The following is a 56,704-nucleotide window of genomic DNA, read 5'->3' on the forward strand; positions in this document are numbered from 1 at the left end:
CTTTCCTTACGCAATATTAGAATTGAACAACAATTGGAAAAGAAAGGAAAATAAAGAGGCATTAAAGGTGAGGAGAATATTCTTGAAAGATAAGGAAAAAAAAAAGTTTCTTGAGGGGAAAAATTAGCACTCCAGGATGACACCGCAAGGATATAAAGAGAATGTAAAAAAAGGAAGTGTGAAATGGCCTGGGCTCTACTCTTGGGCTTTAAGTGTTGTTCTGAACTCTTATAATCAGGAAACAAGATGTGTAATTGTACTAAGTGTATTTTCTGGCATATAGTAAGTGCTTTACAAATACTATTAGCAGATAGATGATTGCTGAGAAGGAAAAAAAAAAGGAACAATAATGAAGAGTAGAAGGAAAGACAGTTCAGCAGGCAATATTTTTTAGTAATAGCTTTGACATTATTATAGCTTTAATGCCTTTCTAATAAATATGAACCCAAAATACTGCCATGATTCTAAATTAGACACATCTTCACTTAAAGAGCTGTTATTGAGGGGAAATCCTCTGACCTTTTGATAAGAACTGAGAAAAACTGTCTCTTTACACACATTTTTATTAAACAAGTAAGGCTGGTAGTGGAACATTTTTTTATTTAATGCATAAACATATAAGTCCCTTTATTAGAGAAATTATACATATTGGTGAATATGGTCAATGGTCACACCTATGTGTTAATTATTTAAAAATCAGAACCAATAATTAGGAATATATTCTATGTTCTCTTCATTACATTGTGAAGTGTCTTGTGTAGTCATATTCTATTGTTGGAATGACAGCTTGTACAAATTTCAAAAAAATTAGAAGATACCTGAAGGCCTTTAGCTAAGGAAAATAAGACTTGTAAATGGTTTATGTTTTAAATCCATATTGTAATTATCCATTTTATTAAGCAATAGTTCCTTAGAAAAAAATGACAAAATCTTTTTCAGTTTCATTAAAGATAATTAATCACAGAACTTTAAGACTGCCTGACTACCTATTCCAATATTTGAATTTAAACTTCTTAATGCATAGAAGTTCACATAGGTCCCTTTGATATAAAAATAAGGACAAAACCTATGTTTAAATAAGTATAAAATTTATTTATTTTCTTTATCCCTTTATAGCTTATAAATTTGCTAGAACTTCTATATTGATCTATATTTAATGAAATCTTGCAATTTTTTTTAAAAAAATGTTCTATTGCACTAGAAAACACTGTGAGTTAAGGTTTATTGGAGAAATAATGACTCTGTAATGAATTACACAGAGTATTCCAAGTTGCTACCTAGCCTCCAATATAGAGATGAATGAGAAAATTATATGTAACAAGAAAGTTCTTGGTTTATTTCAATGTCAGATATGCCCCAAGTTTCTCTGAGGGACTTAAGCTTTATTATCAACGTTTAAAGTTATCTGCACTTCATGATACTTATGACCCCTCAGTCTACATCTAACACTGAGTGCTCTGAACTAACCACTTAAACAGCAAACCAAAAACAAACTAATTCAAGATATATGGCATCTAAATTGTTGAATCTGAATATTTCTATGACTATAGATACACGTATCTCAGAATCCAACAATGTATTGGGAAACTGACTTTCATTTAATGCTCTTGGCAACTCCAGAGAACCACAGTAAAATACTAGATAGAAAATTTTCACTGGAGAAAAAGAAAATAGTATTTTTTAAAATATCTAAAGCACTTCTTGTACTTTAATTTTTAATTAACCAAATTGTTTTAAAGTTGAATTCTTTGCTTCAGGGAGACTTCAAATTGATACAACCTAACTTTACTCTTACATGATGGGAAAGCATAATTTTGGTAACATGTTAAATTGGAAATATATTTAAAGAAAAGATATTTATGTTATTTTAAATTAGCAGGTTACCTGTGTAACAAGGCAAAGCTAACCAATGCACAGGGGCATGTTCTACCCAACGAATATGGTGTATCACAATATAACATACCCTAAATAAATCAGACTCCCATTAGGACTTTCAGACATGAGGAGCCAAAACAAGTTATAAGTACTAAGTCATAAAGGTTTTGGTCACTAAATTTCCCAAAAATGAAAAAAAAAAAAAATCCTACAACCCATTTTGCCATCAATCACATGCACAGGAAAGGATACATATGAACACCAAGCTCTCCCCCTCCTTCTGCAACAGTTTCAATGATTTTCTTCATCACTTCAGCATGCCTGAAAGCAAAAGCAAATCTTATTAGTGTAGATGAAATAGATGAAAACAGGAAAAACACACATCCATTTGTAAAGAAACCTGTTTTTGGTGAATTTTTTAACATATAATAGTCATAAAATATTCCCCCCTTTAATCTTCACTAGAGTGTTGGGTTCAATTTTATACTACACATTCATAGAAAGATGCATTGTCAATAATGTAAATCATAATGATAAGTAATTTTGAGTTCAAAACAGATCTTCCAAGCTACAAAGAGGAAGATCACAAAGTACTCTTCTATACGTAAATACTTTAACAGAACAAAAAAGTTCTTAATGTATTAAACAAGAGGTTTTCTTCCTTTCTTTCACATATTTAAGTGCAAGAATATTTCTAAAGAATCTGAAAAGTTTATTTACTTATGAATTTTTCTTTTTCTATATTTACAGGTTCCCAAGTAATAATCCTATGAAATATACATACACTCTCTATATATACAGACCTGCATGGGTGAACAGAACACATGGGAGGTGGTGGGAGATGAGGGTGATTTTCAATGGTCACTGTTTTCTTCACATGATCTTGACTGATGTCTTCATACATGTGCTCAACTGTTAAAGGCTGCCGTTGCTGAAATCGTAAAAAATGCTTTGAAAGTACTCTTTAAAAGCCTTCACATCTTTAATATACTTATTCTCCCATCTAACTTTAACTACAATTTAGAATTGAAGATTATTTAGAATTGGGGTAAAGTTTACAACATTTAGATCAAGGCAGGGAGCAGAAAAGGAGCCTACATATCCAGGCTACCCAATATCAGTCACCACCTAATGCAGAAAAGATTCCACAAAAAGGCAAGTATGGAGGCTGTGGTTGTGGCTCAGCAGTAGAGCGCTCGCCTAGCATGTACAAGGCCCTGGGTTCAATCCTCAGCACCACATAAAAATAAAATAAAGATATTATATCCAACTACAAGTAAATAAAATATATATATAAATATATAAATATATATATATTTTTTAAAGGCAAGAATGTGGCTGCCAAAACATTTTAAAATTCAATTAATTTCTCAGGGCTATTGTTTTATTTTCTTCTTTCTTATTTACAGTCATAGGAATAATAGGTTAAACAAGTTGAGCCAGGCATGGTGGTGCACACCTGTAATCCCTGTGACTTAGGAGGCTGAGGACAGAGGATGGCAAATTTGAAGCCAATCTCAGCAACATAAGAGACCCTGTCTTAAAAAAATAAAGGACGACTGACTGGGGATGCAGTTCAGTGGTAAAGTGACCCTGGGTTCAATCCCCAATACCAAAAAAGCAACAACAAAAAGTTAATTTTACTTTAATTACTCTTTCATTTAATTCCATTAAGCACATGAATTTAAATGGTTTTAAGGACAAATTCATGTGACATGATCAGTTTGCAAATGCTTAAACATCCAACAGATGTAATCCCAAACAAAAGTTAAGAAAATATACCCAGTTGAATTTCCCTCACATTTTGAAGAGATAAGCTTAGAGGCAAAAGAATATGCTTATAACAGATCATTTGTGTTTAATTTTTAGCATTAGTATCACATTGAATAATTCAGTTTATTCAAAATAAAAAACAAGTTCAACATTAACCATAAAACTGTAAAATAAATGATTTCTAAAATTTAAAAGATCATATAACCAAGTACTTAACTAAGGAATTAAACCCAACAACTTAAAATATTTATACTGAAATACATTTTTCTTTATTTTTACCTCATCATAGCCAAACAACCATAATCGTGGTGTCTGGTAATATTTATCATAAGTGATGTACAGGTCATAAGTTCTGGTTTGCAAAATAGCATCTTCACCTCCAGCATCAGTTTTAGCTTTACAAGCTTCTACTATTTTCCTTGTGTCTAGGGTAGCCTGGCACATAATAGAGAAAAATTGACAGCCATTATATTAGTATGAATGTGACATTCTAGAAAAATCTATTTTTTCCATTCTATATCGTTTTTTCCTTAAAAGTAAATGAACTTAAAATTCATGGATAAAATTTCGTGTTATAAATATTTAAAAATTTCTTTGAAAGAGTAATATGTCATTAACAATACTATTAATCCTCAAGTATATTCTTTAAAAATTAACTGAGAAAACAATTTACAAACCTCATCTGTTTCCAATAATCCACTCTCTTCATATTCTGTTATAAAAATAAAAGATGAATCAAGTTCAAGATTCATTAAATTTTGTTTATACATATTATATATTAAATATTACTTCAGAGTATCACTTAAAAACTGGGGTTTGCTTGTTTTTAACTGAAGATAATGAAGCAATATAAATGAGTTAATGCTGTATTTCCAAACCAGCAGATACCTTGCATGACAAAAGCTCAGAAAAAGTCAGCATATTTAAGGCCTGGTCTGTGCTGAAGTCTATTAGAAATGTCAACCGGCATAATAATACTGAAGGGTTCTTGGTGACTCCTTGGTAAAGGCCATTGTATACAGCAACCCCTTCCCTCTTATCTGAAGGTATGATATGCTTCAAGAATCTCAGTGGATGCCTGAAACTAGACAGTATTAAACTCTATAATTTGATGCCTCCTCTGTCTCAAAGCAGGTATCACGCATGTGGCTTTAACTTTTGCAGTCTGAGGAGCATCAGCCTAACTAAGAGGAACTTTTTTGTTTTTCACAATTTCACGGAGAGATTCTTACTCTAGGTCTTTGCAACTTCAGTATAAGATTTTTTTTTTCTTTCATTACTGTCAAGAACCTCCACTTTTTCACTTAGAGAACACATTCAAGAGCTTTGTAATGTTTTGAACAACTAATAATAAAAAAATTAAAAAAAACCAAATATTTGTGCCCTTAATCAAATTATGATATGTGCATGTGTAAATATGGCACAATGAATCCAATTATTATGTATAATTATAAGGCACTAATAAACGTATTTAAAAAAAAAAAAAGAGAACACATTCTACAACTTGTCTTTGATATCTGAATTGCCAGCATCGCTACTTTTGTGTTTTGGGATCATTTTTTAGTAAAATAAGGGTCACCTGAGCACAAGTAAGGTGATACTGCAACAGTTGATCTGATAAATGAGATGGCTACTAAGTGACTAAAGGGCAAGAAACATGGATACATTAAACAAATGGATAATTCTTGTCAAGGATGGAACACAGTGGGACGGCATGAGATTTCATCACATTACTAAGAATGGCATGCAATTTAAAACTTATGACTTCTATTTCTGGAATTTTCCAATAATATTTTCAGACTGCAGCTAACCTTGGATAACTGAAACAACAAGAAAGCAAAATGACAGATAAGGGGGGATGACAATAATTACATGAAATATGCTCATTATATTATCAGTGATTTCCACTTTTCTATATTCAATAGTAATGTTGAATGTTGACCTCTTAGGAATATCTGACATGATTTATTCTCTCCTCCTTGGAATACTTTCTTTCCTTGGTTCTTAAGATATAATATGTTCTTCACATATCACAAATGATATTTGAGGCTGCAATTAGAAATTCTGGATACAAATACAATAGTAGGGCAGTAACTAACAGCTCAATTCTTAGATCTTGTCTCTTCTCTACCCACATTTACTCCAGTGATGAATTTATTAGTTTTGATGGCTTCAAATACTGATGAATCTCACATGTACTTCTTTAAACATGGATATATAACTGTTTATGATTCTACTGAATGATTAATGGGCACCCTAAGTATCACAAGTCTAAAACTGACACTCCCTCTCCAAAGCTAATCATTCTGAATCCCCACCCCTGCCAGCCACCCTCAGTCAATGGAATCTTTCCAGACACTCAAGTCAAAGACCATGGAGTCATACTTGACTACTCTGCCTTTTATATCCTATGTTCAATCTAGTAGCAAATCCCATTGGCCCTACCCTCAAAATATGTCCAGAATTCTATTGTTTCTTATCACTACCAATATTATAACTGTAGTCCAAAACATTATTATTTATTGCCAAAATTATCAAAATACATCCTAATTGTTGTCTCTTTTCCCCTTCAACATGTTCTCATTGCAGTTACAGTGATTCTGTTAAAATATTAAGTTGTTAGAAAAATGGCTGCTTGTCTTAGTCTTAGTTAGGACCCTGCATAATCTGGGCCTGTTTATCTCCCTGAGTCCACTCTTTACTACTCTTCTCTCTCTGGACAGAGAAAATTCCTTACAATATTATATGAAATATTGTAAGTCACACATATTATCACCTCAGGGCTTTTGCACTCTTTCCCAGATAACCAAATAGATTGTTTACTCACTTCCTACCACATTTTACTCAAATGGCATACTCTCAATAGGGTTTTCCTTGAACAATTTACTTAAAAAAGTTGCCCCCCAAAAACTTATGCCCTTTCCTCATTTTCTCCTTATCACTGATATAAATCTAACACATTATGTATTTTATCTATTTTCATATCCCCCGATTAGAATCTTTCCAGACACTCAAGTGTCATAAGTTTAAAGAGATCATGTCTATTGTTTTTCTGCAGCACCAAGAACCATCCCTAATACACAGATACTATATTGCTCAATAAACATTTGTCGACTAAATGAGTAAAAATTACTTTTTATATTCATACCATCAATATTGTTTATGAGCAAAATTCCACATTAGTAGTTCTTTAACTCTATCTAAGGAAAATGTAATAAACAATACTAAAAGGCTGTCAAATATTTAAGGGAGTCCCATAGCTTGTACTTTAAAAACAGTGGTTTCCTCTCTACCACCACAACCCCATCCCAGACTGGACAGAAACTGAACCCAGAAAAAGTAATTGTGCAAGGAAAGGGTAAGTTCAGTTTTTATCAGCTGTGAGACATTCAACTGGAAATAAAAACAACCAAACAGTTTGAAGTTGTGAGATCTAGGTTGAAGGTTTAAATATGGGAGTCCAGAGCATAGAAATTTTATATGAAGTTTCTGTGACCAAACTCATGGATTTCAGTTTGGTGTGGAAATAAGGAACAGAATTGCACAAAAATTTAGGAACAGATACTCAGCTAGATTTTTATGAATACTTGAAAGCAATTTGGGAAAAAAAAACCTGAAAAGTACTTGTAGTTCAGTAAAAACTACTTGCCTTTATGGTGTTTCAACTCTGACACCATCTTCTATTTTTACATGTTACAATATACAACTAACTAAATTTTATGTATTTTGGGGATGTAGCTGCCTTATAGACTTCAATGCCTGCCTCCCCGCCTTTTTCATATTCTTCCTTTTTCTAACTTTTAATGCATCTCTTGTAACAATGATTCTCTAATGCAATGATTCTTAACTGGTAACCCCAAGAGGACATTTCAGAATTTTAAGGAACTGTGAGGGCACTGTGTGTGGCCAAAAAGGCTTCAGTAAGAATTCCTATTTTGCCAGGCCTGGTGGCACACACCTGGAGTCTCAATACTCAGGTGGCTGAGGCAGGAGGATCCTTTGAGCCCAGGAGTTCAAGACAAACCCAGGCAACATAGCAAGATCTCCTACTCAGAAAAAAAAAAAAAAATCACTATCTTAATGTTTTAATTAAAAGATGCTATTAAAAAGGAGAAATAGAATGGATGTGGTGGTGCATGCTTGTAATTCTAGCAGCTCAGGAGGCTGCAGCAGGAGGACTGCCAAGTTCAAAGCCAGCCTCAGCAACTTAGTGAAGATCTAAGCAACTCACTGAGACCCTTTCTCAAAATAAAAAAATACAAAATGAGATGGAGATGTGACTCAGTGCTTAGTCACCTATAGGTTCAATCCCTAATACCAAAACAACAACAACAACAACAAAGGAGAAACAAAATACAAAGTTGCTCTGAACCAATTTTAAAAAACTAGTATTTTGCAGCTACATCCAGCATTAAAGATTTATGACCTGACATTTATTCCAGCAGAAATAATGCTGTCAAGACTATGTAAGAGTCTAAGATCAAAGGAAGTTTTATATTTATGAAATTTAAACAAAATATTCCCTGGCTGCTAAATGTCGAAACTTAAAATTCAGAGGGATAGAATTTTTTTTAAAGTCACATATTTATGTAAAATCACATTACATTTCAAGGAAGAATGTGGGCTATCTCAAGGGAGAGATGTCTTTGAGGGTAGAGTATAAAAAAATACATATTTAAGAGAAAATGCCAGCCATCTGGACAGTGAGAAGCTTCTGGAGTAAAACAGGAACTCACATTCAAGTGAAAATGTGGGCCATCTCCAGAAGGAGAGACACAGCTTAGAGTATAAAATTTTTAATCCACAGAAATTATAAATATTGTAGAATCAGTATTTTAGTATGATTAAAGCAAATCTAGAGCACAAATACCTTCCATGTCTGCAGCTTCTCCTTCATCTTCCTCTTCTTCCTCTTCACAAAGCACTGAGCAATCTTGGAGTTTTATACTGTCCTTTGAAATTAATTACATTTGTTTGTTTGTTTGTTTGTTTATTTATTTGTTTTGCAGTGCTGAGGATCAAACCAAGAGCCTTAACCATTCTAGGCAAGTGTTTTACCACTCAGTTACACCCCTATTCAAAGTTAATTTTATTTCAAGTTACCTAAACAAGTTCATTAGTTCAAACATTGAACAATCATACTAGCACAGTGGTAACTAACCACTGTGAAAACAAGAAAGATAAAGCAGTTCTTATCCTCAAGAAATTCAAACACCAGGGGTGGAGATGACAATCCATAAGTCAATCATTGAAAGTAATGTGCTAAGTGTTGTGACTGAATAATATTCAAAGGTATTTTGGGAACACCAAGAGTCAAATAAGATATTATTTTAAAAACAGCTGACAGTTGAACTCCCAATAAAATATTTTTTTTAGTTAACCAATTATTAGTATGAGAAAATCACTTAAAAATTTTGTTAAATTGTATAACGAAGAAAAATTTGTAAATCACAACACATTTATAAAATATTTTATAAATTAAACACTTTTATATTCTAGCTGAGTATGGTGGCATAGCCCCCAGCAACTGGGGAGGATGAGGCAGGAGGATTTTTAAGTTCAAGGCCAGCCTCAGCAATTTAGTGAGGTCCTAAGCAACTTAGCAAGACCCTGCTAAATGAAAAATAAAACAGGCTAGGGATGTGGCTCAGTGATTAAACACCCATGGGCTCAATTCCTAGCACCAAAACAAAAATACAAGAAACCCCACTATTTCTCATTTGTTAATAAATCCAAAATTGCTGAATTAATCCAAAATTATCAAACTTTAGTTACTGTAACACATAAAATTTCCATTGAATATTTTAACTGTAATGTCTCTTATGAAAGAATAATGCTAACCAGTGGTATGCATAATATACACAAAACTAATATTCTAAAAATATGAAATTGATAAAAGTAAGTGAATAGACATCTAGATTCATTTAGGTTACATTTTACTTAGAAGAGTTTTATTTACCTCTAGAAATTTAAATCAAATGCACCCTAATTACACTCAAAATGTAAATAAAAGTAAATAGACTATACTATGTCTGGATAATTATTAAATGAGCTAATATCTAACAAACTGATTATTAAGAAAAATTTTAATCATGCTAGTAATAGTCATACTTGATATAGAAGAACAAAGTTAAAAAAAAATCAAGAACCAAGGTTATTCTTAGGGCTTAGAGGAGTAGTTCAGTGAAGGAGCATGAGCTCAGCATATGTGAGGCCCTAGGTTCAATCTTCAGGGCCAATTATCTAAACAAAAAACAAAATTAATACTTCGGTCTAAATATCAAATATTCTTAGGACTGTTATTTTTAAAATAATATAAATTCTATATAGTGTTAATTAAAAAATGATATGAAAGATATATCCCAGTTTTCAATTACGAGCATTCATTCTTTAGCATGACATAATGATGTTAAGTGGGATGCCAAGCATCACAATAACCATTATTTATTAAAAATTCTTGAATTACCATAAACCTATCAAAAAAAACCCTGTCCACATTGCTCTGCCACTTATTTAAATTTGAAGCATACATACTAATAGAGCAAATAAAGTCATCTGAAGCAGCAAAACCATTTGTGTGATTGCTCCTCAATCAAACTTTTCCAAAAGTAAAAATTCAAAAGGATGAATTCTCAGGTCTATGAATCAAACCTTAATCCCTAGTATAAAACTGAAAAACAGAAGTTATTTTACTTTCTTATACTTCTGTTAAGCTGCATTTAAAAATTTCCAAAGAGGAAATGACAAAAATACAAAGAATGTCTTAAATTAGTAACTGTTTTAGGGAATGTTCCTAAGAACAATAGGGACACAATTATTCCATCCAAACAGTCTATCCTCCAAGAGACTTGGTGATTAAAAGAAATAATTAAGAAAAGATCAAAGTGAAGATATTTTGTATTTTTTATATAATTTTAAATGACTATACAAAAATCTGAAAACAATTTCAATGATTCCAAGAAATGGAAAGCCAATATAATATATGCAACTTGAATTAAATGAAAACTTACAAGCAGGATAATTCTACCCAATTATATATTTTATCCTCCCCCCAAATAAATCATATAATAAAAATTAACTAACTTAGCTTCTAGTCATTCAAAATATCATGATTTTTGGTGATGCTAAACTGAAGTATAAACTTAAATTTTCAAAAATGAAAGCCAAAAAACCCCACATTGTCAGTAATTTAAGAAAACAGAGAATAATTACTTATGTAACATTTAGAGTACAAAGTTTAAATATTAAGATACCATTAGCATCTAGTACTGAATATACTTAAAAACAAAATCACTTCAACTACCTTAAGTCTTTCCAATTAATGAAAAATAGTAGTAGTAGTAGTATGTAATAGTAGTAACAATCTTAAAAATGGGTTTTTTGCATTTTCTTCTTCTTCTTTTTTTTAATTAATGGTAGTAGCAATTGTACCCAGGGCCTGGCACATGCTGAGTAAGGGCTCTAGCACTGAGTTACAACCCAAAGCCCCAGAATGGTTTTTATGCCATACTACAAGAAAAATAAGGGAGGGTTGTATTGTGGCTCAGTGGCAGAGCTTTTTCCTAGTATGCATGAGGTCAGGCCTTGGGTTTGATCCCCTGCACTGCAAAAATAAAAAAAGAAACAGAAAGAAAGAAAAGTAAGTGAAGTATAAATAAGCAGTAGTATTCTAGTATATGCTGATGCAGAAAAATGAGAGGGGGGGGAAATAGTTGGAATTTAAATGAGTTTGATAATGGTAAGTGTGGATAAGAAAGATGAATGATTTCAACATAGATATATAGATATAGACATATGCAAATAACTAGGTCACTGATTTTAGAAATATTAACAAACCAGTACCTTGTTTTCCAATGTAATCTCCTTAACTGCTTCAGTTATTCCTGCAATACCTGTTTACAATTCAGCAGAAAAAGAATAACTAAAATTAAACAGTAAACCACATTTGAATAAAGCAACATAAAACACTTAAAATTATTTAAATTCTCAAAACTGAACTGAAGTAAAGAGGTAAATATAAATATAATCCCAAAGATGCTGTCTCAAACTAAATATATAAACTAATTTAATGTTCTCCATGACTTATCCTTCTCATCCTTTATTTACTATTCCTTACTTAGTTTATCACAATACAGTCTAAGAAAGTGAAACTATTAAGAGATTACAGTACTCACATTTACATCATTTTGATTAAACCTGTATCCAAATTTTTTCAACTAGGTATGGCTATATTAATATGCTATTTACTTCAAATATTTAAAATATGCTATTTGGTTCAGAAACTTAGAATATTTGATAATACCATTTTACATTTACATATGGCTTACTGCTTTGCCAAGCATTTACACATTCTATTTAATTCTTCTAAACACTAGCTTCTAAAGCAATTATAATAATAATTTCTCCTTATGCAGAAATGAAGTCACTGGAGAGGCAAAATGCCCTGCTTGAGTCTCACAGTTATGAAGAAGCTGGGCTTAAAATACATATGAGTTGACATTTGGTTCAATGATTCTCCATTGCACCTCACAAAGCAAATTCCTCAGAACCTCCTTTGTCTCAATGGAAGTATTAAGCAGGTGGCAATATATCTAGTCAGCTAAATAATATTTCTAGTTCAAAATACCTGTCAACATTCTTAATCAGACTGTTTAACAAGGATAGACAATTAATTAAGACAAGAGTAGTTAAAGATATTACAGGGAAAAAATATCTTAAATATAATATATGCTTAGCTCCTAATAAGCATATTCATCCTCTAAAACTTTAATACATCTGTTTAATATCTATTTGTTCACTTTCACAAATAGAAGATGTCATTTAGCCAATCCCTAAGAAACAAATGCCTAATGTCTTCTCTGATATAAAGGAGGTGACTCAAAACAGAGTAGGGAGGAAGAGCATGAGAAGAATATTACCAAGAAACAAGGAAAAGAGGTGGGAGGGAATGAGAGGGAGAAGGGGAATTGCACAGAAGATGGAAGGAGACCCTCATGGTTACACAAAATATATATAGGATGGTGTGAGGGGGAAGGGAAGAAAAAAAAAAGAGAGAGAGATAAGTGTCACAGTAGATGGGTACAGAGAGGTGATGGGAGGGGAAGGAAGGGGAGGGGGGATAGGGAGGGCAGCAGAATACAACTGACACTAGGATTGCTGTATGTATACACATGGATGTATAACCAATGTGATCCTGCAATCTGTACACATGGAAAAATGAGAATTCATACCCTATTTGAATCAAATGTATGATATGTCAAGATCATTGTATTGTCTTGAGCAACTAATAAAAAAAATGAAGATATTGTGTCCAACTACAACTAAAAAAAAATGCATGTAACAGCTGAAGTTTGAAAGGTAAAACAACAGCTCTCATCATAGTAGTTATTGGATGGGCACCAGTTAGAGATCCATAAATGGTATTTACCTTAAATATTCATAGTATTATATAGAATCCATCTTATACTCTATATCTTAAATGATATGTAAAACCCAAATCTTAACATATCAAATTGACATTACAAAATGATCTACTGAATATGCTAAAGTTTTACATCTCATAAATAATTAGAATTTACATTAACGGAAATAAAATACTGTGCTATCTTTCACATGCAAAAATGACACTGCCTGTTCTCTATCACTCCAGCACTATTTTTTACCTGTTGAATTTCTAAAGATTTTTGTTACTCCAATCATACCGACACCAACTTATCTCTGAGACAAATGATATTGTAAATACACCCCTGGAGTTTGCAATAATGAATATGAAATAGAATACAACTAAAAAATAGAGTAACCCATTATGTTGACTTCAGAAACGGTGCTTTATAACCAACTGTTCTAGTCAGTCAATAGGCAATTTAATAACAATGGACTGACTACATCTTCCAGTCATGAGAAAATTAAAGTAAAACAATTAGAAGATTTTGTAAAGATCAGGAAAAAAAGAAGTCTAATAGCATTAATTGGTGGGGGAAAAAAGAGGACCATTTAAAAAATTATTATAAAAAGCTGCTGAGGGCTGGGGTTGTGACTTAGCGGTAGAGTGCTTGTCTAGTATGGGTTCGACCTCAGCACCACATAAAAATAAAGATATTGTGTCCACCTATAACTAAAAAGTAAATATTAAAAAAAAGCTGCTGAATCGGTTATTTCCTCTAAGTTTTGACATAACATCACTCAACTCATTAAGCAGCAAACAAGTTTCAGTTTGAGAAGTTCAAGTCCTGGATTTGTGCCTATATTTTCATAAGAAAAGAGATGGCAGTGTTCTTCATTCAGAGTAGAGGAGAAATTGACCTCTAAGGTGGTACTTTTACTTGTAAAAAGACTTAGTCTATTGTCTATTGCAATAAATCACAATTAAGAGCAACAATTTGCTAATCATGAAAGATGTAGCAATGTCTGGAAGTATTTTGGGTTGTAACTGGGGGATGCTACTGGCATCTAGTAGGAAGAGGACAAAGATACTATTAAACATTCTATAATGCACGAGAAAGGCTACAACAAAAAATTATCCAGGTCTAAATGTCAATTGTATCAATAGTGTTGAGGTTGAGAAACATAGCTGAAGGACATACCTACTTGTCTCTAGGATTCAGGGAGAGAAAACTTGGTTTTAGATCATGCACTTAAACTTAGAACATTTTCTTTATTAAAACTAAGTAATAAGTGGTAGCTACGGCAGCACATAATAATATGTATTTTTTAAAGATATATAAACACAGCAGCAAAATAGAATTTTTTATAATTTGTAATAATAAAGTTTATTCAGTGTTTCAAATAACAGGCAAACATACACTTAAAAATCCCTGTAATTCAATTAACAAATACTTATTGAACAACTTCTATGTTAGACACTAAGATAGATACTGAGGATTCAACAATGAATCCCTCGTGAAGCTCACAATACTTAAATTTCTTCAAGATGCTAGTTCTCTGCATGTAAGTAATAAATCAGTAGGAGTATAGAAGAGTTCCTGTCATAAAGGAGCTCATAATCCAATAATGCAACAACATGTAAATAAGAGATTTTCTATAGCAAAGTTTTAGTATTTTTGAATGGTTTTATTTTTTTCCTATAACTTAGAAATAACAAAAATAACATGGATATTTCAAATTGCAACTGAAACAGCAGGGACTAAAGAAATTTAATATACTCCAACGATTCTTTTTTTTTTTTTTTAAACTCTTTTCCCCCATAATATGTCCTCCTATTTCTTTCAGGTAAAAGTCTACTGGGACCATACCTCTTTTTCTTATGAAAACTGTTACAATGAAGGATTTTGAAAAGTTTAATAAAATTTAAATATATGTCATTCTATTCTCTTTTTACCTGTGTTGTGATATGTATCTACCCATCCCCCATCACCATCATCTTCTTCAATGATAGCTTCCAATTCATCTGAATATTCCATCTGTTTGCACCGCTTGTAGCATGGCACTATAAAAAAAAGGGAAACACAGTTACTAGTACACAATCCATTAACCACAAATCTGTTAAAAAGAAGAAAATGCTATTCCATTATATTTATTTATGCTATAAAATTATTAAGTGAATATATTTCACTTCAAATGAAAGTGGTTAAGAATTACATTCAGCCCATAGACATATAACTAATTATTTGACCACATTAATCTTTCCCTGAATGACTTTGTCAGAAGACAAGTAGAAAGGCTCTGGTGGGAGTGTTCTACATATTTCTTTACCATAATGGTCTGTAAAGAACTGTAGGCTGAAGTTAGATGGCATTGTTCAATTTCAGGCTAATCCAACAATAACCTTGAAGTAATGGCTTTACTCTCAGAACATGGCAGTACCATATGTCAGAATTCATATTTAAGTTCTAGTTATTCTAATGGATAAAACAGTTTAAAGTTAAACTCCTAAATTTTACCCCCTTATACAATATTGGTGACCAGTTTTTCACAAAGCAAATGTGTCAATTAATAAGTATTTTTACTCATAAGCCTTAAAATGGAACAATTATAAGGTAAGAACATGATGTAGGGTAAACAAATTGCTATGAATATCCTGATTTACTTAATCAGAATATAAATAATAAATTCTAAAAGTAAATATACTGAAGGGAATAAAAAATACTGGTTTTTTACATATTATTTTTCCTTTCCCATATGGGATAAGTTAGAATGAAAATTAATATATTGTTATGTGATTATTTAATGACTATCATAAACTTTTAGTGCTATTTTAACTTCATAAATAAGATATCCGCTTCAAACATTTTTTTTTTTTTTTTGCCTATAGGCAATCCTTCAATAGCACATGGAAGATAAAATATTTAGCTTTGAACTTTTAAACGTCAAAGGTAGGCAGTATCAGTTAAATATCCAATTAGGAGAAATCCAACTTTTCTTAGGACCCTCTTCCTCCATATCTTGACAACCAAATTTTTTTCTTTTTTGGCAAAAATAAATAACAAAAAGGAAGAGGAGACAAAAATCAACTAAGAAAAATTACTCCAAGAATAGAAAATTTAGAGCTTCATAAAATTTCCTCATTTCTGTCTGAGAAAGCTTTTAGATCAGTTTTAGGAATAAATTAGAAATCTGGTAAGTGTCAACTGTTGTTTTTAATATAACTGTGCAAAGTTTACCAATGTATACAACATAATTCTTACCATTTTTGGTTACCAAAAATTGTTTGCCTGTTGGTAGGTAAGCCTTCACTTTCAATTCTTCCCCTGTAGCCCTTTAAAAATAGTGAAAAGCACCAAAATACAAAATATATTTTATCAAATATGGAACAGAAGATATAAAAGTAAATCTCAAAACTATAGAATCCACACTACTATGGGAATTGTTTTAGGATTGATTGGGGAAAAATGTCTTTAACTGATTGTGTCAGGACACAGAAAAACATAACAATAATATAAATGAAATATACTAAGAGATGCAGACAGACTTCAGAGAATTTGGATTAAATATTTGACAAAAACTGTAAGATAATAGAAATATCAAGCAACCATTATATCTCGCCTCTAAGCAAAAAGAAAATGCTGCTCTCAGGGAGCTGTATTTCATTGAATAATCTTTCACATTATCAATCCAAATTGTAGTTCATCTTGAGAATCAAGAAAAGACAGACAGAAAGAAAGGAAGAAAGAAAAAGGCTGCATGTCATTACATAACAAAGTAGGTGGTTGGCAAGATCCCTGTTTCTACCACTGTATTAAAATTGGAACTAAGAAAAGATGGCTTTGAATCACAAGATGATAATATTCAGAACAATAATGCTTTGAAAAGTTTCTTTTATTGGATGTTAGAACTCAAACATACACTATTATTAATTAATTTTCATAATTCTAAGACATAGCTAATGTTAAGACGTAGCTAATATGCCATTTTATAGGCAGGTAAACTAAAGCTTAAAGGGGTCAGGTTGCCCACAGTCACAAAACCAGAAGGTGTAACGAAAGAGGATCAAGCCAAGCAACTCCAGGATTTCTACTCTTAAATTACTTTTTCTGTGTGTCAGAACCAATTGTAACTTTTTTTTTTTTTTTTTAGCTATTCTGACATTTCTCATCAAGAATTTGTGGGCTATCTACTAGGCTTAGCCAGAACCGAGATGGCACATGTTTTCTTCACAAATTTAAGAACACAAACTTGGGAGTTTGACTGCCTTTTTAAGCTTCTGCAGAAATTTCAAGCCATAGTCTGGAGCACAAGATAAAACCAGGAAATGCCCTAATACATTTAACATCTCTTCTTTCAACTAATCTCAGTTGTCAAATTCAACAATATGATGACAATGCCTAAGGTTATGAAGGAAAAAGTTAAAAAAAGTTCATAACAGCACTTGAGCACATGACAAGTACTGACATAGAAATAATCTGTTTCTATCAATGATTTAAGATTATTCCTTTGGCCCCAGCAATTCAGTCAGAAGCATGGACACTGGGTGGAATATAATTGTGTTCTAAGTTACAAAAAAAAAATTATTTCAACAATCATAATTCATAAACTAGAACTCTATTAACCCCTATTCATAAAATAGATCTACTACTAGAAGATCTTGTCCTTATATACAAACCTCTATCACAATGCTACCAATCAGATAGCTAAACTTAGACAATTAAAGTTTACAATAAAGAAATTTCAATATAGAAAATGAATGTCATATTTTCACAAAAGAAACATTAATATTTTATATCTATTTGTATTGAAATATATTAAATTATAGACCAGAACCTACTTTTCACAAAAAGCTTAGAATATAAGGGGAAAAAAACCCATAACTTTCTTGAATCAAAGTACATAAAAGAACTTCTATGATATGAATTTAATTTTCTTAAATATGGAACAGAGATACAAGTATAAAAGAAAAAGACATAAAAATAGATATAGCTGATAATATTTTGGCTTTTCTTGGTACATAAAAAACAATGCCCTAAAATATAAAAACTAAGAAAAAGCAACAACCAGTGTTTCAGATACATGGTAAATATAAAGGAGAATAAAACTAGCTTACAGTACTTAAACTATTTAAGTTCTTTTTTTTTTTTTAAGAGAGAGTGAGGAGAGAGAGAGAGAGAGAGAGAGAGAGAGAGAGAGAGAGAGAATTTTTTTTAATATTTATTTTTAAGTTCTCGGTGGACACATCATCTTTGTTGGTATGTGGTGCTGAGGATCGAACCTGGGCCGCACGCATGCCAGGCGAGCGCGCTACCGCTTGAGCCACATCCCCAGCCCACTATTTAAATTCTTTAGAAATTAAGAAAAAACATTGTCAATTAAAACCTTGTTAATTCTAGAACCTCTGCCCCCAACCAAATCTGTATCTTTCAGCTACAAATTAAAAAAAATTTACTAAGAAGAAAAAAAATCACAATAAATTGAAACAGCTACATTCACACAAGATGATTAATTCCAAACAATTCTAAACTGAATAAATACATCTGCTAGTATTGGGATCTCTTTTTCTATAAACTGTAACCATTAATTAGTACTTGAAAGTAATGAAACTTCAGTTGCTTTAAAACTTTGTTATTTTTCAGAATATTTCAAAGTATATGTTGTATTTAATTACTTTATTAATTATGAGTTAATAAAGAAAATAAAAGTTTTAAGTCTATCATAAGTAGATTTATAGTCAAGATCTTAATTAGTATCATGAACCTTTTTTAACTTTGGCAATTTGTAAAGAGGGTACATACTTTTCAACCTTAATAAAAATGTTCATACTTTATGTTTTTTTTAAAAAAAAGGATACCAAATATTTGTATTTGTTGTCATAAAAAATGTTCAATAAACACTTGTTAAATTGAATAAAGAAACTAATTAAATTTATTAAACACCTGAACATTATTTTTTAAAGAACCACAAAATTAGACACAGACAATACAAAGGGAATACTAATAAAGAAGGTAAACAGGTAAATCTCCAATATGACCATCTTTTGTGTTAATGGAGCAAAATAAAAAGGTACAACACCATTTTCTTCCTTCATTTTACTTTGACTATCACTGGGGTATTGTTTGAAAAAAATCTACAGGAAGTAGGTTAAGCTTGTTATTCTAATTTCCATACATTAACCTATTTTACAAACTGCCATAATTCTGAAGTCAATCTTTTTCTAGTTTTCTATTTTTCACTTAAGATTACTTACCATTGCCATGTTGGACAGTGGTGTACTAAGTGATCTCCAGCTGCCACAAACTTGATTTGGAAGGAATATGAAAGAGGGAAAAAGAAAAATGGCACATCACTAAATGTGGGGTTGCAAAATACCAGACTGATCACTCTGGATACCTATCAATCAATTAAGGTGTAAAAAGCACCAAACCTGCTCTATCAGCTCCAACACTTATTTTTGACTATTATTACTGTACTTTGTTTATTTATATGTGGTGCTTAGAGTTTAACTCAGTGCCTCACACATGCCAGGCAAGCACTCTACCACTGAGCCATAATCCCAGCCCTGATTATTAACATTGATTAATAAAATATAGAGATTCTTGGTAATGACTGAAAAACTCAGTGTAAACCTTTGAAAAAATAACTAAATAGGTACAGGTATCAGATATAATACTACTCTTACATCACAGTGTATGCTTCTTTTACTTATTTAATTAATATTTCAGTATATGTAAATATATACGTATATATGGGTGTATATGTACATATTTATTTATTTATTTATTGTAGTACTAAGGATTCAATCAGTGGTACTCTATGTGGCTTTTTTTTTTTTTTTTAAAATAACCTTAATTTCTTTGTTCTTGTCCCTTTCCTTTTCTCTGTTTTTCTTTTTCAATGCTAGGGATTGAACCCAGGGCTTTGTATGTATGCTAGGTAAGCATTCTTATCACTGAACTACACCCCTAGCACTCTCTTTATGATATTTTTTAAAACCTAAGTAAGGACTAATTTTGAAAACTTCATCATACTCTTTAAGAGATCATTAATAACAAAAATGTAGTGCCAAACAATGGGGGGAAAGTTAAAAATTATTGAACTTACACTGAAAACACATAAAAAAAACTAAGAAATGAAATTCTAATCCTTAGGCTTTACGGCAGGTTGAACACTATGTGCATTTTATTTCCTTCAGAAAAAAGAAAGACTAAGAATCACTGAAACTTTTGAAAATTTCCAGTTCATATGGACTTAAGGTGATTTTACTAAAGGACAGTAATCCACTTATTTTTTAGCAGAAAACGGAAGAAGCATAACTACAGTGTCCAAACTCAAGCAATATATGCACATACTTTCCCAACTGCTTCTATTTCACAACAGCTCTAACTTAAAATATTGCATTGTTTATGGGTTTATTAAACAGCCAAAAAAATCACAATATATTTAGTCTTCTAATGCTTCCCTGAGAAAGTATATCTATATAAAATACTCTTTTGAGAGTAAAATTCCTATCAAGTAAAAATTTTGAGAATAACCTATTTTAAGATGACATATCATCAAGATATATCAATAATATTCCCATAGGAAATTTCTAAGTGTTTCTTTTCTTTCATTTCATGTAATCTTTTTATTATTTAAACTAGTTAAGTAAAGACAAAAACCAAAATGAAAACAATAGTTTTGTTCTTAAGTCAAGCATTTTGGGGTCACTGGAACAAATGCTACTTTAGTTCTGTGGTTATCAGCAGCAAAAGTAAGAATTTACCCCTTTTATCCACAGTATTCTTTTGTACGGTTTCTGTTACCCATAGTGCAATGTAGTCTGAAAATAGTAAATGGAAAATTCCAGAAATAATTCATACATTTTTTAAAAGTAATAATTTAACAAAATGGAAGTTAAATTAAGTAATTAAAATAAAAATTCTTTAATTATATTGCCTTGAAGTCACAAGACTAATTTTATTCCTGGGTCACTCTGCTGGTATCCATTAATTAAAAAAAAAAAATCAAAAACTAGAAAGTAAAGAAAACTATTTTGAAGAACACAGAATTATACCAATAATTAGCACATGTGTACAGTTACTCTCATTAGCAATGGCCATTATTACTTGCTTTGCATTTTCAAATGAAATAACGTGTAAAATAATGTCAAATTTCAAATTATCAACTGTTTGCTTGTACCTTTCTCTTTCTGATTAAATATTTTCTATTTGTCAATAGATAATAAAGAATAACTTCAATATGATAGAACCAATATTTACATTTTGGTGAGCAATTTTATTCTTCAACCTACCCTTTATTAATAGAATTCTAATTAATCAAGTCATTACACACATCCAACATTATTTTTTTTCCCAGACAATATCATGTTAGACACTGGCTGTTCCTCTTTTTAAACACAAATACTTTTACAACCTCTCAATGAAAACAAAAAGATAGTTGGAGACTGACAGTAAGAAGCCCAGAAACAGGAAAAACAAATGAATTTTATATATAGTATTTACTAAAAGCAAATACTGTCTTCCCATTTTCCTTCTCCAGTGTCATTTTAAACTAACTCAAATCCTGTAATTGTGCTCTATCCCAACCCAACATTACGTGGATAGTTCCCAAGTTGGGTAGTTTGTCTTGATTATTTTTTAAGAAAAAAAATAACTAACTTTTTTCATGGTATCAAGTATAAGAGCTACTCATTTTAGGATGAATTCCTATCTTAAGCTTAATTCTACTCAACAACCATAGATTGCATCTCTAACATCCACTAATAATTAGTCATCTTCATGTAGTCAAGATAAAGCCTGAGAGTGCAAGAACAACAAATGCTCATCTCTGCTCTTGATTTCAGATACTTAAAGAGCCATGTCTACATTATAATTCTGGTTGGCAAGAAAATGTTAGCCTTTTGATCATAACTTTTCTTTGTTTTTTGTTTGTTTGTTTTTTTTTGGGGGGGGGGTATTCAAGGTATTAAACTCATGAAGCCTAAGGTAGAATAAATTCTTCAGAGAATGTCTAGCTCAAGCTCTTCCTCTTACAGATGAGGAAACATGAGGCCTGGACTTAGATAGTTAATCGATGTGACAAAATAAATAGAAATTGGAGAAATGGGTCTAGAAAGTAGGCCTTCTAGGCTTTTTTTTTTTCATTCTACCATGTGTCTTCATTAAAATTAAAGGCAGTTTTAGATAAAAGATCAGTTTAAGAAACCATTCTTAAATCTCAGAAGGATTTGGGACTGGGAAGATGCCATCATAATGAAAACTGATAGATCAGTTAATTCTCTGGCCTGAGGACCTGGAATGCATAGCTGCAACAGTGGTCCCATCATGTAATATGACTTATTTCAAAACATTTCTTTTAAAATAATGAATACAGATTGCCAATGAACAGTGTTTCCAGTGAGTTCAAGATCAAACTTAAATAAATCCCTTGCCTTTTACCTAAAAAACAAAATAAATCTGATTCAAAGCTGGAACCAAAAAGGGCTTTTAGCTCAGTATATACTTAACTTTTCTAGGGATAAAATACATAATGAAAGAGAACTCTTGTCATACAGATTTGGTCAATAAGTGAAATGATTCTTCAAAACATAATTCTATGTTTAAAGTTCAATAAAATATAACTGACCTATCACATAGCTGTTAGTTCCAGTTCCAAGTAGTTTCAACATTACTTGTTTAGTAGAAAAGGTAAACTAAATGAGCGCCCAGTAGGTAACAATATATTTATTCTGAATATTAAGAGAAAATTTTAGCAATGAGTAAAGTTTCCAGACAGAAAGCTATAAAAATTCACATTTGGTATAGACAGAGCCTGTTACAGCAACCCTACGAGCCCACTGCAAAGCTCAATACAATAATAAATATGAATAAAGGATGTGACCATAGGAATCTTTCCCATTCCCTCAAACACCTTCATTTCTATATAAAGAGGAACTACAGAGAAATAAAAGAAGTTGCAAACTGAGAAGGAAGTTACATCTTCTCTTCTATAGGAAGCAGAAATTCCCATAAATCACCAAAATCTAACTGTAGTGAAATCAAAAAGCTCAAGATGTTCTCTCACAAAGCAAAAACTCCAGTTTAATACAATTTTAGAAAATAAAGATTTTAAAATATCTCAAACACTTACCTCTTCTGGGGTGATTACACCCGTTTCCTTAAATTTTGATTCCTAAAGAAAGCAAAAACAATAATATAATAATATCTTTCAATTTCAATTACAAAATGTTTCAGGGCAATGAATTCTTCTACGCAATAGAGTACAATCAAAATATTATACACTGTGCATATCGTGTATGTCACTGGTACTTGACCACAAAGATATATAAAAGCCTAATGTAGAAAACTTAAATGAAAATAATAATAAAACAATTTGATCACAGTTCTAAGAAAAAACATTCAAAGGTTTAAATAAGCATGAAGCTTTACAATGATTCTGTGCAATGAACAAATATCTTTATTTAACAGCACCATAAAATGTCTCAAAGATGTTTAAGAATCTTAACAAATCTTATTTAAACTGAGTAATATTAGAAATCAAATGAAGGAATCATTTAATATTTCCCATTACTCTCATCTCCACCAAGATATTAAAACAATATTCTTTCCTCTAAGTAAGGTATGGTATTTATTAAATTTTTCTAAATTTTAAGCTATAAGTAAGATTTTGTGGTAGCCTACAAAAAATGAAAAGATTCATTTATAAACATTACTCATTCAACAAATATTTACCAACTACTTTGTGCCAGGCAATGGTATGTATGTATGAATAAAACAGACCAAACTCATCTTTGCTCTCAAAAACTATCTTAATTCTAGTTGAGGAAAAAAAAAAAGTCAAATGATAATGAATAGCATACTATTTAAAAAAATGAAGCAGAGAGGAATCTGCCAGGTGGTAGGGAGACAGCCATGAAAAACTGAAATAAGGGTTGAGAATACAGCTCAGTTGGTAGAGTGCTTGTCTTGCATGCACAAGACCCTGGGTTCAATATCCAGCACCACCAAAACAAACAAAAAAATTGAAATAAGAGAATAAAGATAAGTAACTTAAACACCTATGTCAATGAACAAGCCATCTGGAGGGAGAGCATTTCAAGTTGAGAGAAGAGCAAATGCAAAAGCTTAGAAGCAGGACTGTGTTTGATGGAGTGCTAAAGAGGTCAAGTTGGCTTAAAGCAAAAGTGTTCATGAGACAGAGTAGTACTTGAGATTGCAATTTCTACCAATTAAGTACAGCCTTGAAAATCATTATCAGGACTTAAGTTTTTACTGTATGTATGTTCCCTAAACAAAACATGATTTTTTTCTTAAGTTTTGCAGAATTCATTATTTCTTTCTTAGGAATTTTCCCTTTTTTCTCCTTCCCTCATTTAGCAGGAAACTTTAAGGATTCTCTCTGTAAACCAAGAGCAAAGGAATGACAGGAGAGGGTCATAATTCTGTTTTCCTTTATAGTAAAAATATATACCTTACATACTAACAGGTTAACACTTCTTTCCAGTTGAGAAACAAGTAAAATGATTCTTCAAAACAATATATGTCATAAATTCAATAAAATATAATCAGACTATTAAATAACTTTTATATTTAAGAGATCTTTGATTCATCTCTTATTGAAACTAAAAATTTGTACAAATGTGGATTGTTAAAATACTGTATACCTAGGTAAACATGCTATTCTGAAAAGGTATAACATAAGATGAAGTAGAAACATTTGATTCAATGTCAAAATTATTTTTGAATTTTAAATAGTTGACTGAAAAAGCTTAATTAACTAAAATGACTTTCACAGTAAACAAACAAAATGAAAGCAAGAGTTAGGATCCCATTTAACTGTACCTGACTTTTTTCTTACTTGGCCCAACAAGGTCTCATTTCAAAAGGAGTCTTGCAAGTGAATTATGTTAAAAACAAAAACATACAGACCTAACATTTCTCTATGTCAAAGAAAGGAAGTAAAACTGCCAACCATTTCTCTTATTATATCAGAATACTTTATCCCCACACTAAGATTAGTAAAATTCGAATCAAAAGTTAAGAACAAAATGAAAGAAAACTAAGCGAGCACTTGCCATTTAGTATCACGATGCACTTTTCAGAAAAAGTGCAAAAATAGATGCCCCAGAATAAGAGAAACTTGACTGCAGTTCTAGAAATTTATCTATGAAAACACGAAACAATTCAGTCACTGCTGTAACAGCTAATGTGCTACAATTTTTACTTTGTAAGTGCTGTATTTTGCCAATATACTAAAAATTATATATTCAAGCGAGTCAGGCTGCTCTTTATTATCACTGAAAGTCCAAGATTAAAAACCAGTTACTGATATTTTTAAAACTTGGGAAAGCATAGTTCTGCTCTTTAGTTCAAGTACAATGTTAATGTTACCAATTTCATTTCGTTCCTCTAAACTCTAAAGGAATAGGAACCTCAGTCACTATTTACGTATTTCATACTTATAAAAAGTCTTTCTCCGAAACTTGGGGGTGGGGGAGTGTCATATGTCATTTTGCTACCAAGACTTATTTCGTTCTACCAAAATAAGCAAAATCCTTGGTTAAATGTTTTAAACTTCCGATGTTAGGATTTAACATTGTTAAATCGTCCTAGCTGGCGACCACCTTCCAACCCTACAAACCAGACGCAGAGTTGTGAAGGGTGGAGACCCGAGCACACACACACAGCGTCGCTCCAAGTTTTATCAGTGAAGAACCAGAAAGCCCTACCGAACCATAAGGGGAGACCAGGGATGGGGGCTCCCCCTTCTGTGCGTCCCACCCTTACACCTTCCTACACTGTTCCCCGTCAGATAACAGGGGTCTCCTCTGGCGCCCGGTCCTTGCAGAGCTGAGCGTGAGCCTGACAGCCCCCGGCAAGCCCGCCCGGCTTACCTTGAGGACCGGGGTCAGGTACTCAGCCACTTCCAGTGCCTTTCCCTTCACCGTGTTAATCACATTCTGCATCCTGGGGCCGGAACAGCGGCCGGCCCCGCGATGGGATGGGGAGGGCAGCCGGGATAGGGGCCGGGAAGTCAAAAGATGTCCCCAATGCCGCCGACTCGCATAGGCACTCAGACGGCAGCACCCGAAGGGACGGGACAAGACGGGACGGGAAGCGACGGGACGGACGGGGGGAGGGGCGACGAGCGCCGCACGAGAGGGCAGGGCGCGCGCTCCTCACGCCCCAGGCAGCACGCGGCCGGCCGGGCCCAGCTGTCACCTGGCGGCGAGCGACCAAAGTAGGGCCGTTTAGAGAGCTACAGGGAGAGGCAAATGATACACGCAGCCCTGGCCCTCCCGGGAGCTGTCTTTCCCCCCGCCCCCCTTGCCTCACTCGCACCCCTTCCGACTTCCCCTTCCTCCTCTCACTCTCGCAGTAGCTCCGCCGCCACCTGGGCCTCACGTGACACCAGACTCCCCCGTCACGTGACACTAGGAAGGCCGAGCGGGGCGGGATCGCGCCTCTTCTCTCCTCCCGCCGGAAGCCTAACCCTGAGCGCGCTTGCGCAATGGGCGCCGAGTACGCTCTATCCAGGTCGAGACGTTATCTTGCTTTTTGTTCCGGAATAAGGAGCCGAGGGGAGAGGCTTTTTCGCCTCTGTTTCCCTCTTATACCTTCCCTTCCTATGGACCGTAAAAACCTACTGCTGCTACTACGGAGCTAAACAGTCACTGTCTTAGCTCTATGATGTGCGTTCTTCCACTAGAAGCTTTTCTGACGGCTGAGGTAACCGCGCCCCGCAGGCAAAGTATTGCGCGTGCGCATGGAAGGGGGGGGGAGTGTTGCCAGTCGAGCTCCTTACTGCGCAGGTGTAATGAAAGGGTTTCCCTCTCCGTGGAGGGAAACCTGGCCTCCTTGTAAACTGGAGGTGTCTCGTTGGTTCTGTCATGCTTGTGCCTGGCTGCGCTGTAGAATTGGCATTTTCTCTCCAGTCCCGGGCTCCATGTGCGGTGCTTACCGGTATGCTGGGAGGCTTTGGGCAGGTACTCACCCAGCCTGGGATTTCGTGTCCTCAAGCTGTCAAAAGAGGCCTGAGACTCTTGAACCCAAAGATTGGCTCTTCTGTTTCCCACACCAGTGGAGTAAAAATTAGCAGCTGTGTTTTAGACATTTTCATTTTGGTCATTATGACAACGAAATCTCTCCCAGAAAACCCCTTTTCTTCATCTGAGGGAAGAGCTGCTACTCAAAATGTAATTCCAAAATCCTGTTTCTGGTTTCAGGGAAAAGTTGCTGATGAGTTGGACTACTTTTCTGCAGTACCAAAATGTCAGATTCTCACTGGCTACGATTGGTCAGCATTTCTAATCCGGCCCTGCCGTTTGAGTACCCCCTCTTAACAGATTTTGATTTTGATTTTTCATTTCCTTTCCCCATTTTTCTCCTGTATTCAAGTTTTTTGATTCTGATATAGCCATAGCCAGATTACTGAAAATTTCCTAGTCTGCATAGTCAGTGATATTTGCATTATGTTTAATCTCTAGGTCTGACAACAGGGTTACTCATGAAAGTGTTGTTCTCTTTAAGGCAATTTAAAATCAGTACAATGGAAAGAAAGTGCTGTAGGCGGCCTGGGTTATGGCCCTTCTCAACAATGTATACATTCCTGCTAGGTGCCTTATTCATTGCTTTAAGCTCAAGTCGCATCTTACTGGTAAAATACTCTGCCAATGAAGGTAAGTTAAGACTTACAAGTCCATATAGAATCCTTTTGTATGTGTGTGTGTGCGAGAGAGAGAGAGAGAGAGAGAGAGAGAGAGAGAGAGAGAGAGAGAGAGAGAGAGAGAGAGTTGAAGGAGTAGAATTTATTCAAGTGTGAAGAATAGAAATAACTCTTACAGGGGCAAGAGGAGAACTATATAGAATACTTAATCACATTCTCTCCTGTCTTTGGTTTCCTTGTGTATAAAATGGAGATAATAAAACCTTATGAAGTGCTTTCCTTCATATGAATGAAAAAGCGTATTTAAATATTATTCTTTAACCTTTCATTCCTCAGCAAGAAAAAATTTTGATAGTGCAGTCTGGTTCAGGCAAGCACCAAATCAAACCCTTTGTACAGAACATCTTACAACATCTGATTACTGCTTCAATCAGCAGGTGTTTCTGGGCATATAACAAAATGTATAATTTCAGCCTATTTGAAGTAGATGGGAGAATATATTTGGTCACTTGCTGTTCTGAGGTTATTATATCAATGGGTTAATATAGTTTATAAGGTTTGATAAGTATGTGCCCAATAAATTATTATTTTTTAAAATGTAGGAATTTAAGCAAATACGTCAATTCCATAAAATTGTTATGAGTACTTCTCACTACTTATTGATAACACTCAAAACCATGATATCATCACTCTAAATGATCTACTTGGGGAGTTGTGTGTCTCAATGTCAGTTAACTTCTGTCAGGTCCTAGGCTAAGTCTTAGTGATATGAATTCAAAGTTCATAAGCTATTGACCTTATCCTTAAGAACTCACTTTATTTGGGGAGACATACATAGAAACACATTGTGAAAATAGAGACAGTGGATTAAAAAAAGCTAAAAATGTTTTCTGTGTGTACTATGATATGAAACACATTGGAAAATTCTGAGTTAAGGAAATGCCATTGATAAAGTATACCTTGATTTTAATAAGGTAGAAAGGTCACATAAGAAGAACCATAAACTGAGTAATAATACAGCAAGTAAAATCATAACAGCTTGATTAGTCTGACTCCTAAGTGTCAATTAAATGGTCAATTTAGAAGGCAGTCTGCAATGCCTTGCCACAGAGCTTTCTTTGCTATTGGCCCTAGTCTCTTCAACATATTTATTAGTAACATGGATGAAAGCATTAGGCATGCTTTATAACTTAAAGCTAAATAAAAGAGAGATAGCTAATACACTGGATGAACTGTTTCAAAATTTCTTAAAAGCAAAGCAAATGGTAAGAAATTTATTGCAGTCAGTGCAAAGCCAGCTTTTAAGTTTAAAAACAATTATAATTATTAACTGCATACAAACATATAGAATAAAAAGTATAGTTAAGAAAACATTTCTGTTATATTTCAGAGAACAAGTATGATTATCTACCAACTACTGTGAATGTATGCTCAGAACTGGTGAAGCTAGTTTTCTGTGTGCTTGTGTCCTTCTGTGTTATAAAGAAAGGTGAGTCTTGAAATGGTACTATGTAATTGCAGAATCAAAAAACATTAGAACTGGAAATGACAGTTTATATCATTATATCTGAGGAAGCTAAGACACTAACATAATTGTGTTTTATTATAGGTAGAGAAGTATGCTCAAAGTATTCTGTAGAGCTATGCTAGAAAGGACAAAGCTAGTACACGAACCCACACATCCTGTCCACTGCTTTCCCTCATACTTGTTCTTGTTATGGTTTCACAAGCCCGTTGGTTTTTTATCTAAATTCAGGATTTTCTAAATCACTGCTAATGTGAGGTGCTATGCATCGTATTGCAAAACAGTTCCCATTTTGTACAGGGAAGTCACCATAGTAACTCTGGAGTCAAAGAGGTACTATGTTTTGAGGTAGAACTATTAAATAGGAATAGTAATCCTTTCCTCAAATGTAAAAGTATTACCCTTTATGGAATGTACAGGTTTTTGTCGCAATTCTTCACCTCATTTCCCCAGTTATGAACCCTTAACCCTCTGCTTCTTTGATCTGCCTTCTCAGACGAGGTAAACATAAAATGTAAAGCATTAAAGTGATTGCCTGGGAACATGACTTTAAACATTCAAGGGTTTCAATCTGTGTAGAGTTTCTAGTTAGTGGAATACTAGTTAGTTTTAATTTCGTGAAATGCAAGCATTACTTGCAGAGTTTAAACTGTTTGCTTCTCTTTTCATTTTACATTCTCTCTGTTGCAGTGTTTGGCAGTCTGGAACTGGATAAAAACTCACACTAGAATTAGTAAAAGTTAATTTTAATTGCTTTTAGTTCCATATGTATAAATTTCTACATATTAATTCCGTTTCCTGGTCTTCTGCAGGGTAGGAAGGAATCCCAACATGAAACTTGTTTCCCCAACACACTTATTCTAACATTGATTTTTCTCTTACTCTTATGCTCGCAGAGATATAAGAGAAACCACATGTGTATCTTGAGTCAACTTAAACAATACTTCTGCTTTAAGTTAACAGGAATTAGGATAATCAGTATTATCCTAATAAGGATGTTGCTGATTGTCAGTGATAGGACACAAAGGTGGGTTAGAGAGAGACTAGTAAAGTTCCATATTATCTTTTTTTTTATAGGCTAATGACCACTTACGAAGCAAGCTTATAAAACCCCTTTTGATGAATTCTATCAGTGATCAGATATAATGTACTTTCTCTAAAAATATAGGCTTTCTCATCAAGATTATTTTTTTATTGCTCTGTTTTTTTTCTGTAGAACCTCATCGAAGTAGAAATTTGAGATGTGCTTCCTGGAAGGAATTCTCTAATTTCATGAAGTGGTCCATTCCTGCCTTTCTCTATTTCCTGGACAACTTGATTGTCTTCTATGTCCTATCCTATCTTCAGCCTGTAAGTAAATATGACAGAGTGCCATTGAAACGATAACAGAGAAATGAGTCCCAGAAAGTATCTTCCTTTTTTTTTCCATCATTTTCCTCGACTGTCTTAAGTTTCTTGTGGCTCTGACTGACCTTGCTGAAATTTTCCCAGATTCATTAGAAAGTGAAATTATGGATCTGCTTGCCAGGTTCTATCACTGTTAGAGATTACTATATTAAAGTGTACTGACTGCTATGGTGGAGTTGCTCCTTGTTCCAAGAGATCTGAAGCCATGCCTCTTTGTGTAACCTTAGTCAGTTTGCCTATATTCTGAGCCATACTGTAATCAACCTCTAATCTCAATCTCAACATCCAAGCAGACTTCCATTATTAACTCAGAAAATATCTCTCTTACACCTGTTCTAATGTAGTTTAAATGCTTTCTATTTGTGTAGATTTTCTTTTTTATTAATTTTATCGTTTAACCAGCAAATTCTTTGAGAGTAAGGATTGTATCCTCCCAACTGAAAAAGCCTTTGTGTCACTTTGGAAAGCCATCAGTAATCAACATTGAAGTTTGGTCTTCTGCTTTTACCCTTTACTCAGTTTGATACTCAAATATGTATTCCTATTAACATCTTATAAAATGAGTATCTCTATTGCCTTTATTGCCAAAATGTGTTTTAAGTTTCTTTAAAAGGTTAAAGTGGGCATTTTGGTTGTAAGTAGGATTTTTATTGGCACTGATCTCTGTGAAACCTGTTACATGTAACCAGGTAAATTTTAGAACAGGATGAAAAGAAAAGGCGCAATAGCACTATAGTAGGAAACAGGAGATTTTAACATTTTTTTCACAACTTAAGAGCTATGTAACAAGTTAGGCCCTAACTGCTCTAAGTTTCGGTTACTCTATTTATTAAGTAGAAATAAACTAATCTAGGTCAAAAGCAGGAATCTGGAGTAGTTGATCACTTGAGGTTACTTTTAGCTCCTTCACCCATGTTGGTAGTTAGTGCTCAGTCCATCTAAAACGTCTTATAAATTCTTGTTTCCACTTCTTTTTTTAGATTTGAGAATTCCTATGCCTAACAATATAATTATTCACATTCAGTAAATAAATATTTGTTGTATTTTTTTGTATCCAACAGAGAAACTCTAAATTTATACTCCTTTCCTTCCCCTTTCCTTCTCTCTCTCTCTCTCTCTTTTTTTTTTTTTTTTTTTTTTTTTTGGATACCAAAAAACTTAACCACTGAGTGATATCCCATGATATCCCTAGCCCTTTTTATTTTTTATTTTGAGACAGGGTCATCCTAACTTGTTTAGATTCTCAGTAAGTTGTTGAGGCTGACTTTGAACTTGGGATCCTCCCCTGTCTCAGCCTCTCAAGCCACTGGGATCACTGGTGTGCTCCACCATGCCTGCTGCATATTTCTTCTTTTTCCTCTGTATTTATTGTTTTGCTTTTCCTTCCCAATAATGTACAAACACAGATATTATAAAACAAACCACATGGCATACTCTTGTATTTCTATTTGAGCCTATTGAAAGAATTAAAGGGAGATACATGGAAATTTAGGGGCAAATAGCTCTTATGTTTGATTTATTCTATAGTACTATATGGTAACAGTGTTTAGAATTCCTCAGACCAACCAGGCTGCTTAGTTAGGTGTGTTTGCATTGCCCTTGGTATATTTATCCAGGACCACCACTTCTTTACTCTTACCAAACATTTTCCTCATCTTAGTTTTCTCTTAACTGGGGGTTCACAAGAATTTGTCTTACAGAGACATACTCTGGAAAAACCCAATTCAAAGTTTTCCAATAAAAGAAAAAAATGGTTAAGAAGGTAGAAATGCTAATCACCTTGATTTGATCATTACATTATATTACATGTATTACATTACATTATGTATGTATCAAATTATCACCCTTTATGTACCCCATAAATATTTACAATTATTGCACATCAATGAAAATTTTTAAAAATTCAGTAGAAAAGTAACAATGGTACATTCTTTGAATTATTGTTAGTTTTTTTGAATTATTCTTTTTCAGTTTTAATGTAGCTGCTTATTAGCCTTGTTTGCTATCATTAGTGGTTACATAAGACTGCTTGTACTCTTTGGAGTTTATTTTTAGTTTTTATTATACTGTTGGTACTAGGGATTGGAATCAGGAGTGCTCTACCACTGAACTACTTCTCAAACCCTTTTTTTGAGACAAGGTTTTGCCACGTTGCCCATGCTGGCCTTGAACTTGCAAACCACCTGCCTTTGCCTTTAGATTCACTGGGATTACAAGGATGTGCCACTACACCTGGCTCTCTGTGGAGTTTAATCAACTTAAATTGATAGCAAGGAAGAAAGCAGGGTGAACCAAATCATAGGATTTATTTTAAAAATTATTGATATTGTCAGGTCCAGTTGTATAGAGCAGTGATAGATTTTCATGCTTTCTGAGCAAACTATATACACATTCAGATTAATACTGTTCCTATGAAGTGTGACAGAATTCTCAAAAACAGACCACTATAAAATCTGGCTAACATATTTCTAAGTGTTTAGAATAACTTGGATCAATCCAAAGGGCGGAGTTTGATTTTGAGTCATGTCAGTTCAAGCTGGAAAACTGATTCAATTTCTAGAACAGTAAAGATGCTTAAAAATCTATCTAAATTTTATTACCATATAAATGGGCCTAATGGTACTTCCTTTCTACTCACCTATAGGAGCAGTATTAAAAATCTATAAAGTGTATTGAAAGCAATGGAAAGTATATTTCATAGGCATGGTAGCTGTTAATTTCTAGACCTAAACCTTTACAAGTCATAAGTATTTCCAGATCTACACATAAAGATTATTTACACAGGCATTGCCTGAACTCAAACACACAGTTTCAAAGCCTGAACAATAATTTGATCATATCTCCATAAATTTAACAAGCAATAAAAATGGAATTTAATCCTCTAGTGAAATAGCTGCCCTAATAACCCCTCTGGTTTTTTACTAAAAAGCTTTTTTTGTCAGGTGAATTACCAAAATGGGAGATTTCTTAGGTCAGTACTCTGTTTGTAATCCTATCTTCTCTTTCTTTCTAGGCCATGGCTGTTATCTTCTCAAATTTTAGCATTATAACAACAGCTCTTCTATTCAGGATAGTGCTGAAGTAAGTAGCTTGCTGTGAAAGCATATATCATACTTTAAAATGGCACAGCCTGGTTTCAGATGATATACCCGGGGCACTGAGCCCTCGAATCCCAAGACCAGGATTTTGTTCCTAATTGGCTTTGTGTATTGGGCACATTGTTTAACCCATGTTGAAAGCAACTCCAGTCTAAAACTTCTGTGATCAGATATATGTAAAATGTCTTGAGCATCTCAAAAATAAGATAATTAATTGGGCTATAATTAGTACTTTAATTTTTAGTGCCAGATTTTCAAGAAAGAATTCATAAGCTTTTTAAATACAGTCGATTGGAAACTTAATAGGGAATCAAGAGGTTCCTAAGATATTTAATACATTAGTTCTTTGGAGATGATAGAGTGGCAAATTCTTTTTTTAACCCTTTGAGATAAGTTCATGATTTGATCCCTAACTGGAAGACAATTTGTTTGAAGAATCTAGTCAAAATGAATAAGAATGATGGGCTTTTAGACTTAAAAATGTTTTCACCCATCTTTACAATATCCAGGAGGACCACTGAGTAGTATAAACATTTTTCAGTAAATAGGCTCTGCTACAAAGCAAAAAGGAAAATATCGTAGTCTGAAATAGGCTGATACAAAGATAGTAGGTACTTAATCTCAAATGAATTTGTTAATAATGACGATAAAAGAATAAAATTAACTTTTTGTTATATTTGTCATGACGGTTTTTAAATTTTACATTCTTTTTATCTTCTTAATTTCTTATTTATGTTATGTGATAGGTGTTCCTTAATAATTTATGTGTACTAAAGGATGGATAGCTTATATAGAGGCTACCTAAATGTTTGTTGAATCCATGATACATTTATTATATAAATTATGTGAGTTTCTAGAAACATTTACTCTGAGGAAACATTCAACTTGATAGTTAATGTGAGATATTTTTAAAAATTAACAGTACACTTAGTATAGTTTAAATGTTAGAATACATTGAAATTTGCTTTGTGCATCATGTTCTTCACTTTAGTTGTGAATTGCAAAAATAATTCTATAACTAGCAAGTTAAAAGAATGCGATTCCAAAAAATGTTTTGAAGCCTTTGAAATCAACATGAAATTCACTTTGTAAAAAATTGCATTCTAGGAGAATTTGTGTAAGTGATAATATTTTTGTATTTAGTTCCTGTGATAAAATGGAAATGCACTTCCATGAACCAAAAAAAAAAAAAAAAACTGGTTCCAACATTTAATAAAATGTTCACAGTTTAATAAGGGAGTAGAGGCCTCAAATTTTTTCCAGTGAAATGACAGTTCATTAGGACACATAGTATAAAACTTAAATTATTAGATAATATACAAGTTTTTTATTGAGATTACATTAAAACTTCATTTGCCAAATCATACATGATTTGAAATTCATTCGTTAGTTGTTCTAACTTTACCCTCTAGTAAATCTAGTTAAATTTTTAAGCATTTAACTGTTTGTATTAAGAAAGTTAATTCTTCATATAAGCAAATTCAAATCTACTTGTACTGTAAATTTTAATTGTTTTAACATTAATTATAATAATAATTATATTTTGCAAATTTTAATAATCACATTTATGAACTAAAGCTAAAAATATTTTTCATGCGCTTTACTAAACTCTTATTTTCAGAACAATAATATTGGTTCTTAGACATGTTAATAAATATCTCTCTGTTTTGAGCCCTTGGAAGTGTTTAGAGTAAAGAATAATAAAACCACTCCAGTTTTATTTCTTCCAGGAAAGCTAAATTAGCAACTTGAGTGGGTCTTAATTGTACTAATTCAAAAATTAGCACTGATGCATCTCTAAATAATAAAGCCACAATAGTGTGCTAATTAATAGTGTCTTTATGAGCATGACTTTTAAGTATTCTTTTATTTAGTATTAGCTTTTATTACATTTTTAACTTTTCTAATTGTTAAAAACACAGCATATTTGCCATCTTAACCATTTTTTTATTATATGATTCTGTATATTAGGCATATTCATTTTATTGTGTAACCAATCATGCTTTCCAACTTACAGTTTTGAAACTCTGAACACATTAAACAACTCTCTTTTTCTTCCTCCCCCATTCATTCTACTTTTTGTTTCTGTGAATTTGACCACTTTAGAAACCTCATGTCAATGGAATCATACATTCTCTTTTTGTGACTGGCTTCTTGCACTTATTTATGTTCTCAAAGTTCTTCTGTGTTGTAGCATGCAACAGGATTTCCATCTTTTTAGAAGCTGAATAATTTTCCTCTCTTCACCTTAACTGTGTTCTCTTTTAATCATTTTGTCATTGGTGGTATATGTTGTTTGTTTTTCCACTCTTTGTGGGTCATATAATCGTTCCTTTGCCCTTTGCCATGAAATTTTGGCTTTGGAGTTAGCAACTTAAGGGTTCTATCACATGTTCTTGGTTTGTTTGCCATAACTCATTTTTCATTTAGAATATTTAGTTGTTTTATACTTGACTCTAACAGAGCCATCAAACAACTTCTCTATACAGGTATAATAAGGCTGCAAAAGTAGAAAAAATTAGGTGGTGATTAATGCAAGAATTAGTTGGAGGAATTTGAAAGTGGGGGAAAAATACCATTTAAATGTCCTATTGGCTTTTCTAAAGAAACTCTATGTGAATATAGATTTGTTCTTTGAAATGTAGCCACTAATTCAAAGTGGAAACTGGTGGCAGACATTCTGCCTTCAAGTCTGCCTCATTGGTTTGCTCTTGCACCTTAGCAGAGTTGTTTAATCTTTGCCTCTGGAAAATAACAGCATCAACCTGGAAATTTATATTTTACAGCAAAATAACCATGATTAGCAGTTATTTTTACCTACTTATATGTATAAGGTTCTCTGATTTTACCAAGCAAAGCTATGGGAAAAGATCATTAACAAACACATTTTGATACACACCCTGTCCCAACCAGCAGAAGAATTAAGAAATATCCCACTCAGGATTGTAAGCATTTTCTTCAAAATTATTTATTTACTTTACAAAGCTTTATGATTTCTCTTAAATCTACTCCAGTTGGTCTCTTTGCTACTAGGAAATGTATTTTGTACAGTGCCTTGAGAAAATAAATTGTTTCATAACCTACTAAATTGTTTTGATGCTCTGCCTTGATTTACTATCTACCATATTTACTATTCTACCATATTTCCCAATATGGTAGAAAGATGGTAGAATTATTTTTATCTGACACAATTTGAATGTGATTGTTCAGTTACTAGGTAAACTCATAATGGAGAATCTCAATATATAGTCATCCATAGATATCCATAGAAGATTGGTTCCAGGACCCCTGCAGATACCAAATTTATGGATGCTCAGGTCTCTTAGTATTTGCATGTAACCTACCATATACTCTGTCATTTCTAGATTACTTAAAATACTTAATACAATGTAAATGTTTTGTAAATTGTTATCATACTGTATTGTTTAGGAAATCATAAAGTTTGTACATAATCAGATAAAATTTTTTTAAATATTTTTGATTTGCAGTTAGTTGAATCTATTGATGCAGCACTTATGCATACAAAGGGCTAACTGCAAAAACAGTAATCCCCCCCGCCATCTATGGGAGATAGACATTCTAATACTCCCAGTGGATGCCTGAAACTAGATAGTGCTGAACCCTGTTACAGTATTTTTTTTCTCTATATACATATACAAATGTAATGCCCTTTCCATCTTAACTAAATATTTGCCATATACTGTGAGTACAATTTTTGCAGTTTGAAGTTTGGCAGCAAAACATGTATTTTGTTTTCCTCCCCCTCCCCCCGTTGAGAACTTTAACCTTTTCACCTAAAGGAAGTGCTTTAAAGCATTTCTTTGGCATTTCTGAATTGTTGGCATCATTACTCTTGTTCCTTAAAGCTATTACTAAGTAAAATGAGCATTACTTGAGCACAAGCACTGTGATACCTCAAGTGTCAATATGATAACTGACTGATGGGTAGGTAGCATATACAACACAGATACACAGGAAAAGGGAATGATTCATATTAAGGTGGGACAGACTTGCTATAATGACATTTTATCCTGCCTACAACATCAGAGAATTTGAAACTTATAAATGGTTTTGTCTGGAGTTTTTCATTTATTAGTTTTGGGTTTGCATGAGAAACAAAACTGCAAATGGGGATAGTGTATGTGTGTAAATCTAAATTTATTTTAACTTTTGTTTATCTGTTCATCCTTTTGATGAACATCTTTCTGTTGTTGAGCTAGGGTTTTTCTCTTGAGTATATGTAGGGTTTGCTGTGGGGAGCCATTCTCACACGTGATCGGGTGCCTCCCGTTGAGGGTCTGAGGCACTTTGGCACAAGTCGAAGTTTTTCCCGGCCCTCTCCTGATGAGAGAGCCCATCCGTGTGGGGGTGTGCCTGACCACTGACCCCGGGGACCCAATCGCTGACCCTGACCTTGGAGTGCAGCCCCCCCTCAACCTTCATTGGGTGGAATTCTCCCCTGAATCTCTTGTTCCCTAATAAAAGGCTAGTCCCCGGTGTGCTCGCTCTCTCTCCTGCTAGCCCTGAGTAATCCTTGCTGCCCTGCTGAGCGGCTAGAGGAGCGAACCAGAGAGGGGAGCCGTCTTGGACCTAGCAATAGAATAAAGGTAATTGAGTCTTGTGTTTTTATTTCGATCTCGTCTAACTAACTTTATGCCTAGAACCTCATTAATGAAACCACTGCGCAGGCCGCGTGGTAGAGTTTGCTAATTGGAGTTCTTTGGTTTCTTTCTTGTATGAAGCTATAGTCACTTATGATCCATGACTTCTGGTTTTAGTTACCTTAAAGCACATCAAGTATTTGAAAATACTTCTAAGGAAGATAACTCATCAAGATTTTTATTATTTTTCCCTAACCTTTACAATTAGCTTACCTATATATAATTTACAACCAGCTTTTTATCTTCTGAATTATTTCCCTTTACCTAGTATTTCTAAAAGTTTCAACTCAGTTTTAAATAAAACAGTATCCCTTTTCATAGTTTATCATTTATGTAGTTGTTAAAATATGTTATGACAATAAGGAGGCCACCAGGTAAAAACACATTTGAGAACAGAGATTTGGGAGCAGAGACCATCAGGAAAAGTGGTCTTTTAGCCACTCGGTTCACTTAGCAGTCAGCTCTTAGTAGTAATTGACTCTGTTTTACTTGAACAGAGAAAGAATTAGATAAGTGAACTATTTTATTACATTAAACTGAAGAATAAACTTTTCCATGCAGAATTGGTCATCATTTATAAATACACAAGTCCTTAGCTAATTTTGCAGGATAATTTATGAAGCTTTATATTTTTTTGGAAAGCATACAATTTCTTAATAATTTTTACCTTCTGGAATATTACCTCAGGTGAGTAATTGTTTAGAGTAGGTATTATTTAGTTTAATAGTTCGTTTCCTTAGATTCTTTATTTGCAATGTCAATATTAAGGGAGAGTCTATATCTCCAAGAATTCAAAATTTCTAAAGATACTGTTTTTGCCTCAATTCTTATGTATAATATTTGTTTATGCAATTATTTTAATAAATCAGACATCCATTTTTCATCTCTGTAATTTTCTCTTACCATTTCTGTTTGCTTTCCACTACTTAGTATGTACCAGCTGCACCTTCAGAAATTTAGGAAACTAGTTCACAATTTTTGACCTCATGACATAGAGCTATAGCTAACCCCATCACTGAACTCTAGCTCTAGTTAATTAGAAAATTATGTAAATGAGAAGACATGAAAGTGTGCAGACAGGTGTGTTGCTGTCTAGACTGGTATGGATTTCACAGTGTCAGAGCGTGAAGCTATATAGAAGTATTAGTGGAATCAGACCTATGTGTTTACCCTTCATATATATATCATGGGAGCTCAGAATTATTTCTGAAGTTTTTTTGTTGTCATTTTGTTTTGGTTTTAGTTTTTTTAGCAGTATGGGGATTGAACTCAGGGCCTTGAGCATGATATGTAAGCACACTACCACCGAGCTACATCCCCATCCCTCAGAATTATTCTTAAAAAGTTGTGATGATCTAGAACATACAAAACTATGACTCAAATCCCTTTTTTACTCCTTCATAATATAGACCTTAGGGAAATCAGTTAACCTTTCAAGATATCTTTCCTCCCTCAGAGCCTGACCCTCAAAAGTAGGTGCTCAATAAGTACTCCAATAAAATTCTTAGGACTTCTGGTTCTCATATATAACTTTAATCTTCTGCCTTTACTTATGTCATATTCTTTTCTTGGCTTTTCATTTCTTTAACCTAACTGATCTTCTAGCATCAAGATTTTGTTCTCTCCAGAGTACCACAACCTGAGATATTCCTTTGTTCTTCGTTAACATTGTAAATGATTGTTGCCTTTGTATAGATACATCACTCTGTCTGGAGATGACCAATGTCCATTTAGATATTTTTTCATCTCAAGTGTCATTTCCTCATTGAAGCCATACCTGACTTTGTTTACAGATTCAAGTGCTCCTTCCTCAGTGTACTTCAGTGGTTCCATGTATCATTTGTCACACATTCTACTGCCATTATTTGGTTTATAACTCTCCTTATTAAAGCATAAATTCATTAAGGAGAAAGATCCAGTCTTTATCTCCCCAGTTTGCCTGGCATGTAGTAGCTGCTTATTAAATGTCTGTTGAACTGAATGATTAAGCAAAATGAAATAATAATTCATATCTCCTGTAGCTCACAAGTCTGTTGTAAGGTAAAATAAATAAATAAAGCATTGTTAGATTTTTAAACTGAAATACTACCCCAAAAATCTTTTTTTCCTTGCCTTATCAGCCAGTAGTTAACAATATAATGCTTTTCTGATTAGGACCTTCATTCAGGAGCTAACTTCCTTAAATATTTTTTGGGTCATGAACACTTCTGAAAAATAGATCTCCTTTCAGGGGGCTGGTGGGTGGGATTCATCTATATAGAAGATTTCTGAAACTACTCTGCATTTTTTCTGGTCTTTAGAAACCAATTTGAGAATCACTGCTGTAACCAATCTTGTAGCACAGAGGTTTCTGTACCAAGATAGCTCTGGATGTAGAGATGGTGCTTTGTTAAACTTGCTGCCTAAAAGGAAACCTACAAGAAGAAGAAATGATTGAATGGCCTTAAGGGAAGTTATTATGAAAGCAAATTAAAATGTCAAATTTGAGACACAGAGATACCACCAGCAGGTTTTCTTTGAACTTGAAGTGTGGGGAATGCTAGCAAAATTGGGTATAGTTTATTCAACAAGCACTTGAGTTTCTGGGTTTTCAGTAGAAACAATGGATACAGGTGGGAAAGACAGTAGTAAAATCTTGTTTTTCATCTTTGGAACAGGCGGCATCTAAACTGGACACAGTGGGCTTCCCTCCTGATTCTCTTCTTGTCTATTGTGGCCCTAACTGCTGGCACTAAAACTTCACAGCATAACCTGGCAGGACATGGATTTCATCATGATGCCTTCTTCACCCCATCCAATTCATGCCTTCATTTCAGAAGTGAATGTTCCAGAAAAGACAATTGTACGGCAAAGGAGTGGACTTTTCCTGAAACTAAATGGAACACCACAGCTAGAGTTTTCAGTCACATCCGCCTTGGCTTGGGCCATATCCTTATTATAGTACAGTGTTTTATTTCTTCAATGGCCAATATTTATAATGAAAAAATATTGAAGGAAGGGAACCAGCTCACTGAAAACATCTTCATACAGAACAGCAAACTCTATTTCTTTGGCATTCTTTTTAATGGACTGACACTGGGCCTTCAGAGCAGTAACCGTGATCAGATTAAGAACTGTGGATTTTTTTATGGACACAATGTATTTTCAGTAGCCCTTATTTTTGTAACTGCATTCCAGGGCCTTTCAGTAGCTTTCATTCTCAAGTTCCTGGATAACATGTTCCATGTCTTGATGGCTCAGATCACCACTGTCATCATCACAGCAGTATCTGTCCTGGTCTTTGACTTCAGGCCCTCCCTGGAGTTTTTCTTGGAAGCCCCATCAGTCCTTCTCTCCATTTTTATTTATAATGCCAGCAAGTCTCAAAGCCTGGAATATCCACCTAGGCAAGAGAGGGTCAGAGATCTAAGTGGCAATCTTTGGGAGCGTTCCAGTGGGGTAAGTTTGTGAGGATACTGCTTTTTGCTTGTTCTTCCCCAAATTGAAAACATGTTTATTCAAGGAAAAATAAGAAAAGTATTAGATCTCTGTGACTGTTGGAAAGCAGTCAACAGATGTGCATTGATGTTTGCAAGGACTCATGATAAATGCTATCAGGGATCAAGAAAAAGTTTAAATCATCTCTCAAGGACTTTATGTGTTGATAGTATCACTGATCTGGAAGATGCTTCCCAGGTCTTGTCCAGTTTCCCTACCTTTATGATTGAAGAAACTGGCTAAGTGTTTTACAGGTAATAAGTGAAAGAGTTAATATTAAACCCATGAGGTCTGTCTCCTAGTCTCTTGCTCTTTCCACTGCACAATAGGTGGAAAAATAAGCCTCATTCATAAAAAGAAGTTTATCTTTTACTTTCATCACTCTTCTTACATGGAAAACCTAGCACTTTAATTTTTCTTATAGTTATTTATAAACCACAATGTGCCAGAAAGACAGTTTCTTTTAATTCACTAAGGAAGGTAGTTTTCAAAAAGATCTTCACAAGTAGGAGGAAAAAAATTCTAGAAAAACACGTATGTAGTTATTCTGAATATATGTCAGTTGCTTATAATCATGTGGAAGGATATTTCAGTCATGTTATAAGTAAATTCATAATCTTGGAGATTCTGTTAAGGAGTTAAATATATGGTTAGACAGAAAATGCAATGAACTCTTCTATATAGCTTTAGCTTTACAATTTTCATGATTATACAAAATATGAACTGTTTCACACAGTGAACACATTTACATGTTCACCCTTTGGGAAATCTGTTACTTACTAGCATCCATGGCAGACCTTCTGTAAGTGTCATGCCTCTCAGGTGGTAATAAAACAAATCTGAAGATGAAAAATTTAGAAGTTTACATCCCACATGCCCCAGTCCCTCCAGTATACATTCAGAATTCCTCTTTTCCCCCCACAATGGACTGATAATGATGTTTGCCCCAACTTTTAAGTAAAATGACATCAATTTAGGTAGTAAGACTAGTTTATATTTTTTCCTCCATCCTTTAATTGTTTCACCTCAAGACCAGCAGGTGGTGCTCCTTACTTTACTCATGTTGTTAACTTTGGAGTACATTTTACTTTTTTTAAGTTTAATTTTTTATTACAACATTATAGTTATACTTAGTAGTTGGATTCATTTTGACAAAATCATTCAAGCATGGAATTTGATTTATTCCATTTAGATCCCTGTCTTCCTGCTTCCCTTCCCTCCTCCCTTTTCCTGTTATTTGTCTACTCTACTGATCTTGTTTTGCACATTTGTTTATTTTTGATTGGTGCTTTTGACATATACATAAAGGTGGAATTCACTGTGGTATATTTATATATGCACATAGTGTGATTTCGTTAAATTCATTTTTGCATTTTCTCCCCTTTCCTGTCCCCCCCTATCTCCTACTCCACTGAACTTCCTTTTATCTTTATGATACCCGATTTCCCCCCCACTCCCCCCCCACTGATTCTATGGGGTCCCTGTTCATGCTCTTAATCTTTTTCTTTGCTATACTGAACACTTATTGCTTGTTGGTTTTATTTCTTGAGCTTTAGTGGTCTTGTTAAGGAAGTCAGTGCCTGCATCAATATGATGGAGCGTTAATTTTGTTTTCGTGTAGCAGTTGCAAAATTTCTGGTCTAATTCCTAAGTCTTTGATCCACTTTGATTTGATTGGGGGGCAGGGCAAGAAATAGGGATCTAGTTTCATATTTCTATTCAGTTTTCTTAGTACTAGTTGTTAAAAAGGCTATCTTTTCTCTGACACATGTTTTTGATTCCTTTGTCAAGTATCAGATGACTGTGTATCTGTGTGGGTTTGTCTCTCTGTCTTCTATTCCATCAGTCTTCATGTCTATTTTGATGCTGGTACCGTGCTGCTTTTATTACTATAGCTCTGTAGTATAATTTGAGATTAAATATTATGATGTCTCCAGCACCATTCTTCTTGCTCAGGGTGGCTTTGGATATTCTGGGTCTTTTATTATTCTTCCAGATAAATTTTAAGACTGCTTTTCTAGTTCTGTGAAGAATGTCATTGATATTTTGATGGGAATTGCATTGAATCTTATATTGATTTTGGTAGGATAGCCATTTGACAATGTTCTGCCTATCCAAGAACATGGGAGGTCTTTCCATCTTCTAAGGTCTTCTTCAATTTTTCTTCAGTGTTCTATAATTTTCTTAGTAGAGATCTTACACCCTTGATTAGATTAATTCTCAAGGTTTTTTTTGGTTTTGATGTTTCTTGTTTTGTTTTGTTTTGTTTTTTAAAGTTATTGTGAACAGGATAGTTTCCCTGATTTATTTCTCAGCAGAATCACTATTAGAGTATAGGCCATCTATTGAATTATGAATATCGATCTTGTATCCTGCTACTTTGCCAAATTCATTTATCAGCTCTAGAAGTCTAGTGGAGTTTTTTGGGTCTTCTGGATATAGGATCATGACATCAGCAAACAGATAATTTGATGTCTTCTTTTCTTATTTGTATCCTTTAATTTTCTTCTCTTGACTGTTTGCTTTGACTAGAGTTTTTATGAACTATAAATAGAAGTGGTGAGAGTGGACATCTTGTCTTGTTCCTCATTTTAGAGGAAATGTATTTTTCTGTTCAGTTTGATATTGGCTTTGGGTTTGCCACATATATCCTTTGTAATATTGAGGTAAGTTCCTTTTATTCCTCATTGTGCTTCTAAAGTTAACTTTCCAAGTACTTATCTAACTTGACCAGATGATATTCACAATTTAATGAAATAGGATACTGATTTACATGTTAAGTAAGACTTCTCTTTACTAATCTAAATTTGACCTTTTGAATTTTGTTTTAATTAATTACTAATTTTATCTGTTTCCTTATAGGATGGAGAGGAACTGGAAAGGCTTACCAAACCCAAGAGTGATGAATCAGATGAAGATAATTTCTAATTGGTACCCAAATAGTTGGCAGCTCTCACAATTGTATTTTCACATTTTCAATATTTGTAATATTTATGTTTTCATTTTGATAAACCAAGGATGCACTAAAACATAACCCTTTTTGTATCTATCTAATCGCTCCTAAAATGGTTTCATCCCAAGGCTTAAAGTACCCAAAGTGTGAAAAATTTCCCAGGAAATGACACAGATATCAAAGCATAGAGACTATATTAATAACCCAGTGTTTTGTAAGTCAGCAACAAATATTTGCAGATTATTTTCCTTGTACTCCAAGTTTCCAAACTTGAAGTAATCATGTTAGCTAGATCCTATAAATATACAGATAGAGATCAGTTTGCCAGATATTCATAATTATGTGGTTCTAGTCTGCATGTGACAGTCTTCCCTTTTTTATCATAAATAACATAGGTTTTCTCCCCAATTTAGAGTCTGTAGAGATAGTCATTTTGCAATTAAAAAGCAATGAAAGTAAAAATTTTGGCTGGAGGGCCTATCTGACTGTGCCATAGTTTCAGGATGATGTAGTCTGTGCTAAATGTTTTGCCGAAAAAGTAACTTTTCTGAAACAAAATCTCAGAATTTTAGTTTTTAGGAATTTACAGAATTTTTTTTTTGTAATTATCTTTCAGTGTTTTATATACAAGTAAGCTTTGTGTAAGTGAAGTTGGTTCCCAAGTTACCACAGTCAGCACTTATATTTAAGCAAACCATTGTGAGTTGTTTGTTCCTTCCTCTTCAATTTGTATGTCTCAACATCTTGGCATCATTGCTTTTGGATTATTACATTTTGGAAAATAAATATGAAGGCATTTTATTTTATTAGTTATTAATTAAAGCTTGTGACTGTTAATATGTCTTTATATCATATTCTGTTTCTGAGAGTCAAAACACTGGCTTCAAAATCATTACAAGATTATCACTAAGACTAATGCCAAAGAATTCCTTTAAAAAAGATGCTTTTGCAAATAAATGTTGACTTTTAATGAAATACGAATAGTATAACTCTAAAAATAGGAAATCACTTTACAGTAATTGTTCTCACTTATAAGTGCATGGTATTTTTTAAGGTACTTTTGCATGCAGCCAATTGACTCTATTAGATAGAGCAATCAGGTGATAATTTAAAAACAAGAAAACGGTGATTTGTTCAAGGTCATGCAGCTGAATGGTGATAGGAGGACAGGCTTTAGCTTATAACACTGTATGTTTACAAAGTTCTATACTGTAAATTTAAGTGATAAGGTGTCATGGAGCCTACACATTTCTTCTTTATTTCCTCTTAATTTTTATATATGTAAGATAATGCTATTATATAATCCATCTGTGATATCCTGAATAATGTGACTGTCAAGAATTGGTCACAATTTGTAATTAAATTAATTATTAAACCTGTATCTTGTGTCACCACTCTTTCATATGAGGTGGGATGTGGAAACTTTTTAATTTCAAAAAACAGGAGTGAGGCAAAAACTGAAACAACTTTGAAAACTCATTGAATATATTTTTACATCTAAAAATAGCAAAACTACATACCTTAACATAGAGTATAGGCATTCGTGAAATATGAAGATGATATCTATTATGGCAATCCATTTTGAAGTTAATGAACACAAAGTATAGGACCTAACTTTTAGGAAATGCAGCATACACAATGTTTTGGTTTTTTTGTTTTTTTTTTAAGTTGGGCATGGGGACAGATACCTGTAATCCCAGATCCCAATTCTGAGGCTAGCCTGGGTAAACTTAATGAGAATCTATCTCAAAATAAAAATTAAAAAAGAGCTAGGATTATAGTTCAGAGGTAGAATGCTCCTAGGTTTGATCCGAAGTTAAAAAATAATAATAATCTTATAGAATACATTAAATAGCAAATTTCAGAAGTGCATGGAATAAGGTTTTCTTACTTTTTTTCCACCCTCCTTTATAGAAAGTATTTATTGCTCAATGTCAAGTCTACTGTGTTAACTGACCACTTAATGAAAGAAAGGAAGAGAGGGAAAGCTAAGGTAAAATGATAGGTTCTGATGTGGATGCCCTAGAGTACTTCATGGGCATACTTTTAAAAGAGGATGGTTTGAAAGTGAGAGGTCTAGAAACCATATTCTAGATGCTCTTGGAATCAAGGGATTGTATAACCTGGAGGGAAGAGTATCATGTAGGCATCTTTCCAACTTTGGGAAACTAAATTCCAGTGAGAATGATAGGGTAACGTTATAAATACTCTCAACAAATTACATTTTTTTCTGTAGGAAAAGCCTTCTTGAAGAATAGAAAGTACTAGTAAATTAACATTGAAGTTTTTAGGGAGAGATTATATTATTGGGATTTTTTTAAAATTTTTTTATTAGTTGATGATGGATCTTTATTTTTTTATTTATTTATATGCAGTACTGAGAATCGAACCCAATTCTCACACCTTCTAGGCAAACACTGTACCACTGAGCCACAACCCCAGCCCCTATTGGGATGTTTTAGAAGAGACTTCTTCATTGGTATAGAAATTGGATCAAATAATTTCAAAATCCCTTTCTGTATTTAGATTCTCTTCTATGTAGTTATGACTCAGAACTAATGCACTGAATCTACTCCATGGCTTCTGAATAGCCATTGGTTGGGACAAGATACTACCTGCAATGAATAACCTGATCCAGCTCTGTTATTTGTCCTAGCACTGAATTTCTTGCTGTCCATAGGGGAAGCAGGAGCACTGCTATTGGTTATAGAGGAAAAGGTGGCTAAGACCAGGATTCCAAATCCTTGGCCAGCTGCATCCTGCAGTCATAGGTGCTTAAGGTCCACATGTAGAAAACACCCTGGGCAGAACTAACTCTGCTTATAGCTAAGGCTTTTTTTTTGCCTCCCTTTGTGGGTGCCCTGCCACTAGTAAAGTGGGGTAGATTTTGTAGTTTTGTAAAAGCTACTATTGCAGAGAATCCTTTCACTTTCAAACATTTCCAACAGGTGAATGAAGCACAGCCACATCCTTTTCCTTTTACTGTGTCTTGATTTTGTCCATAAGTTCTTACATTCCAGTAGGGGAAGGAGGCAGAAAATGTTAATTGCAATGAAAAGAGGGTGGATTTTTTTTCTTTTCTAAAACCAAGAACAGAGTTTCTGAAATTGAACAATACACATTCTCCATTTAAAGGGGGAAAAAAATTCTTACAAATCTCAGGTTGAACATTTTTTTTTCTATTTTACTATTATTTAAGTACACACAAAAAAAATATAATAGGAAGTATACACTTGCTTGCTTATACTTACATATGAAAACCAAAACAAATTTACTAAATAAGATACAAAGCTATAAGACCAATAAATTCTAAATTCAAATATGAATTTAATAAAGTTTTGGTCAATAAATTCACAATAGACCCCCTAACATCCCTGCAGAATTTCTCCCCTATTGCTGTTTTAGTTGCTTCAAGAACCAACATGTCTCTGCTAAAATTACTGAAACCTGCTGATATTGCTAGTAATACGTTTAATCCTGCAGGGGTTTATCAAACCATGTCTCCAACAATCCCACACAGATGTGGCATGGCCAGGCTGCCAATTCCTACTGGCCTGAGTGCTGGAAAGGTTTTTAAAACATTAGCTTTCTGTGTTCCCTGATGTTCTGAAAGAACTCACCAGTAAAATTGCCTGGGTTTACTATTTTATTTTTAAGGAGGAGTACTTCCCCTCAACACACACACACACACACATACACACATATTTATATTTTGCAAACTAACCAATCAGATTTTTAAATTTATTTTAATAAGAATGTATGAATCATTGTCGCTGGCCAGCCATGGGCTGTGTGTGTGTGAACTATGAGCATGAGTACATGAGGGGACTGGACTGATGTTGCCTCTCTTGTGGGATAGCTCTGCCTATGATCCCCACACAGCATGAGATGGGCGTGGCCTTCTGAGATGTCAATCTGCTGACCACTCCACATCAGGAAGCTAGACTCAACCCCATGAAACCTGACCCCCCTCATTGGGGTGGAACTTTCTCCAATGTCTTCCCTCAATAAAAAGGGGCTTCAGACCATTGTGGGAGCTGGAGCAGAGGGGTCATTGCTAAAGAATCCCAAGAAAAATGTATTTTCTCTGTCTCGATGTGATTACTTTGTGCCAACCCAATTTACCTGGGGTAACCCTGAATGACTTAGTTGCTGCAAATCAGTCTCTTAATTTCTTTAATTTCCTCTATTACTGGTATTTTCTTTCTTAGTCTTACATAGGAATGGTTTATTTTTTTATTGGTTTATCTATTGTTTTTATGTTAGTTATTTCTATTTAATTTTTTCCAGACTTTTTACTGTGGCAAAATATTTTTTTTTTAAAGAGAGAGTGAGAGAGGAGAGAGAGAGAGAGAGAGAATTTTTAATATTTATTTTTTAGTTCTCGGCGGACACAACATCTTTGTTGGTATGTGGTGCTGAGGATCGAACCCGGGCCGCACGCATGCCAGGTGAACGCGCTACCACTTGAGCCACATCCCCAGCCCAGTGGCAAAATATATATAATATAAAATGTAGTATCTTAACATTTTTAAGTGTATAGTTCAGTGGTACCAAGTATGTTATTCATATTGTAGAATATCACTTTCCATCTCTAGAATGCTTTTCTTCTTGCAAAATTGAAACTTTACATCAATTAAACAATAATTCCTCATTCCCTGACCCCTTAGCCCTTGCAGCTTCCATTTTAGTTCTGTCTGTATGAGTCTGACTGCTCTTAAGTACTTTATATAATTGAAATTTTATAATATTTGTCTTTTGTGATTGACTTATTTCAATTACTATGTGGTAGCGTATCAGAATTTTCTCGCTTTTAAGGCTGTCTGTTCCCTTATTTGTATAGACCACATTTTGCTTATCTATCTGTTGGTGTATTGCTTTCATGTTTTGACTATTGTAAATAATGCTGCTGTTAACATGGGGGTATACATGTTTCCTCAAGACCCTACTATCAATTCCTGAATATAGACCTAGAAGTAGAATTGCTATATCATGTGGTGATTCTTTCTATTTTTAACATTTTGAGGAACTTCCACACTGTTTTTCCATGGAAGCTATACCATTTTACATTGCTACCAATAATGTTCCAGTTTCTCCATATTCTCACTGACACTTGTTTTCTGATGTTAGTTTTTTTTTTATAATAACCATCCTAATGAGTATAAGATGGCATTTCCTTAAAAATTTGACTTGCTTTTTCCTAGTATTAGTGATGTAATCATCTTTTCGTATGCTAATTGGCCATTGTATGTCTTGGAGAAATGCCTATTTAAGTCCTTTGCCCATTTTTTAATTAAATTGCTTTGTTATTGCCATTGAATTTTTTGAGTTCTCTATATGTTCTGGATATTAATCCCTTCTCAGATAAGTAATTTGTGAATATTTTTTCCCATTCTGTTGATTGCTGCTTTACACTGTTTATAGTCTTTTGATACACAATTTTTAAAAATCTTTTTATAAAATCCAATTTGTTTTTTAAGTTGTCTTTGGTTTTGGTATCATATCCAAGAAATTATTGCTAAATCTAATGCCATAAGGCTTTCACCATATTTTATCCTAAAATTTTTGTAAGTTTTAGATCATGGATCCATTTTGAGTTAATTTTTGCATATTTTTTAGTTAATTTTTGACGATTGTGACTTATGTATATTATAATGTATATAATTAACTCCATTATTTTTCATGTGCATATCCAAATTTCCCAGTATCATTGGTGAAAAGATTGTTGTCATCACTGGATAGTGTTGGCAATCTTATTGAAAATATTTGACTATATTTGTGAGAGTTTTAATTCTGTTTAGTGGTCTGTATCTGTCTTTAGGCCAGTATTACACTGTTTTGATTACTGTAGCTTTGTAGTAAATTTTTAAATCTTAAAGTGTGCATCCTCCAACTTACTTCTTCTTTTTTGGGATTATTTTGGCTATTCAGCATATCTTGAGATTCCATGTGAATTTTATTATGGGGTTTTCAATGTCTGCAAACATAAAAATTTGGCATTTTTATAGGATTGCATTAAATCCATATATTACTTTGTATTGACATCTTAATAAGATTAAGTCTTCCAATACATGAACATGAGATGTCTTTCCATCTATTTATGTCTTTAATTTCTTATGTCTTTAATATCTTGTAGTTTTTATTTCATAAGTTGTTCACCTGCTTGGTTACATGTAATTCTTAAGTATTTTACTCTTTTTGCTGCTATTACCTGAAATTGTTTTCTTAACTTTCTTTTTTCAATTTTTTTGAAAGATTCCTTTTTATTCTTTCATTTTAACTATAACTACAACTGATTTTTGTGTTTTGACTTTGCTTGCATCCTACTATATTGCTAACTTTGTTAATTAGCCCTAATGGATTTGTGGGTGTGCGTGGGGGGTGTGTGCAATCTCTAAGAATTGCCTATATATAAAGTTGTACTATCTGTGAATTGTACTATCTTCTTTTCTGATTTGGATGCTTTTTTTTCCCTATTTCTTGCCTAATTGCCCTATGAATACTGTGTTGAACATAAATGTTTGAATTGGGCATTCCTGCCTTGTTGCCGATCTTAGAGGAAAAGCTTCAGTCTTTACCACTCAATATGATGTTTTCCATTCAAATGGAAGATTCCTTTTTATTCTTTCATTTTCAACTTATTTGTTGAAATTAGTTGATCCAAAATAATTTAGATCTAAAATAAGTCTCTGGTATTTAGCATATAGTTTGTGATTTTTTTATTCATTATGCCAATCTCTAACTTTTGATTGGAAAGCTTAATCTATATACATTTAAATTAATTGCTGATAGGAGGGACTTCTTTGTGCCATTTACTATTTTCTATGTACCAGGCCCTGAATCGAGGTCTTCCACATAGAGCAGTTCTCTGTACCTTAACACAACTAATTATGAAACATTTATTTCTTAGAAGAGATTTTCTGCTATCTCCAGGATTTTGTTTTCTAAGCTGTTGACACTCATACAGTAAAATCAGAGGCTAGCATGTTCCTGATCTTACCAGAAGATATCAATGGAAGATTTTCAGACAATAGCCAGGACCACTCTCTCCTTAAAAGGTCCTAAAGTGGCTTGTTGTTTGAGACATCAAGTGTCACTATGTAGTTATACCAAATGCTTGGTACACTCTCTTCCTGAGACATGACAAATATCTTTAAAAGCTCTTCAAACAAATATGAAATATTTAAAGTGATAAAAATTTATTATATTTAAATTGGCAGTGTACTATCTTAATGGGATCTAAAATAGTGGTGCCTCTTAAAATTGATGCTGTCATAAATTTGCTATTATTTGGAAGTTTATTTAAAAAAAATTATTATGTGACTTTTAAGAATAGTTTGTTTACCTTTTAGTTTATAATCTAAATTATAGCTCATTAAGCAATATTTTAATGACATTACTTCCTCATTCACAACTTTTTAATACTAACTAATCTTTCAACAAGAAGCTGTTTTAACAGTAGACTTTATTTTTCTGGAAGTTTTTGGCTGGTAATACTTCCTGAGGTGTTATTTATTATCTCCAAATTTTCTGTAGTCATATTATTGCTCAATAATTTTTGATTATTTTCTACAACCATTTAACCCAAATGACAACTTGTTTAGAAAATAATTCTTGGGTCACCTTTTTTTCCATCAGAAATCATCTTTTTTGTACCATTTAGTGTTGCTAAGAAGTTTTCCTACTATAATATAAATGTATAGATGTATGAGTTTGTATGTATATACATTTATATATTGCATATTTTTTCTGACTGTAGATGAACTATATTTTAAGCCTTTATGCTTGAATGCCTTTCGTACAGGTCCTTTATTTTATTTAAGGTTTTTGTTTGTTTTTTTGTTTGTTTGTTTGTTTTTTGATCCTGGGGATTGAACTCGGGGGCACTTAACCACTTAGCCACACCCCCAGCCCTTTTTTGTATTTTATTTAGAGACAGGATCTCCTTGAATTGCTGAGGCTGGCTTTGAACTTATGATCCTCCTGACTCAGCCCCTCGAATTGCTGGGATTACAGGTACACACCACCATGCCCAGCACTTTTATTTAAAGTTTCTGAATACTCATGTTTAAACAGAGTTTAACATTCCAGTTAGGCCTGTTACTTGCCATAAAATAAGATAGGCATAATCTCCTTTCCCTAATCCTTTTTGCATATACACTGAAGTCATATTTGAACTTAGGCTACATGATTGAAAGCTGCTTTGAGGAAGTGGAAGGGAAGGAGTGGCCACAGAAATCTACAACGAGGGAACTGTGTGGCTGCATGCTTTTCCCATACATCGTTGATACTTTTGCTCTAAGGGCCAGTTTCAAAAGGTAGGAATAATATACACCAGGTACTATATATGAAAAGGGGTTATCACTTGAATTTTACTTTGTTCCCTGGTTTAGTATTAAACTCCCTGCTTTGGTGATAACTCAGCTTAAACTGAAGAACCTTGAAAGCAGCACATAAGTTTTCTTTAGGACTATGAAATTGTCTACTAGAATTTTTAATATTTTGTACTTATGTAATATTGTATATATTTTTGTATTATGTATATACATTTAATATAGCATATAAAGTATTTTTATATTTTCTATCTTTATATGTGAAGTTATATGTTATGTAGAGATTTCCCATATGCAAAGATTTCCCAAGTTCATATATTTGTTTTTATTTGTTTGTTTCTGGTGCTTGGGTTCAAGCCCAGGGCCTTAGGCATGCTAGTCAAAGCACTCCACCACGGAGCCACATCCCCAGACCAGCAAATTCATATGTTTGAAATGGCTGACCAGACTCCACAGAATATACTCAACATAAAACTTTTATTTAAAGTCACACAATATAGCACATCAAACAAAAGAAAATACAGACACTGAGAATCCAAAAGGTATCCTGTGCCTAAGCTCTCCAGGGTCTTGATTTGTATGCATAGACCACACTGTGTCCACTGTCTCCAACTTAAACCAACAAGCTCTGTGTAAAAAATCCTGACTTTGGATGACCTCAAAGTAAAATTTCTGAGCAGGGGTTTTAATGCCTCTTAGGCTGTGTCATCAGCCAGGCTTACTTAATCTGTTATGCCAGTTGGAAACCATCATTAAAGAAACTGACCCTGGGGATCACCAGGGTAGTGTCAGACATTAAACAACACATCATAAATCTCATTGCACTTATCTTGGCCAAGAATCAAAAGCTGAACATACTGATATCCCCAAAGATAAAGATAGAGCTTTATCGCTCTAGCCATGAACCTCCCTGTACCCTCCTCACACCTCCTTTCTTCTGTTAGGAAGCTGGGTGGAACAGAATGAAAAAAAATGAGTTGGCATAGCTATATTTCCTATCTTAGGCCTGTCAGCCACAATTGACCTTGTTACAGGCAATGAACTACAAGTGTGTTAATTATCTTTCCAACTGTGCAATTTCTCCATGTTGGGGATGGTGAATAGGCATATATTTCTCACAAGCTTATGTTATGAGATTTTAAATATTCCCTCAATCTTAATGAATTTTCTTTTCTATGAATTCATTGATTTTTATCCATTTTGGTTTACTTCAAGGAGAAGATAGTTTTTTAAAAAAGAATTAATACTAGTGCCACCATCTTTCATGGACACCCAGACAACTTTTTGAGAGAGGTAATAAATTCCTAGGAGAAGCTGAGTATGCACTCTGAGTATCCAAAAGCCATTATGACAGTGTAGCCAATATGAGGTCATTGCTCAAATCATGGGGAGCCTAAGGAAAGAACAATGTAATAATTCTAGTCTCCAAATGATTGTAGAACTATCATTACTCATCATTCTCCCTGGTCTCTTCCTCCTACCTTCCTCTACTCCACACAGAGACTCATAATTGAACACACATATGGTCTTATATGCCTGTGTATATCAGGCACAGTGGCACATGCCTATAATCCCATCAACTTGGGAGACTAAGGCAGAAGAATCTCAAGGTAGAGGCCATCTTAGACAATTTATGGAGATATGTCTCAAAAATAAAAGGGGCTGAGGATGTAGCTCAGGAATAAAGCATCCCTGGATTCAATCCCCAGTGCCGGGGTGGGGGGGGGGTGGGGGGGCGCGGGGAGAAACCTGTGCATATGACTGTTTTCTAGTCTGAACTTCTGTGTAGGAAATGTCTTTTCCAGTTTTGTATTCCTGGTCTCTAACTGAACACGTAGAAAATAGTTTAAATACAATTAACATTTGACTTATCACATAAATTGAGTCTAAACTTCAAGTTTGTATCTGGGTTAAGAACTAGACTAACCAGATGGTTTTTGCATAGATCAAGGCTCCTACCTATTCCTAACTAGGTCTTCCCAAATTTGAGCATATTTCTAGAACAGGGCCTATCCTTGTTCTAATTTGCTTCTTGAGGGACAATTTGTGAGAAGAAGCAAGCCAAAGATTAAAATGAGGACTAAAGGAGACAAACTGAATAGTGGAAAAGCTTATAAGAGAAACTTACCTTTTCTCTAATATTTTGGGGAGAGGGAGAAGAAAGTCAGACTTGCTTCCATCAGGGATGGGCAATCTTCCAGAAATCATTTGCCAAGTTATTCCTTACCTCCTCCTCTTTATGAATCTCCTTTCATATTATGGATAGCCTTGGAAAGGTGACACCTTTAGAATATTAGTTACATCAAATCAATTGTCGATATCAGAACCAGATGAATCATGGAAATAGAAAAATAAGCCAAGAGAGAGGAAGAAGGGAGGAAGAAAGCCAAAGAGCTTTCAGTCTTACTTATCTAAAATCACCCTATTCCTTTGCCTGGCTCCCTCGGCCCCATGCACTTGGGGGTAGAAGACTCTTCATTTATTTTGTAGAAGTGCTTCCAGTTAAGTTCTCTGCAGTCTGCTTAGCAGGCTGTGCAGTTGTCTAAGCTTTAGGATGTCAGAAGTGTGATGCACATATGGTCACCAAATTAGGAAATTGTTGAAGAATAAGTATGCGCCTTATTAGAGGGCCTCTGAATGTTCAGGATGCTCACAGTCCTTACTAACATGAATGCCTTAGAATCTCGTGTCTGACTATGGGGAGTTGAGGGCTTATGTGTAGTAGAGGTGGTGACCCCATTGGACCTCAGCCATAGCAGTATATTATGCTGGAAAGAATTCATTGAAGTCATTTAATATCTTTCTCCATTCCCATAAAAAAATAATAAATAAATAAATAAATAAATAAAACTAGAAGTCGATTCTGAGCTATCAAGTCTGGCTTTTCTGAGAACTCAGTGTAGATTCAATCATTGGAAGTCTCTGAATTTAGCACTGTTCACCCTAAAACTGCCAAAAAGATTCACAAGTATCAAAGAAACCAGAACCCAAATATCTATTCTCACTCCCTCAAGGACCTAAATTAGTATTCAACTCAGATCTCTGGCAGACCTCTGGTAAAAAAGCAGTTCTTTAAAATTCACGAAAGGAAGTGATGACAACCAGTGATTTTTGGCAAGACTGTATCCTCAAAGTCTTCCAGACTTCCCCAATTCTATTAATTCCACAATCTTTCTTAAAACCTGTATTTTGTTTTTTCTTAGTTTTCTTTTTCTTTTATCTCTTTTTTTCCTGTTAGAAGGTAATGCTTTTATATAAAACTAATATCTAGATTTTAAACTATCTAATTTGTATCACCAGAAGACAAAGATACAGGTTACCCAGTTCTTCAGTCTTCCCATTTTCTGAAATATACTTTGTGTTTTCCATATTATATAATTTAAGGACATTGGCCAACAACAGCATCCTCTGTGTTCTGGTCCCTCTGCTAAGCTGTGGCTTATTCTACAGCACTCCAAATGATGACTCATGAGTTTTCAACCCGTTCATTTAGAAGAAGGGAAAGTTCAAATTCATTGCTTCCCAGTGAAACCAGAGAATTCTTTTTTAAA

The 56,704-nt window shown here is 33.8% G+C and overlaps 2 protein-coding genes across 5 annotated transcripts; one reads left to right on the forward strand and one right to left on the reverse strand.

Annotated features, from left to right (window-relative positions):
* Nucleotides 1-552: 552 nt before the first annotated feature.
* Nucleotides 553-26,349, reverse strand: Atg3 (autophagy related 3). The gene is made up of 12 exons (XM_026394484.2): nt 25,928-26,349; nt 23,164-23,205; nt 19,283-19,332; nt 16,293-16,363; nt 14,987-15,094; nt 11,491-11,540; nt 8,519-8,600; nt 4,326-4,360; nt 3,928-4,083; nt 2,679-2,806; nt 2,128-2,196; nt 553-818 (listed from the first exon to the last, which is right to left on the reverse strand). Exons 1-12 carry the CDS (start codon nt 25,997-25,999, stop codon nt 737-739), a joined length of 945 nt encoding a protein of 314 aa, XP_026250269.1. The 5' UTR covers nt 26,000-26,349; the 3' UTR covers nt 553-736.
* A 179-nt stretch (nt 26,350-26,528) lies between these two features.
* Nucleotides 26,529-46,201, forward strand: Slc35a5 (solute carrier family 35 member A5). 4 transcript variants are annotated; one of them, XM_026394464.2, is made up of 7 exons: nt 26,530-26,762; nt 27,564-27,712; nt 29,090-29,188; nt 30,441-30,574; nt 33,645-33,712; nt 41,048-41,828; nt 44,730-46,201. In XM_026394464.2, the coding sequence occupies exons 2-7, from the start codon at nt 27,583-27,585 to the stop codon at nt 44,793-44,795; spliced, it is 1,278 nt and encodes a 425-aa protein (XP_026250249.1). In that variant the 5' UTR covers nt 26,530-26,762; nt 27,564-27,582; the 3' UTR covers nt 44,796-46,201. The 4 variants fall into 4 exon arrangements, with proteins under 4 accessions (XP_026250257.1, XP_026250249.1, XP_026250233.1 ...); XM_026394448.2 differs by lacking the exon at nt 26,530-26,762 and adding an exon at nt 26,837-26,996; XM_026394455.2 differs by lacking the exons at nt 26,530-26,762; nt 29,090-29,188 and adding an exon at nt 26,837-26,996.
* Nucleotides 46,202-56,704: the final 10,503 nt, after the last annotated feature.

Source organism: Urocitellus parryii, chromosome 2 (genome assembly GCF_045843805.1).
Source record: "Urocitellus parryii isolate mUroPar1 chromosome 2, mUroPar1.hap1, whole genome shotgun sequence".
Classification (NCBI taxonomy): domain Eukaryota; kingdom Metazoa; phylum Chordata; class Mammalia; order Rodentia; family Sciuridae; genus Urocitellus; species Urocitellus parryii.

Coding starts and splice junctions, on each gene's coding strand:
- Slc35a5 (XM_026394448.2), top strand. CDS start 26,851: ATGAAAGGGTTTCCCTCTCCGTGGAGGGAAACCTGGCCTCCTTGTAAA. Junction 30,575..33,644: donor TCCTATCCTATCTTCAGCCT/GTAAGTAAATAT, acceptor CTTTCTTTCTAG/GCCATGGCTGTTATCTTCTC. Junction 33,713..41,047: donor CTATTCAGGATAGTGCTGAA/GTAAGTAGCTTG, acceptor TCTTTGGAACAG/GCGGCATCTAAACTGGACAC.
- Atg3 (XM_026394484.2), bottom strand. CDS start 25,999: ATGCAGAATGTGATTAACACGGTGAAGGGAAAGGCACTGGAAGTGGCT. Junction 15,095..16,292: donor ATTTTTGGTAACCAAAAATG/GTAAGAATTATG, acceptor TTTTTTTTATAG/TGCCATGCTACAAGCGGTGC. Junction 2,197..2,678: donor TGTTCTGTTCACCCATGCAG/GTCTGTATATAT, acceptor TTTTGCTTTCAG/GCATGCTGAAGTGATGAAGA.